Source organism: Chiloscyllium plagiosum, unplaced genomic scaffold (assembly GCF_037043375.1).
Source record: "Chiloscyllium plagiosum isolate Xiang-an unplaced genomic scaffold, Cpla_swu_hap1 HiC_scaffold_31, whole genome shotgun sequence".
Lineage (NCBI taxonomy): Eukaryota > Metazoa > Chordata > Chondrichthyes > Orectolobiformes > Hemiscylliidae > Chiloscyllium > Chiloscyllium plagiosum.
The window spans coordinates 76,206,746-76,278,409 of record NW_028270169.1 but is presented as its reverse complement, the minus strand read 5'-3'; the positions used below and the strand labels follow the sequence as shown (position 1 = coordinate 76,278,409).

Genomic DNA, 71,664 nt, shown 5'->3' with positions numbered 1-71,664 from the left:
TGACAATCCACCAAGGCGGAGTTCGGAGCAGGCAGCAGCTAAAAGTGCCCGAGCAGAAGCTGATAGCTAAGTTCGGTAACCAAGAGGATGACCTCAACCTGGACCTTGGGTTCATGTCACAGTACAGGTGATCCCATTGCACGATCCACACACAGAGTCCCTCCTACACACACACACACACACACACGCACACACACACACGCATATATACGTTTGTGGGGTGAATTTGTACTTGCACAGTTACATTGTACTTTGCTCAAAAACTACATGAATCCATGTCAGCCTCTGTTAAATCATTTATTAAAATTAGAATCAGTCTAAACATTATGGAAAAGACAGCAGCACAAGGGGGGCTGACACCAATTGTTCAAGTTCACCTGAGAATGTAACTTTAAAATAAAAAGTTTTGCGCTTTACAAATGAAAGAAGTGAAGTGAAGCTAACATGGTTATTCTAACAGATGGGAGACTTAGCAAACTATCATGGTAATTTTCAATGTATAATTTCAGTTACATCACACTGCAAATTTGTGCTGTAAATTCTGTGCTTTATAACAGTGTACTCCATAACCACGTGACGAATGAGCACCAGTCGGAAAGCTCGTACATCCAATTAAACCTGTTGGACTGTAATCTGGTGTTGTGTGATTTACAAATTTGCTCACCCCAGTCCAAAACCGGTATCTCCAAGTCATTCGATACCAGGCGCTCTGGTCACAGAGCTGGAAATGTGTTGCTGGAAAAGCGCAGCAGGTCAGGCAGCATCCAGGGAACAGGAGAATCGACGTTTCGGGCATATGCCCTTCTTCAGGAATGAGGAAAGTTTGTCCAGCAGCTAAGATAAAAGGTAGGGAGGAGGGACTTGGGGGAGGGGCGTCGGAAATGTGATAGGTGGAATGAGGTCAAGGTGAGGGTGAAAGGTCAGACTGGGGTGGGGGCGGAGAGGTCGGGAAGAAGATTGCAGGTTAGGAACGCGGTGCTGAATTCGATGGATTTGACTGAGACAGGGAGGGGGAGGGGAAATGAGGAAACTGGTGAAATCCGAGTTCATCCCTTGTGGTTGGAGGGTTCCTAGGCAGAAGATGAGGCGTTCTTCCTCCAACCGTCGTTTTGTTGTGGTCTGACGATGGAGGAGTCCAAAGACCGTCATGTCCCAGACCGTCCATAACCTCATCACCTCGGGGGATCTCCCATCCACCGCCTCCAACCTCATATTCCCACAACCCCGCACCTCCCGCTTCTACCTCCTGCCCAAAATCCACAAACCTGACTGCCCCGGCCGACCCATTGTCTCCACCTGCTCCTGCCCCACCGAACTCATCTCCGCATACCTTGACACCGTCCTGTCCCCCTTAGTCCAAGAACTCCCCACCTACGTTCGGGACACCACCCATGCCCTCCACCTGCTCCATGATTTTCGTTTCCCCGGTCCCCAACGCCTTATTTTCACCATGGACATCCAGTCCCTGTACACCTCCATCCCCCATCACGAAGGACTCAAAGCCCTCCGCTTCTTTCTTTCCCGCCGTACCGACCAGTATCCTTCCACTGACACCCTCCTTCGACTGACTGAACTGGTCCTCACCCTGAACAACTTCTCTTTCCAATCCTCCCACTTCCTCCAAACGAAAGGAGTAGCCATGGGCACCCGCATGGGCCCCAGCTATGCCTGCCTCTTCGTAGGATATGTGGAACAATCCATCTTCCGCAACTACACTGGCCCCACCCCCCACCTTTTCCTCCGCTACATCGATGACTGTATCGGCGCCGCCTCGTGCTCCCACGAGGAGGTTGAACAGTTCATCCACTTCACCAACACCTTCCACCCCGACCTCAAATTCACCTGGACAGTCTCAGATTCCTCCCTCCCCTTCCTCGACCTTTCTATTTCTATCTCAGGCGTCCGAATCAACACGGACATCTACTACAAACCAACCGACTCCCACAGCTACCTGGACTACACCTCCTCCCATCCTGCCCCCTGTAAAAACGCCATCCCATTCTCCCAATTCCTTCGACTCCGCCGCATCTGCTCCCAGGAGGACCAGTTCCAAAAACGCACAACCCAGATGGCCTCCTTCTTCAAGGACCGCAATTTCCCCCCCCGACGTGGTCGACGATGCCCTCCACCGCATCTCTTCCACTTCCCGCTCCTCCGCCCTTGAGCCCCGCCCCTCCAACCGCCACCAGGACAGAACCCCACTGGTCCTCACCTTCCACCCCACCAATCTCCATGTACAGCGCATCATCCGCCGTCATTTCCGCTACGTCCAAACGGACCCCACCACCAAGGATATATTTCCCTCCCCTCCCCTATCAGCATTCCGTAAAGACCACTCCCTCCGTGACTCCCTCGTCAGATCCACACCCCCCACCAACCCAACCTCCACTCCCGGCACCTTCCCCTGCAACCGCAGGAGATGCAAGACTTGCGCCCACACCTCCCCCCTCACCTCCCTCCAAGGCCCCAAAGGAAACTTCCATATCCGCCACAGATTCACCTGCACCTCCACACACATCATCTATTGCATCCTCTGCACCCGATGTGGCCTCCTCTATATTGGGGAGACAGGCCGGCTACTTGCGGAGCGTTTCAGAGAACACCTCTGGGACACCCGGACCAACCAACCCAACCACCCTGTAGCTCAACATTTCAATTCCCCCTCCCACTCCACCAAGGATATGCAGGTCTTTGGACTCCTCCATCGTCAGACCACAACAAAACGACGGTTGGTGGAAGAACGCCTCATATTCCGCCTAGGAACCCTCCAACCACAAGGGATGAACTCGGATTTCACCAGTTTCCTCATTTCCCCTCCCCCTCCCTGTCTCAGTCAAATCCACCGAATTCAGCACCGCCTTCCTAACCTGCAATCTTCTTCCCGACCTCTCCGCCCGCACCCCAGTCTGACCTTTCACCCTCACCTTGACCTCTTTCCACCTATCACATTTCCGACGCCCCTCCCCCAAGTTCCTCCTCCCTACCTTTTATCTTAGCCTGCTGGACAAACTTTCCTCATTCCTGAAGAAGGGCTTATGCCTGAAACGTCGATTCTCCTGTTCCCTGGATGCTGCCTGACCTGCTGCGCTTTTTCAGCAACACATTTCCAGCTCTGATCTCCAGCATCTGCAGACCTCACTTTCTCCGCTCTGGTCACAGAACCAACCTTTCTGCATCCAACTTTTTAAATCCTTGAAAAGAACTGTATGTTTCAATAAGGATCATTTTTGTAGTACTGAGTCTGAGCAGGCAAAAGCAACTGATTTCAGCGTTTCTTCCCATTTGATTTCATCTCCGATATGAAATTCTCACTGACTCTGACAGAACTGCTATCTTTGCTGTTTTGTAATGTCAGGAATTCATGTTCAATTTAAGATTTTCATAAGGAGCAACAAATCTTTTTTTTTTCCCTGACTGGAAATCAACATTGGGAAATAGCATTGAGAGAGCTGAATTTCAGCACTTGCGCATCAAGGAAGACATATGCAATGCTTACAACTTTTCTTGGTGACTTTGTTTTTGCCTTTTTGGTTCAGTTGAAAAATGACAGTCATTGAGTTTTTAAAAGCGTGGCGAGAGGCCCTTCAGCCAATTGCATCAGTATCAGTCATCAAACATCTAATTTATAAACACAGGTTCCAGCACGTGACTCACCGCCTGGTGTAGTCTAACATTCCAAGACTTCAGTTAAATTGTTATTCAATTTCTTAAGTGCTTAAGTGGAACAAAACATCTCTGTGAACTAACAGTTCTGACAAACAAACTCTTTCTCAGAGCCGTTTGTCAGTTTTCCTCAAAATGCTGCGGAAAATGTTTCTGTACTCACATCTGAATTACTTTACCCTGTTCCTTCTTCAGGTTACTTCTTCGTTCGATTAAATGGTTTAGATTCGAGTACAGACACGTGGTGCATGTTGCAGAAGTCATGTGTTTGTACTTTCACTGTCTCAGCGGGAGCTGCAGTCCTTCCCCACGCTGATTCAGATAGCACTGTCCTTCCTGTGACATCTCCCATGGAGAATGGAAGGACAGGCATTAATATGCTTCACTTGGGAACGGAGCGACAGTTTTAAAACATTTACACTGCCCTAGAGAGGAATTGAGCTTCTATCTCGCGCATAACATGTTTCGACACTAACCACTGTACTACCGAGGACAACAGTTGCAAAGGAGACCCCTCAGCCCGTTGTGGCTCCATTTGTCAAAAACATCTGCTTTACGGCCCGAATCGTTTAACCCACAGACGTATAAGTATTGGCAGAACATATTCATATCTGAATATTTCTGCCTCTCTGACCCTAACAGACAGTGTGTTCCAAATTCCAACACCCGGCAGCCTATACCGCTTTTCCACGCATCGACTTAAATCTTTCTGTCTTTCTCATTAAATTTCTGGCCCCCTGTGATCGATCTCTCCGTGGATGGGAAACGCTTCTTTCAGTCTACCTTAACCATGCCCCTCATTATTTTGTACATCTGTACAATGCCTTCTCACAAACTCCCCTGCACGATGACAAACAATCCCAGCCTGTCCTGTCTCTCTTTATGACTGAAACTCTTCAGCCCAGACGCTATCCGAGTGAATGTCTCCTCCACCTTTCCCACTGCGATCACATTCCTGGAATTGCAGACAATAGTCTAGGTCGAGCCGAATGAACCTTTTTTTTTCATTCTGTAACAGCATGCGGGGTGGCTCTGCAGCATTTATTGCATTGCGGTCTGGAGTCAGACCAGTTAAGGACGTAGTGAAACAGATCGGTTTTTCAGACAATGCATTTAGCATATTCTTAATTGTCACAACCAGTAACAGTGAGGGCAACGGCACAGACTTGACGTTATCAATGTGAAAGTATATGTTAGATTGTGCAATGCCTCAGCAAAATGGGATGTGGGACGGAAAAGAGAGTCCGGGAGAGTGGGAGGGGGAGACATCTTCCAGAAATTGGGATGGAATGACAGGAGAGAGGCGCGTGTATTTCCGAGGTTGGGATTTCTCCTGGTAAAAAGCGGGACGGAACGGAATACTTGCCAACATTTATAATATTATAGCCATAAGTAGTACATGTTGCTGAGACAGCCGATTGGCGCAACTAAAGCGTGTTGAGACTTTAACTTTGAGGTGGCAAGGTTCGAAAATTCATTTTCCTGTTTGGATCAGTGTTTTTGACATTGGCAGTAGCAGCTGCTTTTGCTCGCATCAGCTCAGAATCAGCTTCTTGTTCCCAGTAAATATTGCAACCTGGAGAAGGTGGTGTAGTGGTTATATAAAAAAATTAGTCATCCTTGGGGACTCAGACACGGAATTGGTAATGCTAAAGTTCGACGAATAAAACCTGGAATTAAAGCCTGACCTCAGGAACAGAGAACATGACTTTAATTTCCTGCAATCGCATTCATGCATGTTCCTTATGCAGGGGATGCTACTATCTTTCCCCAATCCTGCCTACTTGTGGCTTCAGGTCCAGAACAACATAGCTGACCCTTAATCCGAGAATGCTGATCGTGTGGCGAAGCAGGCCATTCGGCCATTCCAGTCGACACCATCCCTCCGAAGCACATCCTATCAGACCCACACTGCATACCTATTCCTTTCCCCCTTCATTTCTCATGGCTGATCCCAGTAACCTGCACACCTTCACACTGTGGGAGGAAACTCACACAAGCAAGGAGAGAATTTGCACACAGTCACACGAGACTGGGATAAAATCTATGTCTCTCATGCAGCAAGACAGCAGCGAATCAGGAAAAACAACAAATGCTGCCCTGATCGGTGACATCCACACCCTGTGGGTATATCAGGAAGAATAAAAACACGTTCACAACATGGACAACGAGACTTGCGTCTGTGTGGACATGATTTGAACCAATCGTTCCCCCTTGGGTAGATACAAGGACACCGATATCACAGAGAAACCAGGGAAATGCGAGTTTCAATTGACTGCTGAAGTGGAAACTCATTTATTCAGTCAAACTGGGGACAGACTGTTCATCAGTCCCGTGTGTGGAAAGGGCTCAGTGAGCAAATGAACTTCCGGAGTAACCAGCAAGATTACATATCCGAGAAGGAGATCAACTAAACTGTCAATGCTGCTGTTTATCAAAACCAGCTGCCATTTCCATAGACTTATAGTCATAGACTCACGCAGCATGGAAACAGGCCTTTATTCCTACCAGCTCATGCTGAACATCATGCCAAACTAAAAGAGTCACATCTGACGGCTCCTGTAACTGCTGAGGCTTAATAATGCCCTCGTGATATTATTACTGCATTGTTAATACGAATGTCCAGATATAATTCTGCGGACACGGGTTCAAATCCTGGCATGGCAGATGCTGGAATTTTATTTCAATAAATACCTAGAGCTGAAGAGTATAATGATGATGTTGAATCAGCTGTTGTAGTTCTGATTCACTAAAGCCTGTTCGTGAAGAAAACTGCCATACTTATCTAGTCTGGCTGGGATGCGATTCCAGATCCAAAAAATCGTGGTTGATTCTGAACTGCTCTATGGGCAATAAATAATGGACTGGGCATGAATGAATGGCTTTTTTAATCCCATTGGAACTTTCCAATTCATTTATCGATCTAAATATTTTGTAAATGTTGTAAATTTCCTTTCATTCATTCATGCCTCAGGAAGTGAATTGCACACATGAACCATCCTCTGTTTAAAAAGCCTCTCATGCCTTATTTTAAATATCTCTCTTTTCACCTTAAACATTTGCCCTCTCGTCTAAAAGTCCACTTCCTTGGAGAAAAGACAGTTACAGTTAACTCTATCCGAACTCTTAATCGTCGATATGTTTCTATCAGGTTACCTTTCAAACTCCCATGTTCGGGAGAAAATATTCTCAGCCTATCTAGCCTTTCATTATAACTCAAACCTTCCCCACTAGTAATATGCTGGTATACCTCTTCTAAACCTACTCCAGCTGAACAATTTCCTTGCGATTACTGGGCGACAAGAATTGGACGCAGTATTCCAGAAGATGCCTCACCCAATGTCCTATTCAACTTCAACATAATGTACCAACTCCTACGCTCAAAGGACTGAGCAACGAAGGCAAGATGACATTTTTTAACCATTCTGTCTATATGTGAAACAAACGAACAAGAATTATGTACCTGCATCCCCGGCCACCGTGTTCCACAACACTATGCAACGCCCTATCACAAAAAGTGAAATTGGAGTAGGCTTTCACGAATTTTTGAAGGTGATTGCACAAGGGATCAAGTGGTTTCGAGGGCTTAGAGATACATTCTGTTCTTGACCGTAGGTGGGAATATAAGAGCAGGGAAGTGATGCTGGAACTTTAGCAACTGCCTGTTTAGAGAAGAGTCAGAGGACTGGCCACACGTCTGGTCATTGCATTAATCTTTTTTTTAGGAGGAATGATAAAATAAAGGATGGAGGGCAGAAATACACCATGTGGCCGATCAAGTCTGGATGAGAACTCAATCAGATTTTCGCTGACAATGCCCCAAGTCAGCCTGGCACGTTCCTTGCAGGGGAACCTGCAGATGGAGTCATTCGATGCATAAGTCCATTAGACAATAGAGCAGAAATTAAAACATTCAGCGCAGTGAGTCTGCTCTGCCACAAAATCAAGGCAGATATCTTTCTAAACCCAATTCTCCTGCTTTCGTCCCATAAACCTTGATCTCCTTGACAACTACGCTGCTACATATCTCAGTCTTACATATAATCAAAGACCTGGCTTCCACGGCCTTATCTGACAAAGAATTCCATACATTCACCACTTCCTGTCTGAATAGGTGTCTCTTATTACTGCTCCTAAATGTCTTCCCCTTTCTCCAAGGCCGTGCCTTTCGGTTCTAGTCTCCACTAAAAATGGAAACACCTTCCCAGCATCCACTCTGTCCAGGCCATTCACGATTCTGTAAGTACCAATTAGACTTCCTCTTATCCTTCTAAACTTCGTGGGTATAGACCCAGAGTCCTCAAACGTTCCTCATGTGTCAAGCTTTTCATTCCTGGAACCATAATCGTGAATCACATCTGAACACACCCCAGGACCAGTGCATCCTTCCTGAAATTTGAGGACCAAACGTGCGCACAGTAATCCAGATGTGGTCTGACTAGACCCTTATAGAGCCTCGGAAGTACATCCCTGCTTTTATATTCAAGTATTCCAAAAATAAATGTCATCATTGCAATTATCTTCCTAACTACAGATTCAACCTGCCCTACATGTCCATATCCTTCTGCAGTATCTCCGCCTTCTCATGCTACCTGTCCTTCTGTCTTTGCATTGTCTGCAAATTGACACACATTACCCTCAGGAATTTTATCTAGATCGCTAATGAAGAAAATGAAAAGTTGTGGTCCCAACACAACCTTGAGGAACGCCACTTGTCACCAGCGGCCATCTTGAGAAGGATTTTTTTGTTCCTAATCACTGCATTATGTCCTGGGAGCGCGCCTTGCCACTGACATCATGGGCCCTTATCTTATTCAGTCGCCTCCTGTGCGGCAAATATCAAAGGCCTTCATAAAGTCCAGACACATAACACCCATTGGTTCTCCTTGGTCTACCTTCCTTGTTACTTCTTCAAAGAGGAAATCTTCCAGATTTGTCAAGCATGTCTTCCCCTTGATGAAACCATGCTGACTTTGCGTTATTTTGACAGGCACTTACAAGTATTCAGAAATTTCTTTCAATGCAATGGATTCCAGGACCTTATCCACAACCAAGATTCGGCTGATTGGTGTGTAATTCTCCAGCTTTTGTGTGGTTTCTTTTTAAAATGGGGTGTCACGTTTGTGATTTTTTGGTCCTGTAGCACCGTTCCTGATTACAGCGACTCCTGAAAGTTCTCCACTAATGTATCCACTATTTCTTCAGTTGGCTACCTTATAACTCTGGAGGGGACTCCATCTGATCCAGATGATTTATCCACCTTCAGGCCATTCAGTGTTTCTTGCACTTTCTCAATGATGGCCACTAGACTCACATCTGTTCCCGCATTCTCTTGTATGTTTGGGTATAACTCATGTCTTCCACTGTGAAGACTGGCACAATGTAATTATTCAGTTCCTCAAATATTTCCTTGTTCCCCACTACTGTCTGTCAAGTGTCATTTTCCAGTAGCCTATTGTCCACTTCTACCTCTCTTTTGCGTTTATATGAATAAAGAAACAACTTCAGTCTTCCTTTATATTCGCAGTTAGCTTACATTTAATCTTCTCCCTACTCATTTGTTTTGTTATTGCCCTTTGTGGGTCTTTGTGAGCTTCCCAATGCTCTGATTACCCACTGCCTTTCGCCACATTATATATTTTCTCTTTTGCATTTATGCTATCGATGACTTCCTGAGTCAGTCATCGTTGCCTCAACCACCCTGCACCATACCTCAATTTCCACAGGATGGGTCTCTGATGTGTCTGCTAAATTACGCTCAGACAGTCCTGCCATTGCACTTCCACTTTCCTGCTTTCTTGCTAGGGTCCTTTCTCACCAATTTCATCCATCTTCTACCTCATGCCCCTGCAATTGCCTTTATTCAACTTTAGCACCGTTAACAGTTAGCACTGTTGCCTCACAGCGCCAGAGACCCGGGTTCAATTCCCGCCTCAGGCGACTGACTGTGTGGAGTTTGCACATTCTCCCCGTGTCTGCGTGGGTTTCCTCCGAGTACTCCGGTTTCCTCCCACAATCCAAAAAATGTGCAGGTTAGGCGAATTGGCCCTGTTAAGTTGCCCGTAGTGTTAGGTGAAGGGATAAATGTAGGGGAATGGGTCTGGGTGGGTTGCGCTTCGGCGGGTCGGTGTGGACTTGTTGGGCTGAAGGGCCTGTTTCCACACTGTAAATAATCTAATCTACTTCTGATTGTATATTCTCCCTCTCAAATTACAGGGTAAATTCAATCATGTTATCATCACCGCTTCCTAAGGGTTCCTTCATCTTCAGCTCCCTTGTCACGTCTGCTTCATTGCACATCTCTAAATCCAGTATTGCCTGTTCCCTGCTTGGCTCCACCACAAGCTGCTCCAAAAATCCATCGCGTCGACATTCCACAATTGAATTGAATTGAATTTATTGTCACGTGTAGTGAGGCACAGTGAAAAGCTTTATCTTGCGATCAATACAAACAGATCTCAGTGTTAATAGCATAGATGTATAAATAATATGTAAACATATACTAGGTTGGCCTTCACTCCCAACACCTGAACCAACTGGCCCCTGGAGTCTTCCCTCTGCATCGCTGATTTTGTGACACATAAATGCATAGAGCCTAAAAGCCCGAGCAAGATTAGGCTGTCCGGACCTTCAAGCCGACTCCGCCGTTCAATGACATCATTGCTGATATTTCTAAAGACTCAAATACGCTTACGCGCCCTCTCACTGTATCCCTTATTTCATTTATTGTTCAAAAGAAGGATCGCTCTTAAAAAAATTTGTTGCACTAGCGTCGACTTCTTCGCTGGGCAAGGTATTCCATATATGAACATATGTCTGGGTGAAGAAGGTCCTTCTGAACTCAGTCCTAAATCTGCTCCCTCAAATCCTGTGGCTATGCCCTCCTGTCCGAACTTCACCCACAAGTGGAAGCATCATTTATAGTTCTCTGTAATCTGTTCTCTTCAATGTTTTATGTTTCAGTAAGATTACCCCCTCATTTTTCTAAATTCCAAAGAAGATAATCCTAATGTATGCAGTCTCTCTTTATAGGCTAACCACCTCAACCCCGGATCAACCCAGTGAACCTCCTGTGCACCCCTTCCACCACCAGTGCAAGTACGTTCGTTCTCAAGTAAGGGGACCAAAAGTGCACACAGTACACCAAGGATAGCCTCACCAGCACCTTGTACAGCTGCAACATAACATCTCTGTTTGAACCTTCAGGAACCTACGTTACATCTGTCCAATTTCTATCGCGATGCCCTGCTATTTCTTCCTTGATAATACACTCCAGCATCTTCCCCACTGCAGAACGTAAGCTAACTGATCAATAATTCCCAATGTTTTATCCATCTCCATTTTTAAACAGTGGTGTCACACTAGCTGTTTTCCAATCTGCTGGGACTGCCACGCAGCCTAGTGAATTTGAAAATTACCACTAGTGCACTTGCTGTTTCTTCCACCATCTCCTTTAATACCCTGAGATGCATTCCCTCACGGCCAGCAGACTTGTCAATCCTCAGCTCCATTAGCTTGCCGGCCACACCTCTTCCGAAATAATGTTTGTTTCCAGGTCCTCACCTACATTTGTCTCTTTGTCACTGGCATGTTATTAGTATCCTCCACTATGAAAACTGGCACAATATACCTGTTCAAGGCCTCGGCCACTTCATCACATCACATAACTAAGTGCCCCTTCTCATCCTCAAAATTACCAACCTTTAGTTGAGCCACTCTTTTTTCTTTTTATATTTATATAGGAACTTTTGCTATCCGTCTTTGTATTCATTACTAGTTATTTTTCCTCATCTTTAATATTTTTCCAATCTTCCAATTTCATGCTGTTCTTGGCCGTTTGATATGCCTTCTCTTTCACTTTGATCGCCTCCCTTATTTCCTCAGACACACAGGGCAGATTATCCCTTTACTTACAGTCCTTCCTTTTCACTGGAATATACTTTTGCTGAGAAATTCCACAAAAAAATCTTTGATGGAAGTCCTCCACTTCTCGATATCTGTCCCACCATATAACCTTTGTTTCCAGTCTACTTTAGCCAGGTGCTCTCTCGTTCTATTGTTGTGCCCCTGTACATGCATAGGACCCTGGTATTAAATTTTATCTTCACACTCCCCATCTGAATTCCAAGTTCTGCCATACTGTGATCACTCGCTCCAAGAGGATCCCTAACTATGAGGTCATTAATTATTTCTGTTCCAATACGCAGGACCAGATCGAGGGTTGCTTAATCTCTCGTCGGTTCCATTGCATACTGTTCAAGGAAACTATCACGGGTACACTCAACGAACTCCTCCTCAAAGGTACTGTGACTGAGCTGCTTCGACTCAGCTACATGTCGACTAAAATCCCTAATGATAAGAGCCGGCCCATGTTTACAGGCATTGCTGATTTCTTTGTTTATTGCCTTCACCAATGTGATGTTATTATTTACTGGCTTAGAGGCTGCACCTATCAGTGACTTTTTCTTCAGAGAATTTCTACTTTCCACGCAAATTAATTCAAAATCATTCTTCTTCGAACTTATAGCGTCACAGCACACTGCCCTGATGTCGGCCTTGAATAACAGAGAGACACCATCTTCTTTACACTGCTGTCTGACCTTCCAAGTAATCTCGGACTCCTGGATATTGAATTTGCAGTCGTGGCCATCCTTTTGACCTGTCTCTCTAATATCTATTAAATCATTTTCATTCGTGTTGATTTGTGCCATTAGCTCTTCAACCATGTTACAAATGCGATGAGTGTTCAGGTGAAGTACTTTTTGTTAGGTTTCTTGTCCTTATGATTTCTGTAATAATATCTCGTTTTGCTTGTTGTCTCTCCTCACCTATCCATTGACGTCTTCTCCCCTCTGTTTCCAAAGGCCCAACACGCCCAACACATGAACTGCACTTCACGCAATCCACTCTACTGGTCGCAATGTGGTTTCCACTATTTTGGGAAACGAAGTTTGGACTGGGTGACCACACTGCAGAACATCCAAGTTCTGTCTTCAAGAAGAGTTACAGCGAACCTCGGCACATGCTGGAAGCACACCACCTCAGTTTCTATTTGGGGTGTCTGCAGCCTTCCAGGCCCCATATCAATTTATTTTTTAGAGCCTCAACTCTCCCATGTCCTATCCCCCTATCCCACACGCCAGGCCTTGTTGTCACATGGCCTTCCATAACACTCTACATATGATACGCCACTAACAGTCTCCATTATCAGCTATTCACCCTGCTAGCCAGATCATCATCCATTCCTATGTCCAACTGTTCTTCCCTCTATTTGAACTCTAAGCCGACCTATCGTTTACTCCTTTCCCTCTCCCAACCGCCACTATATCTTCTGCAGATAGACCAACATTTTCCAAGCTATCGTCAATCCAGAGGAATGGTCACTGGAATCGAAATGTTAACTCGGATTTCTTTTTTTAGATGCTGAGTTTTTCCAGCACCATCTGGTTTTGGTCTGGTTAGAGTCGGATACTGTGAATGTTCGAGGAAGAATGACTGTGCATGGCCTGGCAGAAGAGTGATACTGTGCTCGTGCAATGATCCCCTGCACAGAATACAGAACTCTGTTCCTGTTGAAAAGTTCTCTTGTGGGTAGTTCTGAATACAAGGTGAGCAATCGGCATGAACTTCTTAGGTCGATGAAGACAGCAATCATTTCTGCTACAGTTCTCTCCTGGATGTGATGAACAGCAGAGTGAAAAGCAACCCTCGTGTCAAATGTGAACGGATTGGAGTTCACGCAGGAGCTGTGAACAAGTGACAGTTTTTTTTCAGATAGAAAACGCTTTCTCACTGCAACAATGTGCCATTGGTTATCAAAGCTTAATGGTTTGTAGGCGCAAAGGCTGAAAACAGCGTTTTCCATTTAAAACGCGTGAATGTGTTCCCTCTAGCGTGACAGTACACTTGTGTATAGTTGTAAATAGGATAACTGGATGAATCACTTTACACATTCAGCTGGCGAACAGTCCTGTTGTGGGAAGACATCTGTATAGAATGCAGGAAGACGCACTGAGAGGTTCTTTATCAGTTTCATCGAGGGACTGAGACAATACTGGAGGTTTTGAGAGTCTTAAACGTGGACAAATCCCCAGCTCGGAGTGAAGTTATATCTCACGTTGCTCTGTGAGACAAAGGAGCAATTTTAGGAGTATTGACCAATGTTTCACATTCCTCTTTGGCCACAGGGAAGTTGGTCGAGGACTGAAGGACTACGAATGGGGTTCCACTTTTTAACAAGGCAGTTAGAAACAAACCAGGGAAATACAGTCAAGTGAGCATCACAGGAGTGGTCGGGAAACGTTCGTAGAAACCTCTGAATGAGATAATTAATTCGGACTTGTCCAGCCAAGGTTTGATGAAGGAGTCAGCATGGTTTTGTCCGAGGAGGTGATGCTTAACAGATCTGTTTAAAAGTTTTGGGGAAGTGATCAGATTTTTAAATGAGGGGAGTGAACATGATGTACTGTATGTGGGTTTCAGCGAGATCCCACACGGGAGACTGACAACAGGGTAAAAACATAAGCAATTCACGGTCACGTGGTGTCAGGGAAATTCATTCCAATGGATCAGAGGCCAGATACTATGCTGGCAAGCAGTTTGATTAAACAAATTGACATTGTGGGAAAGAAATTGACCAGGCTGACACAGAACTGATTCTCCGCACTGATGGCCAGAATGTTCTAACACAAGCAGTGGGTGCAGACAGTTTTCATAGGGGTACAACACAAAGGCGATAATTGTAAAGCAGTAACAGTACAGTGGTGAAAATTGTAAAGCGATTAAAACAAGAATAAACTGAATGGAATTTAATCAAACGTCTGGCAGTACTAATTCATTTGTAATTGACACTGGATATTCCAGCCATCTCCTGGAATAGGTGAGAATGTCTTCTCGATTATTTCCTGTCTCCACGAGTATGTGTAAATGTTCCTTTTCCTGGCTTTCAGTTCTGTCGATTGTGCTCCTCCTGGAAGCAAAGTCTTCTGGGGTCTCTCAGTCTGCCTCTTTGTTTATGCGCCATCGGTTTATATGGGAAACGAGCCTGCACTTCGGGTATTCGGACTGAAGTGATGATCGAGGCTAGGAGCTTACTGTGAAGGCTGTTTGAGAAATGTATTATCTGGTCTGGGAGTAGATTAGAATGTCTGGATTCTATATTCGCCTCTTTGACCAAGACTGAGGCATTGTGGGTGTGTTCTGTGTGTGTTGGCACGCATGATTTCTCTGTTTCGCTGACATACTTCTGTGTTTTTTATGTGGTTATGCTGTGGGTGGGCAGTGTAGCAGATTTTCTCCCAAAGTTTACCCTTCTTTTGTTAAGACCATGTTGAAAAAGTGCAAAATAGCTCAGATCGGAGAGGCTATCAGGTGGTGGGTTTTGATGTCAGAGAGGTAGTAGTCAGTGTCTGAATCTGACCAAGCGTAGTTTGTGTCAGGGGGGAAGATATCACGCCAGCGAACTTGTACAAGCTGGGTTGTGAGGAGGGCAGGTGTAACAGTGCTTTACAAAACCGGCACCAGCACATACAGAGACCCATAACCAGGATAATGATACCCACAACCGCAATATCGAATATTAGTTTCACCAGCAGTTGAGTTCCCCGCGAGACAAGGCAGAAGGTTGCCCAGGTCCACAAGTCCCAATGGGTCTCCGGTTCATTTGGGGCAACAGCAGCCTGTGGAAAGTGATGTGTCAGGTCGGTTATATTTTCGCTGGAGTCAGGGATGTAGGTACAACAGTCTGTGCCAATGAAGGTGCAAGTGCCCCTTTTGTGGCCAGCTAGTATTCCAGGGCCATTCTGTTTTGTAGGGCGACAGTACGAATGGCGACAGCTTCTTCATTCAGCTTGGCAAGCATTTAAGCCGTAGCATGTTATCTCCTCTAGCATGGTGGCCAGCTGAAGTCCTCTATGTTGAGGCGCAGGGTTTCGTAAGTGGACACAAAAACGGGGGAGGGCGGTATCTCGTCTAGGGCAGTGAGGGTGCGTTTTCTGTGGGAATAAGGTTCTGGAAGGGAGACGACTGGGAGTGGTAATGGAGTGGTGCCGTATACCCACGTGCCAGCCCATGACAACGCCAGCCAGGGTATGCCTTGTGACAGCAGACAAAATAAGTGTCATTGTATGTTCTTAGGTTTGGGTTCCTGTCCAAATATTGTTGAAAATGGAATTGTGGGCAGACATGTTGTGGCCAAGTAAGTCTAGGATGCTGCACTCTGCTACAGACCAGAGTGCTGCAGGGGTAAAGACCAGTGAGTTAGTGCATCAGCTCCATCCAGGCACCCATGCGGATGGCTGGCATCTCGTTAGGCACATGGTTTCTCTGCGTAACACCCGTGCGGTCGTGTCAGTGATGGTCAAGGTTGGGTATCCGTGTGTGAGGTTCTGGGCTGCGTAGAATCATCCTGTGAATCTGTCTCGGTGGTATCCTGCGGATTTCCAGTAGTCTGAGCTATGAGCCACACAAATGGCCGGTCTGGTTAGCAGACTGAGCGTTGTGATCCCTGGGACCTGTCCAGTTTCAGACACAAATCTGCCGTCTCTGCAGTGTTAAAATGGACTGCGCCCTGGGGAATGCCGCTGTGGAAGTGTTCAAGAATACGGGCACAGACCCAGCAGCTTGTCTGGTTTACCTTTGGGCACAAATGTGGGTCATGTCAAGGAAAATGCTCACCCACGGCTCACGGTGGATTAAGTGCCCAGTGTGTGCCCTGTTACTGATCAGCGGTGAAGTGCAGGTCAGACCTAAAGTGATGATCCCGATGGCTACAGCGAGCAGCTGGATCCCTCTGTGGTGTCTGGAGCTGTATCCTGTTCTGCTTGGTTGTCCTTCTGTGGAGGGGGACACTCTTTCACCGGGTCGCTTTCTGGTGTCCCTGAGAGCGTGACAGCTGTCGTGGTCGTGAGACAGACCAAGAGTGGTCCTTTCTATCTCAGGGAGAGAGAATCTTTCTGCACGGACTGTCTACTTACAAAGTGCCCAGTTTAAACGGGTGAAGTGGTTCCTGCCGTGGGGTTGACATGGCAGCTTTTTTTTTGGTTTGCTATTTTTTGTTGTACCCCCACACTATCGTCTAACTGCGGTAGTGCTTATTTTTTCCCCAGCACCCATGTTGTGTGTGTGCAGGTTTGATACACAGTGAAAGATTGAAGGTGCACGAATCTTTATTCAGTTTCCACCAGCAGGAAGATAAGAAGCACCCAAGTACATCGCAGGTTTTAGCAAATTTTTTTTTTAAAGTGATCCTTCTACTAATGGCTTGAAGGTAATCAAAGAGAATTTCCTGTGTTAAGAGCAGCGCTGTGTCATTGGCTAGTTTTGGGGGTCGGTTGGCTGTGGGCATGGGTCGTTCCATTAGCACTTCATATGGTGTAATTTCCATCATTCGGTTTCCCTGTCCACTTACTGTGTGAAACACCAGTGGCCGGCCGTCTGGCCAAGCCAGTCCTGTGTCCCGAGTGATTTGGGGGAAGGTGGTTTTGAGGGTGCTGTTCATTCTCTCCAAAATTCCTGATGACTGGGGGGTGGTACAGAATGTGGTATCTCCTGGGTATCCCGAGGGCGTCACAGTCAGCAGTAATAAGCTTCGTGGAGAAATTGGCATCATCCCCTATATTTTTCTATGCCCCCTGGGACATAAAACTCTTGAAATAACGTCCTGCAGGATACACTTTATCACTGCTCTGGCGTCATTTTTTTGATGGGGAATGACTCTACCCATTTTGAAAACATGTCGACAATAACTAAGTCAATTTTTATTCCTCCTTCTGATGCGTGTGGGCAAGGTCATTTAGAAGGTGGGTGAATGGACTATCAGGAACTTGAATGTTGTCACGTTTGGCCATTAGCTTTCCTGCATTTTCCGGTAGACAGATGTGGCACTGTGACAGCAGAGCTTAGGCAGCTGCAACGACTCCCGCTGCATACCAGGAATGGCTGACAGCCTCTTGCCCGTGTGTTCGATTCCGTGTACCACCAGGGCCAATAGGTGCAGGTGGGCTTTCAGTTAAATGATGCAGGGGTGGGTAAGAACCTGTAAGAACGGTGATTGTACGGTACCAATGCGGACCCATGCGGCCCTTTCTACTGGCGTGGCGGTTTGCTGTACTGCTGGGACTGCACCTAGAGAGTCAGGGGTCTCTGGAAATTTCACCACCATGGGGGTCTGCAGGACATAAGTGGCAAGGAGTAGTGCAGATTCCCGGGTGGCTGCATCAGCTGAGGCATTTGCTTGGTTGATGGGATTGGTGGCAGAGTTATTGGCGTCCAATTTTATAATGTGATAACGGCGGGTAGCAGGTCTGCTTGTTGGATGTTGGCAATGAGTGGTCTCCCTGCAAAGCTGATAAACATCCTTTGTTTCCATATTGTACCAAAGTCCTGAACGACTCCAAAGGCACATCTGGAGTCTGTGTAGGTATTGGCTGTCCTGCCCTGTGCCAGGAGGCAGGCTCTGGTGAGAGAGAAGAGCTCTGCTGCCTGTGTGGACATCCCATCTGGTAATGCAGTTGAATCGAGAGTGGTGATGGGGGTGCAAATGGTTTGGCCTGCTGTTGTGTATTTGTCTGATGGCCGGAAGGAATAGCCACTGGTGAAAATAATCTGGTCCGGGTTTTCTCAGACTGGTCAGGACACCTGCAGAACCAGGCGAAAGTGAGGACTGCAGATGCTAGAGATTAGAGTCAAGATGAGAAAGGTGCTGAAAAACACAGCAGTTAAGACAGCTTCCGAGAAGTAGGAAAATGAAAGTTTCTGGCAGGACCCCTTTGTCAGGAATGCTGAACCAGGTCCAAGAAGTTGTGGTTGTCTGCAGAATCATGTTAGGTGAGCGAAATTAGAATGGTGGGGTTCAAAGTTAGGGCGCGGTGTAGGGAAAGGTATGCCTAGATCACAAAGCAACTTCATGACCAGTTCTCTGAGTTGTAGTAAAATGTTGGATTGCTGCTGAATTAAGCAGCAGGGAGAGAGACAGTGGGACCAAAACAGTACACGGGTGATCTAGCACAATGGAGGTGGCCTTATCCGCTGTTACTGTGGCTGGTTCCACTGTGCACAAACATGCGACATTCTCGTAATTAAGCATTATACAACGCAACAGGGCGACGGAGATCCCCATGAAGCTGTGTTAAAATGCCAGACGCGAACCCTTCTGACTTGGTTACATAAAGATAGAAGGGCTGTGAGTAATCTGGGACTCCCAGAGCAGGAGTGAAGATTAGTTGTTGCTTCAGTTCAGTGAATGCCCGTTGCATTTCGGTTGTCCACTTCAATTTGGCTGGCTGTTTAGGGGAAACTGCCTCCCACAGAGGTGCATCAATAGCACAATGGACAGGAGTCCAGGGCCTGCAGCAGTTTACCAGCCCCAGAAACACTTGCAGCTGCCTGTTTGTGACAGTGAGGAGAATCTGGGCGATGACAGCCAATTGCTCCGTGGACAGTGCTCTGAGGACATAGGAAAGGTCGCACCCCAGATATTAGACATTTTGCTGACACAACTGCATTTTCTTGATAGACACCCTATGCCCATCCTGTGCCAGACCGTAGAGCAAGGCCACAGTAAACTGCTTGCATGCAGTAGCGGAGGTGGAAGCCAATAGCAGGCCATCCGCAAATTGGAGGAAGGTGCTTTGGCATGGTAGGTGAAGGGTGGACAGGGTGAGGAAAACTACAGCAGCATAAACTGTGGGGCTCTCCGAATACCCTTAGGGAAAACCGGTCTATGTATTTTGGCATCCGCCATATGTAAAAACATAAAGTTTCAGGGGGCACCTTAACGGAGAATGAGGCTGAGCAAAGGTCGATTACAAGAATATCAACTGGAGGAGGCGGGGATACTGGTAAGGATAGCATTTGTGTCCGGGACTACTAGCAAGCAGGGAGTAACAGTGGCATTGACAGCCCTAATATCTTGCACAAAGTGCCATTTTCATGGTCTTTCATGCTTCGGGATAGGTAAGAAGGGAGTGTTACATGGGCTGGTTGTGGGCATGAGGATTCCTTGTTGAAAAGGTGATTCAATAACTGGTTTGATTCCCAATACTGCTGCGGGTGATACGGGTGTTGTGTTGATGGCAGGATTGCTCCCTGTCTGAGAGTAACTGTATGTGTTTGGGAGGACAATAGCTGGCCTGCATGGTTCTATTGCTGTGCCCACAGTGATTATGGGAGATCAGCTAATAACAGTGGGCTCTCGGAGGAGGAGGCAGCGTCTGTGCCTTGTTTTGTAAAAGTAGCTTGTAGTAATGCGGGGGCACAGTGCACACAAAACTCGCGGTGTCCAATAAGTGTAAGCTCTACTAAGGGGTCTGTGTCTTGCCCAAAGGGTGTGAAATGTTTTGTTGGTTGTGCGACACGTCCTATCATGGTTGTGAGATCTTTACGATGCCACGTATTCTTAATTATAAAGGGTCTTTGCAGGTCAGTGCGGCCTCCGCTGCGCTGAGTTGCACGTCTGTTGCAACACCCTGTGGTCTGACTACGTATCTGCCAGTCATGGTTCGTGGGGAGTTGAGCTCTAGATGTGAGTCCATGAGTGGAGGATATGTTGATGCTGTTTCCGGGTGGAAGATGGACAGTGAAATTGACAGACAAAACGGCCTGGCAACAGCACCCACCAGAGAATGGGTGGAGGATGAAGGGGTAGTTGATATCGAGGAGCAGAGAGGGTCAGGAAAGGCGAGGGTAGGTTCTGGCTGGCACAACCAGGCGCGTGAGCCATATACTAATCTGACAACTGACAGCAGGGGAATTCCAGTCTGCTCTTGCAAACATCCTGGAGCCTTAGTGCACCGCCACTTCCCAGGAAGTGCTGAAAAGAGAGAAAGAAAGAACACAAAAAGAATGGGCCATAAAAAGTGAATTTCACCAACCACATTCTCGATTAGATTACATTTCCCTTCCGCCGCCTCCAGGAGAGAAATGAAGGAAATGGGAGTAATTTAAGAACATATGACATCGAAATTCATTTGGAATTATTTTCTCATTCACCAAAACAGAAAAAATAATGGCGAGTGGAGTCACCGTTTGTTTCACTACAGCGATGAAATAACAGTCTGTCTTCGGTTCCAGTGAAAACTCAACTTGCCTGGAACGAAACAGCAGCAGGAGAGCTGCTTGAGCCCGCGATTTACCGTGTGGAAGGCGAACACGTCATGACAGCACGGACACTGACCCCTTGGAGAAAATCTGCACTCTCCCACATTGCAGTTTAATCTCCAAAAGACAGACCCGCAGTTGTGCTTTGACCACGGGATTTTAACACGCTGCAGCGGATGCGACGGAAAGTGTAGCAGTGGAATTCAAACCTCCACCAACTGCCAAATTGGAGCCTGAATCCTGCGGCTTCGGCTGCTTGGCCACACTACAGAGCCCTGACCTTCTCTGAGTAATGAAGGGTGCTGTGTCTGATCTGCAGGACACCCTGCCGGATTATCAGGCAGCGCCATCCTCCATGTAACATGTACGTGCTGCTAAGATTCTGTTGTGTAGATGTGTCCCGGTTTTGCCGATATCACCGTTGTTTAACTCCCTACATTCTGTTGGTCTAACTGTGATTCCACTCAGAATCGCAAATATGCCACAAAACACCTTAGCTGTGCTGGTTTTCCACAGAGATAAATGTGTTTCACTTTTGGTATCATTCTCTTGCCTTCTCCCTGTAATTCTCCACATTTTTACTTTCAACATTTTTAACTAACTCGATTGAAACTGCGTCTTTGTCAATGTCAGGCAGTGGCTTACAGACCCTAACCACTGCCTATGTGAAAATGTTTCTCCTCATGCACATTTTTCTTCTTTTACTGATGACTTTAAATATCTGCCGAATCGTTCTTGATCCTTTCAGGCGTCGGGAGCATTCTCCCTTCCTTATTTCCTCTGTCTATCCCACTCATGTCTTGGAAAGGTTTAACAAGGCCAGCTTTCGGCCTTCTGCTCTCCAAGGAAAACTGTCCCAACTTTCCAAATGACCTTTATTGTTGACATTCCTCATATGCCAGACCATTCCCATCAACCTGTTCAGCGCCGTTTCCAATCCTTTCCCGTCCCCACTTCATAAACGTTCAAACCCAGAACTGTGCAAACATCCAGATGGTGGAATTATTCAGAGTGGGATTGTGTGGGTGAACATCCTGAAACACTTGTTTCAGTTTCACCGCATGTGGTACTGTGCCATGCCCACTACAATTACATTTATTACCCCTGAACTCAACGTTATTACAAGGGGTTCATGATTTACACCTTGGTTTTATCAAATAGTTGATAGGGCGACTGAGCAAAGTGAAATCAAACAACCAAGCTCGATGGCGACCTGAAGTAAGAAATTCTTACATGCCAGTATTAACTCAAGCTACTAAGCGACGATCATGCCCCTAGACAAGTGACATTCTTACGTATCCAGCACCAAACCAGCTCAAAGTCGCTCAGATCTAACTACATTCCACTTTGCTCTCGGATTTATAAGCTCTAAAGAGTTTCAAGAATATCGCCTTCTCATTCCGTCTCCTTGTTCACGGGGCAGTTCTGTTTATCCCTTCCGCTTGGACTCCATCGGCAGAGTATTCAGCTATTTCCCTACAATGGCAGGCAGTGTGAGGGGAGGCAAGCGCGTGGATGTGATCTCAAGCTCGCTCTGATCGGCACAGCCAGTTCCATCAAGTGCTGGAAATCAGCAAGTTTGTTTGGGAACTTCCTGAAAAATATCATTTATCTGAAAGTTGTCTGTTGGGAAAGACAGAATGTACTCCGTATTCTCTACCATCAGGTAAATTCATGTGAGGGCATTTTTGTGCAGGCTGTTTGCTGATCAGAATCCATCTTCACACAGCAATCCTGCAGAAAGCTTTTGTAACAGTGACATCAGTTTCTATGCTGCAATCGGGCAGCAGTTAACACCTGCCCCAGATGTAGTGAATGCGAATGAAACCCTCAGTCACTGAGAATCATCCCCACGGCCCGGAGCTGCGGGGCTGCAGACAATCTAACGCGGAAGGGAGGGTTAAAATGAAACATTGTTTCACCATTAGCCACTCTGTCCCAGAGACAGGAGGAGGGACAGCATCAACGTGTGGCGTCACTCACGCGCCGACAGAAGCTGTTCAGCCCATCGAGTCCTGGGCGAATCTCTTTGGCTTGTATATCTCTCTGGTTATTCATAATTGACCATCTATGTTATAATAATGCGGAACTGTGTCATTGTCATAATCCTGTCTCCAACAAGTTGATCCAATTGTCACTCACCCCTTTTCATTTCACGGGAAGGGCATTGCTGTGCGAACCAGCATAGGGAATAACTGCAGGGCGTCATGCGCATAGAGCACTCTACAAGTGATATACCTCACCTTCATCAGTTTCTTCCCAGCTCTGGCAAATGATTTTGCGAATCAAATCAGAGCAGACCGACAGAGAACAGGAAAAGAGCTTCCAGACCTTCACAAGTGTGTTTCCTCACCTGTGTAAATTTGGCGGGTGTATCAGTACGAAATATTCATTTCAGATACATTGAGTGAAAGGAAGCGGAAAGTGAAGCAACATGCAATACGTAGAATGGAGCTATGTTATATAGGAACACTGGCGGGGACAGTACACACACTGAAACCTGGAATTGTCAACGATCAGAGGATGTTTTCAATCCATTAATTTCGGGGTTATGCTCTGTTAGCGCTGACAACAGCAGTTTCCCGCAGTCTTCAGCTTTACGTCTGGCGTGGCATGGTAATCAGTGTCGTGGGAGAGAAACGTGAACGCGCTCTTCAGCTCCATATCAAACACGGGTTTGGGGATCGGGGAGGCGGCCAGAGGGAGTGGGATTTATGCAAATTCTGGAAAGCTGTACAAAAGGGAGATACAGGAACCCATCTTCTTTTGGGAATCTTGTGCAAATAACCCCATCTGAAACAGATGAAACATTCTGAAGCAGAACTGCAGGGAACGATAGAGTCTCTCCCAGTCATCGGGAACTGTGTCTGTGTCCTCCTCGAAGTTACAGCGAAGGCTCTGCTGTCTGAATCAGCATGGGATGTTACTGCAGCATATCCTGTTGCTCAGGCACACTGCACCTGATATGTTTCAGCTTGATCACGTTTCCCCAAGCTCAGAGAATAAATTTCACAGCTCACATCATCCCAGAATGACAGGGAACTGAAGAAATCGTTTCAGACCATCATCTTAACACCCCTGGGAAGAAAACGGATGTCGGAGTGCAGACAACCTCGACTAGTGCTGTTGTTGTTGTCTGTGTGACAACAAGAGCAGGTACCAGGAAATGTTTATCTTGCTTTTAAAACCAGGCGTGAAAATGTGCAGAGCATAGACACATCTACCTGCTGTTAGTGAAATGATGAACAGCAGAGTACAGTTCACAGATTATGGTCAGCCCTCTGGGTGATGGGCACAGCACTCTCCAACTGTGACCCTCTGCTCACAGGATTTGAACACAAACAAATGACTCAGTGACAAATTCTGTTGAAACAGATTCTGTGTGGAATTGAAAGCGATGGAATGAAAAGCCGCTTGAGAGCGGGGTGTAACATCATCTGTGAAGGGATTGTTTTCCAGACTCGAGGAGAGTGCGCAGTGCTGTTTCCATGGGTCGATATCAGGATAGATAGATTGAAACAGCGTCGGATGTCATTGTAGGGAGCCCTGTCGCTTAGACACACTGCACCTTTTGTACAATGGTGCAAAAGCACGGACCTTTTGTGTAGAGGGGACAACTTCAAAATCGTTAATGCGGCAAAATTCACAAATATGTGAAACAACAAAGCAACCCCAGAAATTGGTGTTACGTGACGGGGTAACCCCTCTGCAAATGTAATCCGACAAAACAGAAAAGATTCACCCAGTACTGTATTCTGTTACAATTCAAGAGGTAAAGAACTATTCCAAAAATCACTATTTAAAGTTAAAAATAACAACTTTATTGTTTTTTTAACACTTGACAGAGAATAATCAACTTATAACTACTTATAACTCATTTCTCTAAACCTTTTGCTCTACAATACCTTCCCAAACCCCGACCCCATTAACATTGACAAAAAAAAATCAATTTACAAACCAGCTTGTTGTCGAATCTTCTCTTCGTATCTCTCTCTGTAGATTTTTTCTCCAGGTCGGTGTTGATGCTTCTTTTTTATGCAATCTATTTCTCCAGATAGTGACCTCTTGAAGATGTTACTAACATCCTCCATCTGTTGGTCTTTTAGCTGCTCTCTTTGCTGTTCTTTGTCGCTCTGGGTAACTGTTCAAAATCGCTGATGTTTGTCTCACAAAACGTCGGATCGTTTCATTGGTTTTAACATTGTAAAAATACCACATTCAAACTTGACTGGGGCATAATTGAAACTGATTGGCCGAATTAGAATTTGTTTTTGTATCCATGTAACACAGCTGTTAGTTGTTTCGACCTGATGTTATGTTGTTACCTTGTTCTGGACTCCTTGTGCTCGCCAGACATTTCAGCACCATTAAAAGTATATTACACCACAACTTCATAACAATGGCATTTGCCAAGACAGTCTATTTCGCTCAACATCGCTCTCTGTCAATCTCATGTGCCTGAGATTTGAAGAATCTCTGGTCTATGTTAATTAAAACTGCCCTATTCTCATAACCTTAGATTAAACACACCCGGTTATGTATGTCTTACAATATTAATTGATTCCTCACTGTGTTACTTCAACACCCGTTGAGAAGAAATAAAAATGAGTACAACAGTCACCTGTGTAACTGCGATTTTACCCAATGTTGCTGCAGCCAACCGATTCAGCTGCAAGCAAAATAGCCCACACCTTTCCTGTGCCAGTAATGAGACTGCATAGCATAGTGTAAGTTTTAATGTGTTGAATTAGACCCAGCATCATGTCTCAGGACGAAATTTACTGGGATATAAAGAGATGATGAAATAGACGGGGGTTGGGGTGCGGAATATAGTTAAAAATGATATGGCCAGAGTTCCCTTGATACAAAATCGTTAGAGATGACGGAAATGAGGTTTACTGGGAGATAAAGCCACGAGAAAAGAAAAGAATGGATATAATTGGATGGTGGAATAGACGAAGAATTACGCGACACAAATCAGGAATGACTGATTTGTGCCCTAATGGAGCTTTTCCAGCTGATGTGAAGTTGGAAAGGATAAATAGGAGGGAGATTCGTTCGTTCAGGTGAATGTATAACTAAAGATTAGAGCTTAAATATCAGTGAGGAACTACAAAGAAGTTTACAGCAGGTACTTTTTATTCTGAGATTTATTGAAATCGGAGATGATTTTTCAGCAGAAGAAAACATGTTAGAAGATGATTCCAACATATTTGAAATGTCACGTGCAGTCACAGAAGGAGCGAATTTAACAGGAACAGGGATTCTGAGCTACCTGAATGGGGAGGCAAAATGGACGCACTCAGAAATTGTTCAGCGTTCATCGGAAAGAAATTGCTAAATACCTGCAACTGTACCTGTTTCGTGTAAGAAGATCTGGTGGTGTTGAAAGGTGTAGCAGCTGGTTCTCCGTGCACTACTACAGATTGTTAATATGCTGAGCTGTTTGTTTTAGCTTTGCATTAAATGGAAGCCGGTTAGCTCAGTCCGCTGGATAACTGGTTTATGGTATAGAGTGAGACTAACAACGTGGGATTAAATGTCGCACTGTCTCAGTTTGCTATAAGGATCATCATCTCCTCCGCTCACGTGATCTGTAATACAATGGTGACTCCAGTGAGTAGGAACGGACCTGTCGATGTCAAGCATCATTATCATTGCCATCTGTTGCCTTGAACATTTGGTCACAACGACCAGGAACGGGACTGATTCCTTTTAATACTCACTCATCTCCGTCCGAACGATCCAGCGACAAGACTCATCCTTATTCCTGTTTGAACCCTTTGTTACACACAGCATCAAAACTATTTGTCATGACTTTACCAGATTCGGTGACAACATTCAATCTACCCAAAGAAATAAATATAATTCCTTTCGAACGGTTTAATGAGCTGTGTGAGTTTGCAGCAAACAGGATTATATAAGAGCCTTTACAAGAATGCAATCCAGTGCAGTGTTAGAGATTTGAAAAAGGTCATCAAGCTAAAATATCATCTCTGTTTCTCGATCCACAGATGGATAATTACTTGGGGAATATGTGCAGTTTTACAGTTAACAATTGATACCTTTCCCAAATCAGAATACTGGAGTTTTAGAATAGATGCTGCTTTATTCGACATTATTCTTCAACTACGCTTCAGTCTGATGCTCCAATAATTCCTGATTAACGTCAGTAAAAGCAGCTTTAGATAACGATTGGAATTACAACTGCGGCCTTTTATACACGCTGTTAAGTACCAAGCGCTGATCAGTTGCTCCACTGGAGCCGCCGGCAGCAAGCCTAATCGTATTAACGTGCCCTACTCGTACCTCTGGGACCTTCGACCTGCCTGTTCTACTTTTCCTGTGGTTCTGAAATTAAAGCTAAGGCAGAGGAGGAGAAACTGATATGGACCTGTGACTATTCGAGCATCAGGTTCAGGAAATGGGACCTAGAAAAACGTTGTGCAAAATAGACTTTATTGAAAACTGTTTTTCTGTGGGTCGCTGCGTTGTTTACAGACAATGTTATATTATCGCTGTCACAGGACTTCTCATTCGGTCGGTTTCAATTTGGCACAGAATTCGATTCAACGACACTTCACTATCTTCCTTCTGCATGTTCCTAAAGACAAAAAGAAATATACTGCATTCATCATCAATATTCAACACGGTAACATCCAAGGACATGTTGCACAGTTTTCATGAATACTGAATATATGAGAATGTTATGCAAGAGTAAATTGAATTTCAGTTTAAATTGTAAAGTGATAAAAATCCAGAGTAAGATCCAGAATGCCCGAAATTCATGATTATTACTGTGGCCCGAACTCTAGCCAGGCAAAGGGGAAATCTGTCCCTGAATCCCCAATATCCACACGGCCGTTCGCTCCATGTGTCCAGTTGGAAACCTGTGTGAAGGAGAATGCAGCTTGACAGAGTGCCTGGGAGTATCCTCCACTGTCTGATCGAAAGCTACAACAGGAGCTGTGTATTCCAGCTGTGAGAGCAGTGGGATAAAGGGGAGGTCCTTGGTATTCCGTGGTGTAGGTTCACAGTGTCCTCATCATGTTATTGTTTAAAACCCTCTGTCAGAAACAGCACAGAGAGAGAGGAATAGGAGGGGGGCATTTCACCCGCAAGCGCTACCCCGCCATTTGATATCATTATGGCTGAGCGAACACGTCAATGTCTTTTCCCAGCCCATCCACATCAACCTGTCGCCCAAAGGCGAAAAGACACTGAATAAACCGAAAATCTCTGTGCAACCGTGGGAGGGAAATGTGTTTAGAGACAGTGGGCTTCAGCAGTTGGTTTTGTGAATGAGCAGCGTATTCTGGACTGATCATATTTCAAATGATGCGATTCCCTCAAAACTCACCACCAAGAAGGTGAGGAATCTTCTCTGGTCAGTAGCGGGGACGAGAACTCCAGACGATGGAAACTGATGATGAGTCAGCAGAACAATCATTGATTCATCTGAAATCTGAACTAAACTCCGATTCTGCTGGGATTCAAACCCACAAACTTTGAATCACAATCTTAACAATGCAGTAGAAGTTCAACACGGCTTTCATTGTGCCACAGAGGTGAGCGAGCCTACATTTTACTGCACCCAACGTTACGGTGTTCAAGTCTTTCATCAAACATCTATTTATCCTCGCCCCATTTTCCAGTACCTGGTCCTTATCCGTACATGCTCTAGCTCCTCAAGTGTTTGGCTAAATACTCCTGAAGTGTTCTGAGGACTCTTAGATTTACCATACATTCACACAGTGAGTTCCAGACAAACAACACTCTCAGGATGCAAACGTTCTCCCTAAATCTTCTCTGAACATCCTCTCTCTAGCGTTTCATCTATATCCATGGTTATTTACCCTTCCCATTAGAATTTTATTCCTATCACATGTATGTATTCCCTTTCTGTGCAATTAATCAATTCCTCTCTCAGATTTCTCCGGTCTCAGATTAAGAGCCCCAATCGAGCTTATCTATTTTTGCAGTGACGAGAGTGTAGTGCTTTAAAAAAAAACACAGCCAGTTAGGCAGCATCCGAGGAGCAGGAGAATCGATGTTTCGGGCATAAGCCATTCATCAGGAATGAGACTTTTGTGTGGGGTTTGTGCGAGGGGAATGGGGTTGATGGTCAGGTAGCTGGGAAAGCGATAAGTGGATGAAGGTGAGGGAGAAGGTGGTAGTTCAGAGGGGGATTGATGGCCGGGTCCAGAGAGCAGTGCCGAGTTGGAGGCTTTGGACTGGGATAATGTGGGGGGAGGTGAAACGAGGAAGCTGTTGAAATACACATTTATCACGTGTTGTTGTAGGGTCCTAAGGTGGAATATGAGACGTTCTTCCTCCAGGCATAGGCTGTTAATGGAATGGTGGTGGCTTGTGCCCGAAGCATAAATTCTCCTGCTCCTCAGATGTTGTCTGACGTGCTGTGCTCTTTCAGTACTACACTGTCGACTCTGAGCTCCAGCACCTGCAGCCCTCACATTCGCTTAACTTTTGAGGGGAAATGGTCGAGCTCAGGTACCACCTTGGGAAATCTCCTCTGACCACCCTCCCGTGCAAACACACGTTTCCTGAAGGCTGGCGATCAGAACAGAACAAAATTATCCAACGAAAAGCAGAAATATCTGAACAAAATCAGAAGGTCTTGTGGATCTGAGAAGAGATTTTCGAGCCAAACGATCGGCCTTTGGAACGAATGGTATGCGTAGGTAGGCAGGGCCTAAAATGATTGAACTCAATGTTGGGTACTGAAGATTGTATGGTCTCTCAGTAGGAAATGACGTGCTGCTCTTCGAACTCGCGCTGTGCCATGCGGGAACTCTGCAGGAGACCAAACTGACATGGAGGCATGGGAACACAGTGGGATGTTGCAGTGACAGGATTCTGGAAGCTCAGGGTCTTAGTTTGCTTGCCGATAGAATGTAGGTGTACTTATGTTTGTCACCCGCTTTGTTTTTCTCTCCACAGTCTCGATGAGACCACATGCTGAGCAGGAAATGCAGTTTGCTAAATTGAGTGATGGGCAGATAAATCAATGGAACCTTACACAGTAAGGGGAGACATCGTAAACGAGCAGCATCACACCTTCTGGGATTTCATGTAATGGTGCCAAATGGGAAGTGCTGGGGGTCAAGCAGGATTGGACGATGGTGTACAGAGAGCAATTGTCCTGCATAGTGCCGGTATTCAGTGGTCTGGGACAGTGGGGAAAGGGCAGTAGAATGTATTTCTTCCTGAGTTTCCTGCTATAAGTAAACACCTCATTACGGGGCAAAAGTATCAAACGATTTTCATTTCAACAACAGCACCAGGTGCAGCTTGAGAAGTTACGTGTTTGCACTGTCACTGTCACCCTGTCTCCCCGGGAGCAGTAGTACTCTCCCACGCTGATTCAGACAGCACAGTTCTTCCTGTGACCTGTCCCTTCGAGAATGGAAGGACAGGTATCAATAATCCGTATTTGGAATGGAGTATCTGTATTGCTCAATAACAATTGCTTAACTATCCTAACTCCTTTTCAAATCACTTGACCCACATCCTTGTATGTCTTGGCATCATAAATTCACATTTGAATACTTCGGAAAGTTATGTGGATGTCTGCCTCTCCGACCCTTGCATACACTGTGTTCCCCAATTCAACCGCTCACTGTTTGACAACGTTTTTCCACGCATTCACTCTAATCTTTCCGCCTCCGACCTTAAATCGATGGCCTCCCGTGATTGAAATCTCCATCAAAGTGAAACATGTATTTCAGTCTACGCTATTCATACCCCTCAGTACTTTGTACATCTTAATCATGCCCCTCTCAATCTCCTCTTCTCTAAGAAAAACAACTCCAGTTTGTCCAATCTCTCTTCTTCAGCCAGACAATATCCTGGCAAATCTCCCCTGCATAACTACACACAATAGTCTCGCTAGAGCAGAATGAACAAGTGAAATAAATGATGTGAAAGTCGACAGAAACTGGTGTTTTTTTGAATAAAGTTTATTTTCCTCAATGCTTCCCTGTGCCCTTTTCCTGAGCCTGATGTTTCAATAATCGCTGGTCCATGTCAGTAAAAGCTGCGCCATGTGGATTGAGCTCACAACTGCGAAATCGAAATGGATCAAATAGTTTGAATGTCCCGATGGTAAGACTTGGCCATGGTCACCCTGTAACAGTGAGCACAGCAACACAGACTGAAGGAGATGAATGTGAAAGTGATTGTAAGGGAAATGGGATGGGAAACTTAAAGGAGGTATGTGATTGCGGGGGAAGGGAATTCTCCGAGAATGGTGAGTCTAGATCCTGATATATGACTCGCAGAGATGTGTGTGAGAGAGAGAGGTTTGATGGAAAAAAGACATAATCTCAGAGAATGCCTTCATGTAAAATCAACTGATTCCTTTCTATGTTCCTTCAGCATTAATCACAAGGAATAAAATGCAGTGACTCGGATTCGAACGATCTTACTGCGGCCAGAATGCAGAATATTTTAACATTTAAACCACCACTGTGTCATGCAAAGACCCGCGTTTAAAAAAAAGCAATAATTACAGTGACAGAGGATGCGTTAGGAAGAGAAGCAGATACACAGCAGGAATATTACGTGAGCGACTGCGGACATGTGGGAATTCAGAATTAGCTGAATCTTTAAATTCGATATCACCAGACGCTGTGGTGGTTCCATCGAATACTGCATGTTGAAGACTGAGTTCGATAGATTTCTAGAAAAAAAAGGTTCAGGGGATGGTGCGGGATATTGGTGTAATATATGTTTCAATAACAATGTGTTATTAACTATGTGTTAATAACAGTTTCTTCACCAACTTCCCCACACAAGGAAGTACACATTGCTGCAGTCAGTCACAGAACTCCAGTTCCTAGAACCAGAATCAGACAAACTTTGTAGCAGAGCCGCGATACCAAACTGGAAGTGGCGGTGGAAAAAGTGAGGACTGCAGATGCTGGAGATCAGAGCTTAAAAATGTGATGCTGGAAAAGTGCAGCAGGTCAGGCAGCATCACAGGAACAGGATAAACGACATTTCGGGCATAAGGACTTCTTCAGGAATGAGGAGGGCGTGCCAAGCAGGCTAAGATAAAAGGTAGGGAGGAGTGACTTGGGGGAGAGGCGTTTGGGAATGCGATAGGTGGAAGGAGGTTAAGGTGAGGGTGATAGGCTGGAGTGAGTGTGGGGGCGGAGAGGTCAGGAAGAAGATTGCAGGTCAAGAAGGCGGTGCTGAGTCTGAGGGTTGTGACTGAGAAAAGGTGGGGGGAGGGGAATTGAGGAAGCTGGAGGAATCTGCATTCATCCCTTGTGGTTGGAGGGTTCCTAGGAGGAAGGTGAGGCGCTCTCCCTCCAGGCGTCGTGTTGCCATGGTCTGGCGATGGAGGAGGCCAAGGACCTGCATGTACTTGGCGGAGTGCGAGGGGGAGTTAAAGTGTTCAGCCACGGGGTGGTTGGGTTGGTTGGTGCGGGTGTCCCAGAGGAGTTCTCTGAAACGTTCCACAAGGAGGCGGCCGGTCTCTCCAATGTAGAGGAGGACACATCGGGTGCAGCGGATGCAGTAAATGATGTGTGTGGAGGTGCAGGTGAATTTGTGACGGATATTGATGGATCCCTTGGGACCTTGGAGGGAGGTGAGGGGGGAGGTGTGGGCGCAAGTTTTGCATTTCTTGCGGTTGCAGGGGAAGGTGCCGGCAGTGGAGGTTAGGTTGGTGGGGAGTGCGGAGCTGACGAGGGAGTCGTGGAGAGAGTGGTCTTTTCGGAACGCTGATGTGGTGGTGGGGAATATATCCTTGATGGTGGGGTCTGTTTGGAGGTGGCGGAAATGACGAAGAATGATACGATGTATCTGGAGGTTGATGGGGTGGTAGGTGAGGACCACTGGGGTTCTGTCCTGGTGGCGATTGGAGGGGCGGGGTTCAAGGGCGGAGGAGCGGGAAGTGGAGGAGATGTGGTGGAGAGCATCGTCAACCACGTCTGAGGGGAAATTGCGATCTTTGAAGAAGGAGGCCATCTGGGTTGTTTGGTGTTGGAACTGGTCCCCCTGGGAGCAGATGCGGCAAAGGCGAAGGAATTGGGAATATCGGATGGCGTTTTTACATGGGGCAGGGTGGGAGGAGGTGTAATCTATGTAGCTGTGGGAGTCAGATGGTTTATAGTAAACGTCCGTGTTGAGTCAGTCGTCCGAGATAGAAATGGAGAGGTCGAGGAAGGGGAGGGAGGAGTCTGAGACGGTCCTGGTAAATTTGAGGTTGGGGTGGAAGGTGTTAGTAAATTGGATGACCTGTTCAACCTCCTTGTGGGAGTACGAGGCAGCGCCGATACAGTCATCAATGTCGCGGAGGAAAACGTGGGTGGTGGTGCCAGTGTAGCTGCAGAAGATGGACTGTTCCACATATCCAACGAAGAGGCAGGCATAGCTGGGGCCCATGCGGGTGCCCATGGCTACTCCTTTGGTTTGGAAGAAGTGGGAGGATTGGAAAGAGAAGTTGTTCAGAGAGAGGACCAGTTCAGTCAGTCGAAGGAGGGTATCAGTGGAAGGGTTTTGGTTGGTTCGACGGGAAAGGAAGAAGCGGAGGGCTTTGAGGCCTTCGTGATGGGGGATGGATATGTATAGGGACTGGAAGTGGCGGTGGACATGAGCACGTGATGCTATTCTGTGGCACTCGTGACATGATTGGTAAAGGCCCGGTCATAGAGTCATAGAGTTATAGAGATGTACAGCATGGAAACAGACTCTTCAGTCCAACCCGTCCATGCCGACCAGATTTCCCAACCCAATCTCGTCCCACCTGCCAGCACCCGGTCCATATCCCTCAAAACCCTTCCTATTCATATACCCATCCAAATGCCTTTGAAACGTTACAATTGTACTTGCCTCCACCACTTCCTCTGGCAGCTCATTCCATACATGCACCAGCTTCTGTATGAAAACATAACCCCTTAGGTCTCTTTTATATCTTTCCATTTTCAACCTAAACCTATGTCCTCTAGTTCTGGACTCTCCGATCCCAGGGAAAAGATTTTGTCTGTATATCCAAGCGCATGAAATGCTGAGACTGTGAATGCTTCTGTTCAAAGGCGGGGTGGAAGGAATGTTAGTCTCAATTTATAACATTATTAAGAGTGAGCAGCAGCATTAACCCACACTGAGAATTGTCTCAGAGGAAGCGCGCTGGAGCCTTAAGTGAGAGGTCGACGTATTGAAGGCATTCTAAGAGATTTTCCTTAACAAAGCGATATTTTGTTGCTTTGACAGTAAGAACTGCTTTTGCTCACATCGTCTCCACATCAGTCTCTCGCTCCAGTAAACACTCCAATCCAGCGTACATTGTTTCCATTCCAACACAGAAACGCGTCCTGTTCTCTCTCCTTCTGGGATAATCTGAATTGGCAATGCCATTCTTTGAATGGAGAAATGCAGTAGGGAGTTGTTAGTGCAGCGGCGATCTATTGGGCTAGTCATCTTTGGAGACTGGAACATGACAGCTGCTGTTAGTTAAATTCGCTGAATACAATCTGAAAAACAAACTCAATCTCAGGAACAGAGACAATAACTTTATGTTACTGAAAACTCATTCATTCATGTCCCTTCGAAAGGGGAATCTGCCGACCGTAACGAGTCCTGTCAACATGTGACTCCAGACCCACGACCATGTGGTTCCCCCATGAATGCCCTCTGACTCAGTTCAAGGTGAATTAAGAATGAACAACAAATGGTCTTCAGACCAATGATAGCCACATTCCATGGGAGAATAAGGAATAATAAAAATACATGAACAACGGGGAAAATGGGAATCGTGTCTGTGTGGACTCGAATTCAACTGTTTATCAAACTAAATAGAAACAAGGATACCCGCAGCGCCAAGAAGTCAGGGCCATAGGGTGACTGCAGGAAGGGATTCAATTCTCCGCTGAGGTGTAAACTCACTTGCTCAGTCACAATGCGCACAGGTCATTCACCACTCCCATATGTGAGAAGTGATCACTCAGGAGACCAACTGACAGAGTCACCAGCAAGTTAACAGATGACAGCAGGAGTTCGATTCTGCCGTTATTGAATCTGTTAATCTTAATCAGCAATGAACCATGTTTGGATGACTGTTTCCAGTGGAATTCCATTGTTTTCTGATGTAGACCGATGATTTAGACTTAGTTGTAGAAGCCATGATTTACAAGTTTGTTGATGATTCAACAATTGGTCGTGTAGTTAACTATGGTGAAGAATGCCAGGGACTGCAGGGATGCATCAATCAGGTGGAAAGGTAAAATGCTGAATGGAATTGAATCCAGACCAAAGAGTATTAATGGACTTTGGGAGAAGAAACAATAACAGTGAGTATTCTGTGTGGTGTAGACGTACGAAGAGATCTTGGAGTGGACATTCGCGATCGCTGAAGATCAATGGACAGTGGGGTCAGTTGGACGGAAGTGCGTAGCGTAGATCCTGGAGATCAGAATCAAGATTAGAGTGGTTCTGAAGAAGCACAGCAGGTCAGGCAGCATCCGAGTTGCAAAAAGAAATCATGTTTCGGGCAAAAGCCCTTCATCAGGACTATGATTGGGAGCCTCGAGGGTGGAGAGATAAACGGGACAGCTGGGTCTGGGAAGAATCTAGCTGACAGTGCAGCAGGTGGATGGAGGTGGGGTTAAAGATGATAGATCGGAGGTGAGGGTGGAGCGGAGAGGTGGGAAGGAAGGTAGACAGGTGGAACATGTCAGTAGGATGGTGCCAAGCTAGAAGGCTAGAACTCGGCGTAGGTGGGCGTGGGGAGATGCGTAATCTGGTGTATACCACATTGATGCCCTGGGTTTGAAGGTCACGATGTGGAAGGTGAGGCGTCGAATGATGAGGGAATGGCGGTGGAGGAGGCCCAGGACCTGCATGTTTTCGGGAGAGTGGGTGGGGGTGTAGTTGATGTGAGTCGTCATGGGGCGTTGGGGTTGAATGTTGCGAGTGTCCTGGAAATGTTCTCTGAAGCGCTCTGCGAGAAGGTGTCTGATGGCCCCAATGTAGAGGAGACTGCATTGGGAGGAAAGGATGAAATAAATGACGTGTGTGGAATTGCAGATGCACATTTGATGAATGTGGATGGCTCCATTGGAGCCTTGGAGGGGGAAGATGTAGATGCAGGTTTAGCAATTCCTGCGGTGGCGGGGAAGGTGCCAGGAGGGGAGGGTGGGTCATTGGAGGGCGAGGGCTTGACAAGGTAGTCGTGGAGGAAACAGTCTTTGTGAAAAGTGGATAGTGGTGGGGAGGGAAATATATCCCTCGAGGTCAGTGTTGGTGACATTTTTTTACAACCCCACTGACTCCCACAGCTATCTGGATCCCACCCTACTTCTTGCGCAAGTGTTATCCTGTATTCCCAATTCCTCCACCTCAATCGCATCTGCTCCCAAAGGACCAGTTCCACGACAGAACACAGCAGATGTCCTTCTTATTTAAAGACCGGAACTTCCCCTCCTTTTTGGTTGAAGATGCCCTCCAACGCATCTCATCCATGTCCCGTCCCACTGCCCACAAAGCCCACACCTCTAACCGCAACAAAGTTCTCATCTTCTATCCCACCAACCTCCACATAAATCACATCATCCGCTGACAGTTTCGCCACCTCAAAACGGACCGCACCACGATCCACTTTGTGCCAAGACCATTCGCTCCGTGACTGCCTAGTCAAGTCCACACCCTCCAATGACGAACCCTTTCCTCCTGGCACCGTCCCCTGTCATTGCAGGAACTGCAAAACCTGCGCCCACATGTACCCCCTCACCTCCATCCAAGGCTCCAAAGGAGGCTTCCATATCCATAAAATGTTCACCTGCACTTCCACACATGTCATTTATTGTATCCGTTGCTCCCAATGTGGCCTCCTCTAAACAGGGGAGACTGGATGTCTTCTCGCAGAGCACTTCAGAAAATATCTCCAGGACACCCGCAAGAATCAACCCCAGTGCGCCTTGACCAAACATTTCAACTCCCCCTCCCACACTCCCGAGGAAATGCAGGTCCTGGGCCTCCGCTATCGCCTCTGCCTCACCACCCGAGGCCTGGAGGAAGAAAGCCTCATTTTCCACCTTGCGACCCTTCAACGCCAAGGCATCAATTTAGACTTCAACAGTTTCCTCATTTCCCCTCCCTCTAACTTTCCCCAGTTGCAACTTCTAGCTCAACGCCGTCCTCCTGACCTGTCCCACCTATGCATTCTCATTCCCACCTATCCACTCCACCTTATTCTCTGACATATCACGTTCACCCCCCACCTCCATCCACTTACTGCGCTCTCAGCTACATTCTCCCAAGCCCCAACCCCTCCCATTTATCCCTCCATCCCATATGCTCATAGTCTCATTTCAGATAAAGGGCTTTTGCCCGAAACGTTCATTTTTCTGCTCCTCAGATGCTGCTGGACGTGCTGTGCTTCTTCAACATCACTTTAATCTTGAGGGGAATCAGTTGATTGAGAGGGTATTCGGATACTTTCTATTATTGAACAGAGGCTGTGGATGATAGTAAAACTTTAGCAACCAATAGTTTGGGGAACAGCTAAAGGACTCAGCACAAGTCTGGTCACCGCATAAAGCAACAGTTTTTTTTTATAAATTGTAAGATAAAAGATGAATGGCTGAAATATGCAATGTTGCCCATCAAGACCGTTTCACCATTCAATGAGTTTATCACTGATTCCTTTCCAGGTTAGGGTGCTATGTGCCTTCGAGGGTAACTTGCAAATGGTGACGTTTCGTTGCATCTTCCAACATTGTCCTTATAGTCAGTGCAGCTGTAGACGGGCGGCTGTGGCTTGCTTCTGTAGTGTAGTGGTCGTCACGTTCGCCTAAAAGCCAAAAGTCTCCCAGTTCGGAACTGGGCAGAAACTGCTATGTTCTTCAACTGCAGCCTTTCACATGGATAAAAACGGAGCTTTCTTGCTTGCTTTCCCATCTGCAAACCAGCCTTCGAATTTGCTAGAACAAATCTGCTCTCATAATAAAATGTAATGTAACTCCATTTAATTACTGTGCAAAGCATTGTAAAGATTTTCTCCAACCTGGTTCTGATCACATGCCATTCTGTTTGAGAGTGTAGTTACCGCCTTCTGATCCTTCCATAAAAAGCAGTACCGCATATGCATTCCTTTCGCATGCGGCTCGATTCAAAGACAGGGAAGAAGCAGATGCGCTGGTGTCACAGCGCACCACGGATTCCAGAACTCGTCTGTCTGTCAAATCTACCCCAAATTCGTCTCTGAAATGTGTCATTTGGAAGCTGTCTGTCGTTATTCAACGTGCGAGAGTTGTTACCAGAGGTCCTGAATCATGTTTTGGAGCAGTTCGCACGTTAGTGCTCATTCAATCAGCAACAGCAATGAAAGAAATTACACTCTCAGAGGAACCTCTGGACCTGCGCCTTCATAGCGTCGCTAGTATAAAGGGCGCCCCGAGATCTAAGCCACGTTGGAACTGAAACGAAGGAATCGACAGAGAGGCTCCAGAATGACATCGAAACTGGGCAGAAACTGCTTTGTTCCTCAACTGCAGCATTTTACATGGACAAGAACGGAGTTTTCTTGCTAGCTTTCCCATCTGCAAACTGCCTTCGAATTTGCTTGAACAAATCTGCTCTCGTAGTGAAATGTAATGCAACTCCATTTAATTACTGTGCAAAGCATTGTAAAGTTTTTCTCCAACCTGGTTCTGATCATATGCCATTCGGTTTGAGAGTGTAGTTATCGCCTTCTGATCCTTCCACGAAAAGCAGTACCGCACTTGCATTCCTTGCGCAGGCGGCCCGTTTCCAAGACAGGGAAGAAGTTGATGCGCTGGTGTCACAGCGCACCGCGGATATCTGAACTAGTCTGTCTGTCAAATGAACCCCCAAAGTCGTCTATGAAGGACATCATTTGGAAGCTGTCTGTCGTTATTCAACGTGCGTGAGTTGTTACCAGAGGTCCTGAATCATGTTTTGGAGCAGTTCGCACGTTAGTGGCTCATTCAATTAGCAACAGCAATGAAAGAAATTACACTTTCAGAGGAACCTCTGGATAGCGCCCCGAGATCTAACCACGTTGGAACTGAAACGGAGGAATCGACAGAGAGGCTACAGAATGACATCGCATCCATTTGGTTTTCTTTAAATCACTGACGAGCAGGAAAATGTAAACTGGGAGGGCGAGTGGAGAAGTGAGGCAGTTGTAGCTCTGGTGAAATTCCTTCTTTGTGATTCACTCAGCAACCAGAGACGTGTGAAGGTGACTCAGGCGTGAGAGCTCTTCACATCGAGAACAAAAAAGCACTCAAGGGCACTTAGCACCTCTTCCGGAGTGGGGGTGGGGTGAGCTAATTACCTTTTGACTTCTGTTACTATGTTCAGAAACTGCCTTTTAGATTGATGTGAACAGAAACTGCATTTCTAATAAGCACCGTGGAGTTTAGCAAAATTTATTGAGTCGCTTCTCGTCGACTCAGTTGGTATCCCTGTGGCTCATATCCAGGTGTGAACATCTCTGCAGCGAATTGCACGGGTAAGGCAAAAAGGCAAGGAAAGTGGCATCTCGAACCGGCTCCGAGGTCAGAGCATCCTCACAATGTGATCTGTCGTTCTCGGATTGTAATGCTACCTCCGGTTTTAGGGTGGAGAACATTCTTTGGGACTCTTATTCTGCAAAACAGACACAGTGACTGTAACTCTGCTGTGCGGTATGATGTGGAACACGGCCTGCTCAGCTTTGTGCATTTTCCCTGTAGTCCGGTGTGTTTCATGTTCCGTGTAAACGTGAAAGTTGTCCTGTTTCGATCAAAGGGTGAAATCATTTAGCAAAGCAAGAATCGAAATTGCAGTAATGTCAAGCAGCTCATGGTAATTTGACCAAATCATAACCGATCGCATGTTCTCACGCACTCACAGATACATTTGTAGTTGAAAAGATTCTGAGAAGATAGACTCAGCTTACCATTGATAGTTGTCTGGATTGATGGGCTATCATTATCTGCTGCGAAATTGATATTGTAGACGGGCACATCCCAGCAGTTGTGCGAGTCGGAGAGGGATCATGGAACCCTTTTCACGTGGCTTTGCATCGGTTGTTATGCAGGAGCACAATTGGAAGTGCAAGAAAATGGGGCAGCGCGGCTGGCTGGTAGTGTGGCCGAGCGGTCTAAGCCGCTGGATTAAGGCTCCAGTCTCGACAGAGGCGTGGGTTCGAATCCCACCGCTGCCATTTCTGCTGATCGTTTCCAACGACGCAGTTTGTTAAAATGCTGTTTCGACTCCTGCTGCATTTCTGTTGAAAACCGAAGAAAATTGGGTTTGCTTCCTGGGCAATTAACTGTGGTGTGGGAAAGTGCCGACTTTTCCGATGTCTGTGCTGTCATGATCGTGTTCGCCTCCCGCGTGGAAAATCGCAAACAGCTCTGCTGTCCCAGGCAAGTTGAGCGTTTACTGGAACCGAATGGCGACTGTGATTTCATTGCTGTTGTGAAACAAAGTCCTGCGGTGGCACGACTCTTCGTTATTTTGTTTTATGGCCAATGGGAAAATCGTTCCAATGAATTGCGATGTCACATGTTATTGAATTTCTCCCATTTCCTTCATTTCCGTCCTGCGGACATCGGAAGGGAAAGGTAATCTAATCGAGTCTGTGATTGGTGAAATTCACTTTTTCATGGCCCATTCTTATTGTGTTCTTTCTTTCTCTCTTTTCAGCATTGTCTGGGAAGTGGTGGTGCACTCAGGCTCCAGTATGTTTGAAAGAGCAGTTTGGAATTGCCCTGTTGTTAGTTGTGAGATTACTTTATGACTCATGCCCCCGGCCTGTCTCACATTTTGCATTCATGCTCGCTGCGTCTGAAAATGCATTTGGTTTGCCAGTTTTGTTTGTGTTCCGTGTTAAATGCTTTCTGTTTTGCGATTCGCTCAATACCTTACGAATTAACAGGGTTTCTGAGGTAACTTGCAGCTGCAAAAATCCTCAACTGAGAATCTGGGAAAATTTCCCGGAGTATGGTCAGTCGGAGCAAAAGTAAGGAAGTCGTTCGTTTCTGCAGTGTCTTACAACGCTACCTTTCCCGTGAGCAGTCGAACAGACGAAATGATTGTGCCACAGACTGCGACGGCAAGCTCCGCTAAAAAGTAATCCTTTACAGCCGGTGTAAGCAACACAATGTTATTGGCGCACACCGCGTGGAAACAGATACTTCGGTGTATCTCGTCCATGCTCACCACATAGCCAAAATTAAAGAAGTCCCATTAAACAACGAGCGATTGGAAACAGAAAGGTGAAAGGTAAAATGGCTTCAACTTTCAGTGCTGGGTGCCACTGAGCCTTAGCAGTAGCGACTGCGCCTTGTTTCTGTAGTGTAGTGGTCATCGCGTTCGCCTTACGCGCGAAAGGTCCCCAGTTCGAAACTGGGCAGAAACTGCTTTGTTCTTCAACTGCAGCATTTTACATGGATAGGAGCGGAGTTTTCTTGCTTGCTTTCCCATCTGCAAACCTGCCTTCGAATTTACTTGAACAAATCTGCTCTCGTAGTGAAATGTAATGCAACTCCATTTAATTACTGTGCAAAGCATTGTAAAGTTTTTCTCCAACCTGATTGTGATCATATGCCATTCTGTTTGAGAGTGTAGTTACCGCCTTCTGATCCTTCCACGAAAAGCAGTACCGCACTTGCATTCCTTGCGCAGGCGGCCCGTTTCCAAGACAGGGAAGAAGCTGATGCGCTGGTGTCACAGCGCACCGCGGATTCCTGAACAAGTCTGTCTGTCAAATGTACCCCCAAAGTCGTCTATGAAGGACATCATTTGGAAGCTGTCTGTCGTTATTTAACGTGCGAGAGTTGTTACCAGAGGTCCTGAATCATGTTTTGGAGCAGTTCGCACGTTAGTGGCTCATTCAACCAGCAACAGCAATGAAAGAAATTACACTCTCAGAGGAACCTCTGGACCTGTGCTTTGATAGCGTCGCTAGTATTAAGGTGCGCCCCGAGATCTAACCACATTGGAACTGAAACGGAGGAATCGACAGAGAGGCTACAGAATGACATCGCATCCATTTGGTTTTCTTTAAATCACTGACGAGCAGGAAAATGTAAACTGGGAGGGCGAGTGGAGAAGTGAGGCAGTTGTAGCTCTGGTGAAATTCCTTCTTTGTGATTCACTCAGCAACCAGAGACGTGTGAAGGTGACTCAGGCGTGAGAGCTCTTCACATCGAGAACAAAAAAGCACTCAAGGGCACTTAGCACCTCTTCCGGAGTGGGGGTGGGGTGAGCTAATTACCTTTTGACTTCTGTTACTATGTTCAGAAACTGCCTTTTAGATTGATGTGAACAGAAACTGCATTTCTAATAAGCACCGTGGAGTTTAGCAAAATTTATTGAGTCGCTTCTCGTCGACTCAGTTGGTATCCCTGTGGCTCATATCCAGGTGTGAACATCTCTGCAGCGAATTGCACGGGTAAGGCAAAAAGGCAAGGAAAGTGGCATCTCGAACCGGCTCCGAGGTCAGAGCATCCTCACAATGTGATCTGTCGTTCTCGGATTGTAATGCTACCTCCGGTTTTAGGGTGGAGAACATTCTTTGGGACTCTTATTCTGCAAAACAGACACAGTGACTGTAACTCTGCTGTGCGGTATGATGTGGAACACGGCCTGCTCAGCTTTGTGCATTTTCCCTGTAGTCCGGTGTGTTTCATGTTCCGTGTAAACGTGAAAGTTGTCCTGTTTCGATCAAAGGGTGAAATCATTTAGCAAAGCAAGAATCGAAATTGCAGTAATGTCAAGCAGCTCATGGTAATTTGACCAAATCATAACCGATCGCATGTTCTCACGCACTCACAGATACATTTGTAGTTGAAAAGATTCTGAGAAGATAGACTCAGCTTACCATTGATAGTTGTCTGGATTGATGGGCTATCATTATCTGCTGCGAAATTGATATTGTAGACGGGCACATCCCAGCAGTTGTGCGAGTCGGAGAGGGATCATGGAACCCTTTTCACGTGGCTTTGCATCGGTTGTTATGCAGGAGCACAATTGGAAGTGCAAGAAAATGGGGCAGCGCGGCTGGCTGGTAGTGTGGCCGAGCGGTCTAAACCGCTGGATTAAGGCTCCAGTCTCGACAGAGGCGTGGGTTCGAATCCCACCGCTGCCATTTCTGCTGATCGTTTCCAACGACGCAGTTTGTTAAAATGCTGTTTCGACTCCTGCTGCATTTCTGTTGAAAACCGAAGAAAATTGGGTTTGCTTCCTGGACAATTAACTGTGGTGTGGGAAAGTGCCGACTTTTCCGATGTCTGTGCTGTCATGATCGTGTTCGCCTCCCGCGTGGAAAATCGCAAACAGCTCTGCTGTCCCAGGCAAGTTGAGCGTTTACTGGAACCGAATGGCGACTGTGATTTCATTGCTGTTGTGAAACAAAGTCCTGCGGTGGCACGACTCGTCGTTATTTTGTTTTATGGCCAATGGGAAAATCGTTCCAATGAATTGCGATGTCACATGTTATTGAATTTCTCCCATTTCCTTCATTTCCGTCCTGCGGACATCGGAAGGGAAAGGTAATCTAATCGAGTCTGTGATTGGTGAAATTCACTTTTTCATGGCCCATTCTTATTGTGTTCTTTCTTTCTCTCTTTTCAGCATTGTCTGGGAAGTGGTGGTGCACTCAGGCTCCAGTATGTTTGAAAGAGCAGTTTGGAATTGCCCTGTTGTTAGTTGTGAGATTACTTTATGACTCATGCCCCCGGCCTGTCTCACATTTTGCATTCATGCTCGCTGCGTCTGAAAATGCATTTGGTTTGCCAGTTTTGTTTGTGTTCCGTGTTAAATGCTTTCTGTTTTGCGATTCGCTCAATACCTTACGAATTAACAGGGTTTCTGAGGTAACTTGCAGCTGCAAAAATCCTCAACTGAGAATCTGGGAAAATTTCCCGGAGTATGGTCAGTCGGAGCAAAAGTAAGGAAGTCGTTCGTTTCTGCAGTGTCTTACAACGCTACCTTTCCCGTGAGCAGTCGAACAGACGAAATGATTGTGCCACAGACTGCGACGGCAAGCTCCGCTAAAAAGTAATCCTTTACAGCCGGTGTAAGCAACACAATGTTATTGGCGCACACCGCGTGGAAACAGATACTTCGGTGTATCTCGTCCATGCTCACCACATAGCCAAAATTAAAGAAGTCCCATGAAACAACGAGCGATTGGAAACAGAAAGGTGAAAGGTAAAATGGCTTCAACTTTCAGTGCTGGGTGCCACTGAGCCTTAGCAGTAGCGACTGCGCCTTGTTTCTGTAGTGTAGTGGTCATCACGTTCGCCTTACGCGCGAAAGGTCCCCAGTTCGAAACTGGGCAGAAACTGCTTTGTTCTTCAACTGCGGCATTTTACATGGATAGGAGCGGAGTTTTCTTGCTTGCTTTCCCATCTGCAAACCTGCCTTCGAATTTACTTGAACAAATCTGCTCTCGTAGTGAAATGTAATGCAACTCCATTTAATTACTGTGCAAAGCATTGTAAAGTTTTTCTCCAACCTGATTGTGATCATATGCCATTCTGTTTGAGAGTGTAGTTACCGCCTTCTGATCCTTCCACGAAAAGCAGTACCGCACTTGCATTCCTTGCGCAGGCGGCCCGTTTCCAAGACAGGGAAGAAGCTGATGCGCTGGTGTCACAGCGCACCGCGGATTCCTGAACAAGTCTGTCTGTCAAATGTACCCCCAAAGTCGTCTATGAAGGACATCATTTGGAAGCTGTCTGTCGTTATTTAACGTGCGAGAGTTGTTACCAGAGGTCCTGAATCATGTTTTGGAGCAGTTCGCACGTTAGTGGCTCATTCAACCAGCAACAGCAATGAAAGAAATTACACTCTCAGAGGAACCTCTGGACCTGTGCTTTGATAGCGTCGCTAGTATTAAGGTGCGCCCCGAGATCTAACCACATTGGAACTGAAACGGAGGAATCGACAGAGAGGCTACAGAATGACATCGCATCCATTTGGTTTTCTTTAAATCACTGACGAGCAGGAAAATGTAAACTGGGAGGGCGAGTGGAGAAGTGAGGCAGTTGTAGCTCTGGTGAAATTCCTTCTTTGTGATTCACTCAGCAACCAGAGACGTGTGAAGGTGACTCAGGCGTGAGAGCTCTTCACATCGAGAACAAAAAAGCACTCAAGGGCACTTAGCACCTCTTCCGGGGTGGGGGTGGGGTGAGCTAATTACCTTTTGACTTCTGTTACTATGTTCAGAAACTGCCTTTTAGATTGATGTGAACAGAAACTGCATTTCTAATAAGCACCGTGGAGTTTAGCAAAATTTATTGAGTCGCTTCTCGTCGACTCAGTTGGTATCCCTGTGGCTCATATCCAGGTGTGAACATCTCTGCAGCGAATTGCACGGGTAAGGCAAAAAGGCAAGGAAAGTGGCATCTCGAACCGGCTCCGAGGTCAGAGCATCCTCACAATGTGATCTGTCGTTCTCGGATTGTAATGCTACCTCCGGTTTTAGGGTGGAGAACATTCTTTGGGACTCTTATTCTGCAAAACAGACACAGTGACTGTAACTCTGCTGTGCGGTACGATGTGGAACACGGCCTGCTCAGCTTTGTGCATTTTCCCTGTAGTCCGGTGTGTTTCATGTTCCGTGTAAACGTGAAAGTTGTCCTGTTTCGATCAAAGGGTGAAATCATTTAGCAAAGCAAGAATCGAAATTGCAGTAATGTCAAGCAGCTCATGGTAATTTGACCAAATCATAACCGATCGCATGTTCTCACGCACTCACAGATACATTTGTAGTTGAAAAGATTCTGAGAAGATAGACTCAGCTTACCATTGATAGTTGTCTGGATTGATGGGCTATCATTATCTGCTGCGAAATTGATATTGTAGACGGGCACATCCCAGCAGTTGTGCGAGTCGGAGAGGGATCATGGAACCCTTTTCACGTGGCTTTGCATCGGTTGTTATGCAGGAGCACAATTGGAAGTGCAAGAAAATGGGGCAGCGCGGCTGGCTGGTAGTGTGGCCGAGCGGTCTAAACCGCTGGATTAAGGCTCCAGTCTCGACAGAGGCGTGGGTTCGAATCCCACCGCTGCCATTTCTGCTGATCGTTTCCAACGACGCAGTTTGTTAAAATGCTGTTTCGACTCCTGCTGCATTTCTGTTGAAAACCGAAGAAAATTGGGTTTGCTTCCTGGACAATTAACTGTGGTGTGGGAAAGTGCCGACTTTTCCGATGTCTGTGCTGTCATGATCGTGTTCGCCTCCCGCGTGGAAAATCGCAAACAGCTCTGCTGTCCCAGGCAAGTTGAGCGTTTACTGGAACCGAATGGCGACTGTGATTTCATTGCTGTTGTGAAACAAAGTCCTGCGGTGGCACGACTCGTCGTTATTTTGTTTTATGGCCAATGGGAAAATCGTTCCAATGAATTGCGATGTCACATGTTATTGAATTTCTCCCATTTCCTTCATTTCCGTCCTGCGGACATCGGAAGGGAAAGGTAATCTAATCGAGTCTGTGATTGGTGAAATTCACTTTTTCATGGCCCATTCTTATTGTGTTCTTTCTTTCTCTCTTTTCAGCATTGTCTGGGAAGTGGTGGTGCACTCAGGCTCCAGTATGTTTGAAAGAGCAGTTTGGAATTGCCCTGTTGTTAGTTGTGAGATTACTTTATGACTCATGCCCCCGGCCTGTCTCACATTTTGCATTCATGCTCGCTGCGTCTGAAAATGCATTTGGTTTGCCAGTTCCGTGTTAAATGCTTTCTGTTTTGCGATTCGCTCAATACCTTACGAATTAACAGGGTTTCTGAGGTAACTTGCAGCTGCAAAAATCCTCAACTGAGAATCTGGGAAAATTTCCCGGAGTATGGTCAGTCGGAGCAAAAGTAAGGAAGTCGTTCGTTTCTGCAGTGTCTTACAACGCTACCTTTCCCGTGAGCAGTCGAACAGACGAAATGATTGTGCCACAGACTGCGACGGCAAGCTCCGCTAAAAAGTAATCCTTTACAGCCGGTGTAAGCAACACAATGTTATTGGCGCACACCGCGTGGAAACAGATACTTCGGTGTATCTCGTCCATGCTCACCACATAGCCAAAATTAAAGAAGTCCCATTAAACAACGAGCGATTGGAAACAGAAAGGTGAAAGGTAAAATGGCTTCAACTTTCAGTGCTGGGTGCCACTGAGCCTTAGCAGTAGCGACTGCGCCTTGTTTCTGTAGTGTAGTGGTCATCACGTTCGCCTTACGCGCGAAAGGTCCCCAGTTCGAAACTGGGCAGAAACTGCTTTGTTCTTCAACTGCGGCATTTTACATGGATAGGAGCGGAGTTTTCTTGCTTGCTTTCCCATCTGCAAACCTGCCTTCGAATTTACTTGAACAAATCTGCTCTCGTAGTGAAATGTAATGCAACTCCATTTAATTACTGTGCAAAGCATTGTAAAGTTTTTCTCCAACCTGATTGTGATCATATGCCATTCTGTTTGAGAGTGTAGTTACCGCCTTCTGATCCTTCCACGAAAAGCAGTACCGCACTTGCATTCCTTGCGCAGGCGGCCCGTTTCCAAGACAGGGAAGAAGCTGATGCGCTGGTGTCACAGCGCACCGCGGATTCCTGAACAAGTCTGTCTGTCAAATGTACCCCCAAAGTCGTCTATGAAGGACATCATTTGGAAGCTGTCTGTCGTTATTTAACGTGCGAGAGTTGTTACCAGAGGTCCTGAATCATGTTTTGGAGCAGTTCGCACGTTAGTGGCTCATTCAACCAGCAACAGCAATGAAAGAAATTACACTCTCAGAGGAACCTCTGGACCTGTGCTTTGATAGCGTCGCTAGTATTAAGGTGCGCCCCGAGATCTAACCACATTGGAACTGAAACGGAGGAATCGACAGAGAGGCTACAGAATGACATCGCATCCATTTGGTTTTCTTTAAATCACTGACGAGCAGGAAAATGTAAACTGGGAGGGCGAGTGGAGAAGTGAGGCAGTTGTAGCTCTGGTGAAATTCCTTCTTTGTGATTCACTCAGCAACCAGAGACGTGTGAAGGTGACTCAGGCGTGAGAGCTCTTCACATCGAGAACAAAAAAGCACTCAAGGGCACTTAGCACCTCTTCCGGAGTGGGGGTGGGGTGAGCTAATTACCTTTTGACTTCTGTTACTATGTTCAGAAACTGCCTTTTAGATTGATGTGAACAGAAACTGCATTTCTAATAAGCACCGTGGAGTTTAGCAAAATTTATTGAGTCGCTTCTCGTCGACTCAGTTGGTATCCCTGTGGCTCATATCCAGGTGTGAACATCTCTGCAGCGAATTGCACGGGTAAGGCAAAAAGGCAAGGAAAGTGGCATCTCGAACCGGCTCCGAGGTCAGAGCATCCTCACAATGTGATCTGTCGTTCTCGGATTGTAATGCTACCTCCGGTTTTAGGGTGGAGAACATTCTTTGAGACTCTTATTCTGCAAAACAGACACAGTGACTGTAACTCTGCTGTGCGGTATGATGTGGAACACGGCCTGCTCAGCTTTGTGCATTTTCCCTGTAGTCCGGTGTGTTTCATGTTCCGTGTAAACGTGAAAGTTGTCCTGTTTCGATCAAAGGGTGAAATCATTTAGCAAAGCAAGAATCGAAATTGCAGTAATGTCAAGCAGCTCATGGTAATTTGACCAAATCATAACCGATCGCATGTTCTCACGCACTCACAGATACATTTGTAGTTGAAAAGATTCTGAGAAGATAGACTCAGCTTACCATTGATAGTTGTCTGGATTGATGGGCTATCATTATCTGCTGCGAAATTGATATTGTAGACGGGCACATCCCAGCAGTTGTGCGAGTCGGAGAGGGATCATGGAACCCTTTTCACGTGGCTTTGCATCGGTTGTTATGCAGGAGCACAATTGGAAGTGCAAGAAAATGGGGCAGCGCGGCTGGCTGGTAGTGTGGCCGAGCGGTCTAAACCGCTGGATTAAGGCTCCAGTCTCGACAGAGGCGTGGGTTCGAATCCCACCGCTGCCATTTCTGCTGATCGTTTCCAACGACGCAGTTTGTTAAAATGCTGTTTCGACTCCTGCTGCATTTCTGTTGAAAACCGAAGAAAATTGGGTTTGCTTCCTGGACAATTAACTGTGGTGTGGGAAAGTGCCGACTTTTCCGATGTCTGTGCTGTCATGATCGTGTTCGCCTCCCGCGTGGAAAATCGCAAACAGCTCTGCTGTCCCAGGCAAGTTGAGCGTTTACTGGAACCGAATGGCGACTGTGATTTCATTGCTGTTGTGAAACAAAGTCCTGCGGTGGCACGACTCGTCGTTATTTTGTTTTATGGCCAATGGGAAAATCGTTCCAATGAATTGCGATGTCACATGTTATTGAATTTCTCCCATTTCCTTCATTTCCGTCCTGCGGACATCGGAAGGGAAAGGTAATCTAATCGAGTCTGTGATTGGTGAAATTCACTTTTTCATGGCCCATTCTTATTGTGTTCTTTCTTTCCCTCTTTTCAGCATTGTCTGGGAAGTGGTGGTGCACTCAGGCTCCAGTATGTTTGAAAGAGCAGTTTGGAATTGCCCTGTTGTTAGTTGTGAGATTACTTTATGACTCATGCCCCCGGCCTGTCTCACATTTTGCATTCATGCTCGCTGCGTCTGAAAATGCATTTGGTTTGCCAGTTCCGTGTTAAATGCTTTCTGTTTTGCGATTCGCTCAATACCTTACGAATTAACAGGGTTTCTGAGGTAACTTGCAGCTGCAAAAATCCTCAACTGAGAATCTGGGAAAATTTCCCGGAGTATGGTCAGTCGGAGCAAAAGTAAGGAAGTCGTTCGTTTCTGCAGTGTCTTACAACGCTACCTTTCCCGTGAGCAGTCGAACAGACGAAATGATTGTGCCACAGACTGCGACGGCAAGCTCCGCTAAAAAGTAATCCTTTACAGCCGGTGTAAGCAACACAATGTTATTGGCGCACACCGCGTGGAAACAGATACTTCGGTGTATCTCGTCCATGCTCACCACATAGCCAAAATTAAAGAAGTCCCATTAAACAACGAGCGATTGGAAACAGAAAGGTGAAAGGTAAAATGGCTTCAACTTTCAGTGCTGGGTGCCACTGAGCCTTAGCAGTAGCGACTGCGCCTTGTTTCTGTAGTGTAGTGGTCATCACGTTCGCCTTACGCGCGAAAGGTCCCCAGTTCGAAACTGGGCAGAAACTGCTTTGTTCTTCAACTGCGGCATTTTACATGGATAGGAGCGGAGTTTTCTTGCTTGCTTTCCCATCTGCAAACCTGCCTTCGAATTTACTTGAACAAATCTGCTCTCGTAGTGAAATGTAATGCAACTCCATTTAATTACTGTGCAAAGCATTGTAAAGTTTTTCTCCAACCTGATTGTGATCATATGCCATTCTGTTTGAGAGTGTAGTTACCGCCTTCTGATCCTTCCACGAAAAGCAGTACCGCACTTGCATTCCTTGCGCAGGCGGCCCGTTTCCAAGACAGGGAAGAAGCTGATGCGCTGGTGTCACAGCGCACCGCGGATTCCTGAACAAGTCTGTCTGTCAAATGTACCCCCAAAGTCGTCTATGAAGGACATCATTTGGAAGCTGTCTGTCGTTATTTAACGTGCGAGAGTTGTTACCAGAGGTCCTGAATCATGTTTTGGAGCAGTTCGCACGTTAGTGGCTCATTCAACCAGCAACAGCAATGAAAGAAATTACACTCTCAGAGGAACCTCTGGACCTGTGCTTTGATAGCGTCGCTAGTATTAAGGTGCGCCCCGAGATCTAACCACATTGGAACTGAAACGGAGGAATCGACAGAGAGGCTACAGAATGACATCGCATCCATTTGGTTTTCTTTAAATCACTGACGAGCAGGAAAATGTAAACTGGGAGGGCGAGTGGAGAAGTGAGGCAGTTGTAGCTCTGGTGAAATTCCTTCTTTGTGATTCACTCAGCAACCAGAGACGTGTGAAGGTGACTCAGGCGTGAGAGCTCTTCACATCGAGAACAAAAAAGCACTCAAGGGCACTTAGCACCTCTTCCGGAGTGGGGGTGGGGTGAGCTAATTACCTTTTGACTTCTGTTACTATGTTCAGAAACTGCCTTTTAGATTGATGTGAACAGAAACTGCATTTCTAATAAGCACCGTGGAGTTTAGCAAAATTTATTGAGTCGCTTCTCGTCGACTCAGTTGGTATCCCTGTGGCTCATATCCAGGTGTGAACATCTCTGCAGCGAATTGCACGGGTAAGGCAAAAAGGCAAGGAAAGTGGCATCTCGAACCGGCTCCGAGGTCAGAGCATCCTCACAATGTGATCTGTCGTTCTCGGATTGTAATGCTACCTCCGGTTTTAGGGTGGAGAACATTCTTTGAGACTCTTATTCTGCAAAACAGACACAGTGACTGTAACTCTGCTGTGCGGTATGATGTGGAACACGGCCTGCTCAGCTTTGTGCATTTTCCCTGTAGTCCGGTGTGTTTCATGTTCCGTGTAAACGTGAAAGTTGTCCTGTTTCGATCAAAGGGTGAAATCATTTAGCAAAGCAAGAATCGAAATTGCAGTAATGTCAAGCAGCTCATGGTAATTTGACCAAATCATAACCGATCGCATGTTCTCACGCACTCACAGATACATTTGTAGTTGAAAAGATTCTGAGAAGATAGACTCAGCTTACCATTGATAGTTGTCTGGATTGATGGGCTATCATTATCTGCTGCGAAATTGATATTGTAGACGGGCACATCCCAGCAGTTGTGCGAGTCGGAGAGGGATCATGGAACCCTTTTCACGTGGCTTTGCATCGGTTGTTATGCAGGAGCACAATTGGAAGTGCAAGAAAATGGGGCAGCGCGGCTGGCTGGTAGTGTGGCCGAGCGGTCTAAACCGCTGGATTAAGGCTCCAGTCTCGACAGAGGCGTGGGTTCGAATCCCACCGCTGCCATTTCTGCTGATCGTTTCCAACGACGCAGTTTGTTAAAATGCTGTTTCGACTCCTGCTGCATTTCTGTTGAAAACCGAAGAAAATTGGGTTTGCTTCCTGGACAATTAACTGTGGTGTGGGAAAGTGCCGACTTTTCCGATGTCTGTGCTGTCATGATCGTGTTCGCCTCCCGCGTGGAAAATCGCAAACAGCTCTGCTGTCCCAGGCAAGTTGAGCGTTTACTGGAACCGAATGGCGACTGTGATTTCATTGCTGTTGTGAAACAAAGTCCTGCGGTGGCACGACTCGTCGTTATTTTGTTTTATGGCCAATGGGAAAATCGTTCCAATGAATTGCGATGTCACATGTTATTGAATTTCTCCCATTTCCTTCATTTCCGTCCTGCGGACATCGGAAGGGAAAGGTAATCTAATCGAGTCTGTGATTGGTGAAATTCACTTTTTCATGGCCCATTCTTATTGTGTTCTTTCTTTCCCTCTTTTCAGCATTGTCTGGGAAGTGGTGGTGCACTCAGGCTCCAGTATGTTTGAAAGAGCAGTTTGGAATTGCCCTGTTGTTAGTTGTGAGATTACTTTATGACTCATGCCCCCGGCCTGTCTCACATTTTGCATTCATGCTCGCTGCGTCTGAAAATGCATTTGGTTTGCCAGTTCCGTGTTAAATGCTTTCTGTTTTGCGATTCGCTCAATACCTTACGAATTAACAGGGTTTCTGAGGTAACTTGCAGCTGCAAAAATCCTCAACTGAGAATCTGGGAAAATTTCCCGGAGTATGGTCAGTCGGAGCAAAAGTAAGGAAGTCGTTCGTTTCTGCAGTGTCTTACAACGCTACCTTTCCCGTGAGCAGTCGAACAGACGAAATGATTGTGCCACAGACTGCGACGGCAAGCTCCGCTAAAAAGTAATCCTTTACAGCCGGTGTAAGCAACACAATGTTATTGGCGCACACCGCGTGGAAACAGATACTTCGGTGTATCTCGTCCATGCTCACCACATAGCCAAAATTAAAGAAGTCCCATTAAACAACGAGCGATTGGAAACAGAAAGGTGAAAGGTAAAATGGCTTCAACTTTCAGTGCTGGGTGCCACTGAGCCTTAGCAGTAGCGACTGCGCCTTGTTTCTGTAGTGTAGTGGTCATCACGTTCGCCTTACGCGCGAAAGGTCCCCAGTTCGAAACTGGGCAGAAACTGCTTTGTTCTTCAACTGCGGCATTTTACATGGATAGGAGCGGAGTTTTCTTGCTTGCTTTCCCATCTGCAAACCTGCCTTCGAATTTACTTGAACAAATCTGCTCTCGTAGTGAAATGTAATGCAACTCCATTTAATTACTGTGCAAAGCATTGTAAAGTTTTTCTCCAACCTGATTGTGATCATATGCCATTCTGTTTGAGAGTGTAGTTACCGCCTTCTGATCCTTCCACGAAAAGCAGTACCGCACTTGCATTCCTTGCGCAGGCGGCCCGTTTCCAAGACAGGGAAGAAGCTGATGCGCTGGTGTCACAGCGCACCGCGGATTCCTGAACAAGTCTGTCTGTCAAATGTACCCCCAAAGTCGTCTATGAAGGACATCATTTGGAAGCTGTCTGTCGTTATTTAACGTGCGAGAGTTGTTACCAGAGGTCCTGAATCATGTTTTGGAGCAGTTCGCACGTTAGTGGCTCATTCAACCAGCAACAGCAATGAAAGAAATTACACTCTCAGAGGAACCTCTGGACCTGTGCTTTGATAGCGTCGCTAGTATTAAGGTGCGCCCCGAGATCTAACCACATTGGAACTGAAACGGAGGAATCGACAGAGAGGCTACAGAATGACATCGCATCCATTTGGTTTTCTTTAAATCACTGACGAGCAGGAAAATGTAAACTGGGAGGGCGAGTGGAGAAGTGAGGCAGTTGTAGCTCTGGTGAAATTCCTTCTTTGTGATTCACTCAGCAACCAGAGACGTGTGAAGGTGACTCAGGCGTGAGAGCTCTTCACATCGAGAACAAAAAAGCACTCAAGGGCACTTAGCACCTCTTCCGGGGTGGGGGTGGGGTGAGCTAATTACCTTTTGACTTCTGTTACTATGTTCAGAAACTGCCTTTTAGATTGATGTGAACAGAAACTGCATTTCTAATAAGCACCGTGGAGTTTAGCAAAATTTATTGAGTCGCTTCTCGTCGAATCAGTTGGTATCCCTGTGGCTCATATCCAGGTGTGAACATCTCTGCAGCGAATTGCACGGGTAAGGCAAAAAGGCAAGGAAAGTGGCATCTCGAACCGGCTCCGAGGTCAGAGCATCCTCACAATGTGATCTGTCGTTCTCGGATTGTAATGCTACCTCCGGTTTTAGGGTGGAGAACATTCTTTGGGACTCTTATTCTGCAAAACAGACACAGTGACTGAAACTCTGCTGTGCGGTACGATGTGGAACACGGCCTGCTCAGCTTTGTGCATTTTCCCTGTAGTCCGGTGTGTTTCATGTTCCGTGTAAACGTGAAAGTTGTCCTGTTTCGATCAAAGGGTGAAATCATTTAGCAAAGCAAGAATCGAAATTGCAGTAATGTCAAGCAGCTCATGGTAATTTGACCAAATCATAACCGATCGCATGTTCTCACGCACTCACAGATACATTTGTAGTTGAAAAGATTCTGAGAAGATAGACTCAGCTTACCATTGATAGTTGTCTGGATTGATGGGCTATCATTATCTGCTGCGAAATTGATATTGTAGACGGGCACATCCCAGCAGTTGTGCGAGTCGGAGAGGGATCATGGAACCCTTTTCACGTGGCTTTGCATCGGTTGTTATGCAGGAGCACAATTGGAAGTGCAAGAAAATGGGGCAGCGCGGCTGGCTGGTAGTGTGGCCGAGCGGTCTAAACCGCTGGATTAAGGCTCCAGTCTCGACAGAGGCGTGGGTTCGAATCCCACCGCTGCCATTTCTGCTGATCGTTTCCAACGACGCAGTTTGTTAAAATGCTGTTTCGACTCCTGCTGCATTTCTGTTGAAAACCGAAGAAAATTGGGTTTGCTTCCTGGACAATTAACTGTGGTGTGGGAAAGTGCCGACTTTTCCGATGTCTGTGCTGTCATGATCGTGTTCGCCTCCCGCGTGGAAAATCGCAAACAGCTCTGCTGTCCCAGGCAAGTTGAGCGTTTACTGGAACCGAATGGCGACTGTGATTTCATTGCTGTTGTGAAACAAAGTCCTGCGGTGGCACGACTCGTCGTTATTTTGTTTTATGGCCAATGGGAAAATCGTTCCAATGAATTGCGATGTCACATGTTATTGAATTTCTCCCATTTCCTTCATTTCCGTCCTGCGGACATCGGAAGGGAAAGGTAATCTAATCGAGTCTGTGATTGGTGAAATTCACTTTTTCATGGCCCATTCTTATTGTGTTCTTTCTTTCTCTCTTTTCAGCATTGTCTGGGAAGTGGTGGTGCACTCAGGCTCCAGTATGTTTGAAAGAGCAGTTTGGAATTGCCCTGTTGTTAGTTGTGAGATTACTTTATGACTCATGCCCCCGGCCTGTCTCACATTTTGCATTCATGCTCGCTGCGTCTGAAAATGCATTTGGTTTGCCAGTTTTGTTTGTGTTCCGTGTTAAATGCTTTCTGTTTTGCGATTCGCTCAATACCTTACGAATTAACAGGGTTTCTGAGGTAACTTGCAGCTGCAAAAATCCTCAACTGAGAATCTGGGAAAATTTCCCGGAGTATGGTCAGTCGGAGCAAAAGTAAGGAAGTCGTTCGTTTCTGCAGTGTCTTACAACGCTACCTTTCCCGTGAGCAGTCGAACAGACGAAATGATTGTGCCACAGACTGCGACGGCAAGCTCCGCTAAAAAGTAATCCTTTACAGCCGGTGTAAGCAACACAATGTTATTGGCGCACACCGCGTGGAAACAGATATTTCGGTGTATCTCGTCCATGCTCACCACATAGCCAAAATTAAAGAAGTCCCATTAAACAACGAGCGATTGGAAACAGAAAGGTGAAAGGTAAAATGGCTTCAACTTTCAGTGCTGGGTGCCACTGAGCCTTAGCAGTAGCGACTGCGCCTTGTTTCTGTAGTGTAGTGGTCATCACGTTCGCCTTACGCGCGAAAGGTCCCCAGTTCGAAACTGGGCAGAAACTGCTTTGTTCTTCAACTGCAGCATTTTACATGGATAGGAGCGGAGTTTTCTTGCTTGCTTTCCCATCTGCAAACCTGCCTTCGAATTTACTTGAACAAATCTGCTCTCGTAGTGAAATGTAATGCAACTCCATTTAATTACTGTGCAAAGCATTGTAAAGTTTTTCTCCAACCTGATTGTGATCATATGCCATTCTGTTTGAGAGTGTAGTTACCGCCTTCTGATCCTTCCACGAAAAGCAGTACCGCACTTGCATTCCTTGCGCAGGCGGCCCGTTTCCAAGACAGGGAAGAAGCTGATGCGCTGGTGTCACAGCGCACCGCGGATTCCTGAACAAGTCTGTCTGTCAAATGTACCCCCAAAGTCGTCTATGAAGGACATCATTTGGAAGCTGTCTGTCGTTATTTAACGTGCGAGAGTTGTTACCAGAGGTCCTGAATCATGTTTTGGAGCAGTTCGCACGTTAGTGGCTCATTCAACCAGCAACAGCAATGAAAGAAATTACACTCTCAGAGGAACCTCTGGACCTGTGCTTTGATAGCGTCGCTAGTATTAAGGTGCGCCCCGAGATCTAACCACATTGGAACTGAAACGGAGGAATCGACAGAGAGGCTACAGAATGACATCGCATCCATTTGGTTTTCTTTAAATCACTGACGAGCAGGAAAATGTAAACTGGGAGGGCGAGTGGAGAAGTGAGGCAGTTGTAGCTCTGGTGAAATTCCTTCTTTGTGATTCACTCAGCAACCAGAGACGTGTGAAGGTGACTCAGGCGTGAGAGCTCTTCACATCGAGAACAAAAAAGCACTCAAGGGCACTTAGCACCTCTTCCGGAGTGGGGGTGGGGTGAGCTAATTACCTTTTGACTTCTGTTACTATGTTCAGAAACTGCCTTTTAGATTGATGTGAACAGAAACTGCATTTCTAATAAGCACCGTGGAGTTTAGCAAAATTTATTGAGTCGCTTCTCGTCGACTCAGTTGGTATCCCTGTGGCTCATATCCAGGTGTGAACATCTCTGCAGCGAATTGCACGGGTAAGGCAAAAAGGCAAGGAAAGTGGCATCTCGAACCGGCTCCGAGGTCAGAGCATCCTCACAATGTGATCTGTCGTTCTCGGATTGTAATGCTACCTCCGGTTTTAGGGTGGAGAACATTCTTTGGGACTCTTATTCTGCAAAACAGACACAGTGACTGTAACTCTGCTGTGCGGTACGATGTGGAACACGGCCTGCTCAGCTTTGTGCATTTTCCCTGTAGTCCGGTGTGTTTCATGTTCCGTGTAAACGTGAAAGTTGTCCTGTTTCGATCAAAGGGTGAAATCATTTAGCAAAGCAAGAATCGAAATTGCAGTAATGTCAAGCAGCTCATGGTAATTTGACCAAATCATAACCGATCGCATGTTCTCACGCACTCACAGATACATTTGTAGTTGAAAAGATTCTGAGAAGATAGACTCAGCTTACCATTGATAGTTGTCTGGATTGATGGGCTATCATTATCTGCTGCGAAATTGATATTGTAGACGGGCACATCCCAGCAGTTGTGCGAGTCGGAGAGGGATCATGGAACCCTTTTCACGTGGCTTTGCATCGGTTGTTATGCAGGAGCACAATTGGAAGTGCAAGAAAATGGGGCAGCGCGGCTGGCTGGTAGTGTGGCCGAGCGGTCTAAACCGCTGGATTAAGGCTCCAGTCTCGACAGAGGCGTGGGTTCGAATCCCACCGCTGCCATTTCTGCTGATCGTTTCCAACGACGCAGTTTGTTAAAATGCTGTTTCGACTCCTGCTGCATTTCTGTTGAAAACCGAAGAAAATTGGGTTTGCTTCCTGGACAATTAACTGTGGTGTGGGAAAGTGCCGACTTTTCCGATGTCTGTGCTGTCATGATCGTGTTCGCCTCCCGCGTGGAAAATCGCAAACAGCTCTGCTGTCCAGGCAAGTTGAGCGTTTACTGGAACCGAATGGCGACTGTGATTTCATTGCTGTTGTGAAACAAAGTCCTGCGGTGGCACGACTCGTCGTTATTTTGTTTTCTGGCCAATGGGAAAATCGTTCCAATGAATTGCGATGTCACATGTTATTGAATTTCTCCCATTTCCTTCATTTCCGTCCTGCGGACATCGGAAGGGAAAGGTAATCTAATCGAGTCTGTGATTGGTGAAATTCACTTTTTCATGGCCCATTCTTATTGTGTTCTTTCTTTCTCTCTTTTCAGCATTGTCTGGGAAGTGGTGGTGCACTCAGGCTCCAGTATGTTTGAAAGAGCAGTTTGGAATTGCCCTGTTGTTAGTTGTGAGATTACTTTATGACTCATGCCCCCGGCCTGTCTCACATTTTGCATTCATGCTCGCTGCGTCTGAAAATGCATTTGGTTTGCCAGTTTTGTTTGTGTTCCGTGTTAAATGCTTTCTGTTTTGCGATTCGCTCAATACCTTACGAATTAACAGGGTTTCTGAGGTAACTTGCAGCTGCAAAAATCCTCAACTGAGAATCTGGGAAAATTTCCCGGAGTATGGTCAGTCGGAGCAAAAGTAAGGAAGTCGTTCGTTTCTGCAGTGTCTTACAACGCTACCTTTCCCGTGAGCAGTCGAACAGACGAAATGATTGTGCCACAGACTGCGACGGCAAGCTCCGCTAAAAAGTAATCCTTTACAGCCGGTGTAAGCAACACAATGTTATTGGCGCACACCGCGTGGAAACAGATACTTCGGTGTATCTCGTCCATGCTCACCACATAGCCAAAATTAAAGAAGTCCCATTAAACAACGAGCGATTGGAAACAGAAAGGTGAAAGGTAAAATGGCTTCAACTTTCAGTGCTGGGTGCCACTGAGCCTTAGCAGTAGCGACTGCGCCTTGTTTCTGTAGTGTAGTGGTCATCACGTTCGCCTTACGCGCGAAAGGTCCCCAGTTCGAAACTGGGCAGAAACTGCTTTGTTCTTCAACTGCAGCATTTTACATGGATAGGAGCGGAGTTTTCTTGCTTGCTTTCCCATCTGCAAACCTGCCTTCGAATTTACTTGAACAAATCTGCTCTCGTAGTGAAATGTAATGCAACTCCATTTAATTACTGTGCAAAGCATTGTAAAGTTTTTCTCCAACCTGATTGTGATCATATGCCATTCTGTTTGAGAGTGTAGTTACCGCCTTCTGATCCTTCCACGAAAAGCAGTACCGCACTTGCATTCCTTGCGCAGGCGGCCCGTTTCCAAGACAGGGAAGAAGCTGATGCGCTGGTGTCACAGCGCACCGCGGATTCCTGAACAAGTCTGTCTGTCAAATGTACCCCCAAAGTCGTCTATGAAGGACATCATTTGGAAGCTGTCTGTCGTTATTTAACGTGCGAGAGTTGTTACCAGAGGTCCTGAATCATGTTTTGGAGCAGTTCGCACGTTAGTGGCTCATTCAACCAGCAACAGCAATGAAAGAAATTACACTCTCAGAGGAACCTCTGGACCTGTGCTTTGATAGCGTCGCTAGTATTAAGGTGCGCCCCGAGATCTAACCACATTGGAACTGAAACGGAGGAATCGACAGAGAGGCTACAGAATGACATCGCATCCATTTGGTTTTCTTTAAATCACTGACGAGCAGGAAAATGTAAACTGGGAGGGCGAGTGGAGAAGTGAGGCAGTTGTAGCTCTGGTGAAATTCCTTCTTTGTGATTCACTCAGCAACCAGAGACGTGTGAAGGTGACTCAGGCGTGAGAGCTCTTCACATCGAGAACAAAAAAGCACTCAAGGGCACTTAGCACCTCTTCCGGAGTGGGGGTGGGGTGAGCTAATTACCTTTTGACTTCTGTTACTATGTTCAGAAACTGCCTTTTAGATTGATGTGAACAGAAACTGCATTTCTAATAAGCACCGTGGAGTTTAGCAAAATTTATTGAGTCGCTTCTCGTCGACTCAGTTGGTATCCCTGTGGCTCATATCCAGGTGTGAACATCTCTGCAGCGAATTGCACGGGTAAGGCAAAAAGGCAAGGAAAGTGGCATCTCGAACCGGCTCCGAGGTCAGAGCATCCTCACAATGTGATCTGTCGTTCTCGGATTGTAATGCTACCTCCGGTTTTAGGGTGGAGAACATTCTTTGGGACTCTTATTCTGCAAAACAGACACAGTGACTGTAACTCTGCTGTGCGGTATGATGTGGAACACGGCCTGCTCAGCTTTGTGCATTTTCCCTGTAGTCCGGTGTGTTTCATGTTCCGTGTAAACGTGAAAGTTGTCCTGTTTCGATCAAAGGGTGAAATCATTTAGCAAAGCAAGAATCGAAATTGCAGTAATGTCAAGCAGCTCATGGTAATTTGACCAAATCATAACCGATCGCATGTTCTCACGCACTCACAGATACATTTGTAGTTGAAAAGATTCTGAGAAGATAGACTCAGCTTACCATTGATAGTTGTCTGGATTGATGGGCTATCATTATCTGCTGCGAAATTGATATTGTAGACGGGCACATCCCAGCAATTGTGCGAGTCGGAGAGGGATCATGGAACCCTTTTCACGTGGCTTTGCATCGGTTGTTATGCAGGAGCACAATTGGAAGTGCAAGAAAATGGGGCAGCGCGGCGGGCTGGTAGTGTGGCCGAGCGGTCTAAGCCGCTGGATTAAGGCTCCAGTCTCGACAGAGGCGTGGGTTCGAATCCCACCGCTGCCATTTCTGCTGATCGCTTCCAACGACGCAGTTTGTTAAAATGCTGTTTCGACTCCTGCTGCATTTCTGTTGAAAACCGAAGAAAATTGGGTTTGCTTCCTGGGCAATTAACTGTGGTGTGGGAAAGTGCCGACTTTTCCGATGTCTGTGCTGTCATGATCGTGTTCGCCTCCCGCGTGGAAAATCGCAAACAGCTCTGCTGTCCCAGGCAAGTTGAGCGTTTACTGGAACCGAATGGCGACTGTGATTTCATTGCTGTTGTGAAACAAAGTCCTGCGGTGGCACGACTCGTCGTTATTTTGTTTTATGGCCAATGGGAAAATCGTTCCAATGAATTGCGATGTCACATGTTATTGAATTTCTCCCATTTCCTTCATTTCCGTCCTGCGGACATCGGAAGGGAAAGGTAATCTAATCGAGTCTGTGATTGGTGAAATTCACTTTTTCATGGCCCATTCTTATTGTGTTCTTTCTTTCTCTCTTTTCAGCATTGTCTGGGAAGTGGTGGTGCACTCAGGCTCCAGTATGTTTGAAAGAGCAGTTTGGAATTGCCCTGTTGTTAGTTGTGAGATTACTTTATGACTCATGCCCCCGGCCTGTCTCACATTTTGCATTCATGCTCGCTGTGTCTGAAAATGCATTTGGTTTGCCAGTTTTGTTTGTGTTCCGTGTTAAATGCTTTCTGTTTTGCGATTCGCTCAATACCTTACGAATTAACAGGGTTTCTGAGGTAACTTGCAGCTGCAAAAATCCTCAACTGAGAATCTGGGAAAATTTCCCGGAGTATGGTCAGTCGGAGCAAAAGTAAGGAAGTCGTTCGTTTCTGCAGTGTCTTACAACGCTACCTTTCCCGTGAGCAGTCGAACAGACGAAATGATTGTGCCACAGACTGCGACGGCAAGCTCCGCTAAAAAGTAATCCTTTACAGCCGGTGTAAGCAACACAATGTTATTGGCGCACACCGCGTGGAAACAGATACTTCGGTGTATCTCGTCCATGCTCACCACATAGCCAAAATTAAAGAAGTCCCATTAAACAACGAGCGATTGGAAACAGAAAGGTGAAAGGTAAAATGGCTTCAACTTTCAGTGCTGGGTGCCACTGAGCCTTAGCAGTAGCGACTGCGCCTTGTTTCTGTAGTGTAGTGGTCATCACGTTCGCCTTACGCGCGAAAGGTCCCCTGTTCGAAACTGGGCAGAAACTGCTTTGTTCTTCAACTGCAGCATTTTACATGGACAGGAGCGGAGTTTTCTTGCTTGCTTTCCCATCTGCAAACCTGCCTTCGAATTTACTTGAACAAATCTGCTCTCGTAGTGAAATGTAATGCAACTCCATTTAATTACTGTGCAAAGCATTGTAAAGTTTTTCTCCAACCTGATTGTGATCATATGCCATTCTGTTTGAGAGTGTAGTTACCGCCTTCTGATCCTTCCACGAAAAGCAGTACCGCACTTGCATTCCTTGCGCAGGCGGCCCGTTTCCAAGACAGGGAAGAAGCTGATGCGCTGGTGTCACAGCGCACCGCGGATTCCTGAACAAGTCTGTCTGTCAAATGTACCCCCAAAGTCGTCTATGAAGGACATCATTTGGAAGCTGTCTGTCGTTATTTAACGTGCGAGAGTTGTTACCAGAGGTCCTGAATCATGTTTTGGAGCAGTTCGCACGTTAGTGGCTCATTCAACCAGCAACAGCAATGAAAGAAATTACACTCTCAGAGGAACCTCTGGACCTGTGCTTTGATAGCGTCGCTAGTATTAAGGTGCGCCCCGAGATCTAACCACATTGGAACTGAAACGGAGGAATCGACAGAGAGGCTACAGAATGACATCGCATCCATTTGGTTTTCTTTAAATCACTGACGAGCAGGAAAATGTAAACTGGGAGGGCGAGTGGAGAAGTGAGGCAGTTGTAGCTCTGGTGAAATTCCTTCTTTGTGATTCACTCAGCAACCAGAGACGTGTGAAGGTGACTCAGGCGTGAGAGCTCTTCACATCGAGAACAAAAAAGCACTCAAGGGCACTTAGCACCTCTTCCGGAGTGGGGGTGGGGTGAGCTAATTACCTTTTGACTTCTGTTACTATGTTCAGAAACTGCCTTTTAGATTGATGTGAACAGAAACTGCATTTCTAATAAGCACCGTGGAGTTTAGCAAAATTTATTGAGTCGCTTCTCGTCGACTCAGTTGGTATCCCTGTGGCTCATATCCAGGTGTGAACATCTCTGCAGCGAATTGCACGGGTAAGGCAAAAAGGCAAGGAAAGTGGCATCTCGAACCGGCTCCGAGGTCAGAGCATCCTCACAATGTGATCTGTCGTTCTCGGATTGTAATGCTACCTCCGGTTTTAGGGTGGAGAACATTCTTTGGGACTCTTATTCTGCAAAACAGACACAGTGACTGTAACTCTGCTGTGCGGTATGATGTGGAACACGGCCTGCTCAGCTTTGTGCATTTTCCCTGTAGTCCGGTGTGTTTCATGTTCCGTGTAACGTGAAAGTTGTCCTGTTTCGATCAAAGGGTGAAATCATTTAGCAAAGCAAGAATCGAAATTGCAGTAATGTCAAGCAGCTCATGGTAATTTGACCAAATCATAACCGATCGCATGTTCTCACGCACTCACAGATACATTTGTAGTTGAAAAGATTCTGAGAAGATAGACTCAGCTTACCATTGATAGTTGTCTGGATTGATGGGCTATCATTATCTGCTGCGAAATTGATATTGTAGACGGGCACATCCCAGCAATTGTGCGAGTCGGAGAGGGATCATGGAACCCTTTTCACGTGGCTTTGCATCGGTTGTTATGCAGGAGCACAATTGGAAGTGCAAGAAAATGGGGCAGCGCGGCTGGCTGGTAGTGTGGCCGAGCGGTCTAAGCCGCTGGATTAAGGCTCCAGTCTCGACAGAGGCGTGGGTTCGAATCCCACCGCTGCCATTTCTGCTGATCGCTTCCAACGACGCAGTTTGTTAAAATGCTGTTTCGACTCCTGCTGCATTTCTGTTGAAAACCGAAGAAAATTGGGTTTGCTTCCTGGGCAATTAACTGTGGTGTGGGAAAGTGCCGACTTTTCCGATGTCTGTGCTGTCATGATCGTGTTCGCCTCCCGCGTGGAAAATCGCAAACAGCTCTGCTGTCCCAGGCAAGTTGAGCGTTTACTGGAACCGAATGGCGACTGTGATTTCATTGCTGTTGTGAAACAAAGTCCTGCGGTGGCACGACTCGTCGTTATTTTGTTTTCTGGCCAATGGGAAAATCGTTCCAATGAATTGCGATGTCACATGTTATTGAATTTCTCCCATTTCCTTCATTTCCGTCCTGCGGACATCGGAAGGGAAAGGTAATCTAATCGAGTCTGTGATTGGTGAAATTCACTTTTTCATGGCCCATTCTTATTGTGTTCTTTCTTTCTCTCTTTTCAGCATTGTCTGGGAAGTGGTGGTGCACTCAGGCTCCAGTATGTTTGAAAGAGCAGTTTGGAATTGCCCTGTTGTTAGTTGTGAGATTACTTTATGACTCATGCCCCCGGCCTGTCTCACATTTTGCATTCATGCTCGCTGTGTCTGAAAATGCATTTGGTTTGCCAGTTTTGTTTGTGTTCCGTGTTAAATGCTTTCTGTTTTGCGATTCGCTCAATACCTTACGAATTAACAGGGTTTCTGAGGTAACTTGCAGCTGCAAAAATCCTCAACTGAGAATCTGGGAAAATTTCCCGGAGTATGGTCAGTCGGAGCAAAAGTAAGGAAGTCGTTCGTTTCTGCAGTGTCTTACAACGCTACCTTTCCCGTGAGCAGTCGAACAGACGAAATGATTGTGCCACAGACTGCGACGGCAAGCTCCGCTAAAAAGTAATCCTTTACAGCCGGTGTAAGCAACACAATGTTATTGGCGCACACCGCGTGGAAACAGATACTTCGGTGTATCTCGTCCATGCTCACCACATAGCCAAAATTAAAGAAGTCCCATTAAACAACGAGCGATTGGAAACAGAAAGGTGAAAGGTAAAATGGCTTCAACTTTCAGTGCTGGGTGCCACTGAGCCTTAGCAGTAGCGACTGCGCCTTGTTTCTGTAGTGTAGTGGTCATCACGTTCGCCTTACGCGCGAAAGGTCCCCAGTTCGAAACTGGGCAGAAACTGCTTTGTTCTTCAACTGCAGCATTTTACATGGACAGGAGCGGAGTTTTCTTGCTTGCTTTCCCATCTGCAAACCTGCCTTCGAATTTACTTGAACAAATCTGCTCTCGTAGTGAAATGTAATGCAACTCCATTTAATTACTGTGCAAAGCATTGTAAAGTTTTTCTCCAACCTGATTGTGATCATATGCCATTCTGTTTGAGAGTGTAGTTACCGCCTTCTGATCCTTCCACGAAAAGCAGTACCGCACTTGCATTCCTTGCGCAGGCGGCCCGTTTCCAAGACAGGGAAGAAGCTGATGCGCTGGTGTCACAGCGCACCGCGGATTCCTGAACAAGTCTGTCTGTCAAATGTACCCCCAAAGTCGTCTATGAAGGACATCATTTGGAAGCTGTCTGTCGTTATTTAACGTGCGTGAGTTGTTACCAGAGGTCCTGAATCATGTTTTGGAGCAGTTCGCACGTTAGTGGCTCATTCAACCAGCAACAGCAATGAAAGAAATTACACTCTCAGAGGAACCTCTGGACCTGTGCTTTGATAGCGTCGCTAGTATTAAGGTGCGCCCCGAGATCTAACCACATTGGAACTGAAGCGGAGGAATCGACAGAGAGGCTACAGAATGACATCGCATCCATTTGGTTTTCTTTAAATCACTGACGAGCAGGAAAATGTAAACTGGGAGGGCGAGTGGAGAAGTGAGGCAGTTGTAGCTCTGGTGAAATTCCTTCTTTGTGATTCACTCAGCAACCAGAGACGTGTGAAGGTGACTCAGGCGTGAGAGCTCTTCACATCGAGAACAAAAAAGCACTCAAGGGCACTTAGCACCTCTTCCGGAGTGGGGGTGGGGTGAGCTAATTACCTTTTGACTTCTGTTACTATGTTCAGAAACTGCCTTTTAGATTGATGTGAACAGAAACTGCATTTCTAATAAGCACCGTGGAGTTTAGCAAAATTTATTGAGTCGCTTCTCGTCGACTCAGTTGGTATCCCTGTGGCTCATATCCAGGTGTGAACATCTCTGCAGCGAATTGCACGGGTAAGGCAAAAAGGCAAGGAAAGTGGCATCTCGAACCGGCTCCGAGGTCAGAGCATCCTCACAATGTGATCTGTCGTTCTCGGATTGTAATGCTACCTCCGGTTTTAGGGTGGAGAACATTCTTTGGGACTCTTATTCTGCAAAACAGACACAGTGACTGTAACTCTGCTGTGCGGTATGATGTGGAACACGGCCTGCTCAGCTTTGTGCATTTTCCCTGTAGTCCGGTGTGTTTCATGTTCCGTGTAAACGTGAAAGTTGTCCTGTTTCGATCAAAGGGTGAAATCATTTAGCAAAGCAAGAATCGAAATTGCAGTAATGTCAAGCAGCTCATGGTAATTTGACCAAATCATAACCGATCGCATGTTCTCACGCACTCACAGATACATTTGTAGTTGAAAAGATTCTGAGAAGATAGACTCAGCTTACCATTGATAGTTGTCTGGATTGATGGGCTATCATTATCTGCTGCGAAATTGATATTGTAGACGGGCACATCCCAGCAGTTGTGCGAGTCGGAGAGGGATCATGGAACCCTTTTCACGTGGCTTTGCATCGGTTGTTATGCAGGAGCACAATTGGAAGTGCAAGAAAATGGGGCAGCGCGGCTGGCTGGTAGTGTGGCCTAGCGGTCTAAACCGCTGGATTAAGGCTCCAGTCTCGACAGAGGCGTGGGTTCGAATCCCACCGCTGCCATTTCTGCTGATCGTTTCCAACGACGCAGTTTGTTAAAATGCTGTTTCGACTCCTGCTGCATTTCTGTTGAAAACCGAAGAAAATTGGGTTTGCTTCCTGGGCAATTAACTGTGGTGTGGGAAAGTGCCGACTTTTCCGATGTCTGTGCTGTCATGATCGTGTTCGCCTCCCGCGTGGAAAATCGCAAACAGCTCTGCTGTCCCAGGCAAGTTGAGCGTTTACTGGAACCGAATGGCGACTGTGATTTCATTGCTGTTGTGAAACAAAGTCCTGCGGTGGCACGACTCGTCGTTATTTTGTTTTATGGCCAATGGGAAAATCGTTCCAATGAATTGCGATGTCACATGTTATTGAATTTCTCCCATTTCCTTCATTTCCGTCCTGCGGACATCGGAAGGGAAAGGTAATCTAATCGAGTCTGTGATTGGTGAAATTCACTTTTTCATGGCCCATTCTTATTGTGTTCTTTCTTTCTCTCTTTTCAGCATTGTCTGGGAAGTGGTGGTGCACTCAGGCTCCAGTATGTTTGAAAGAGCAGTTTGGAATTGCCCTGTTGTTAGTTGTGAGATTACTTTATGACTCATGCCCCCGGCCTGTCTCACATTTTGCATTCATGCTCGCTGTGTCTGAAAATGCATTTGGTTTGCCAGTTTTGTTTGTGTTCCGTGTTAAATGCTTTCTGTTTTGCGATTCGCTCAATACCTTACGAATTAACAGGGTTTCTGAGGTAACTTGCAGCTGCAAAAATCCTCAACTGAGAATCTGGGAAAATTTCCCGGAGTATGGTCAGTCGGAGCAAAAGTAAGGAAGTCGTTCGTTTCTGCAGTGTCTTACAACGCTACCTTTCCCGTGAGCAGTCGAACAGACGAAATGATTGTGCCACAGACTGCGACGGCAAGCTCCGCTAAAAAGTAATCCTTTACAGCCGGTGTAAGCAACACAATGTTATTGGCGCACACCGCGTGGAAACAGATACTTCGGTGTATCTCGTCCATGCTCACCACATAGCCAAAATTAAAGAAGTCCCATTAAACAACGAGCGATTGGAAACAGAAAGGTGAAAGGTAAAATGGCTTCAACTTTCAGTGCTGGGTGCCACTGAGCCTTAGCAGTAGCGACTGCGCCTTGTTTCTGTAGTGTAGTGGTCATCACGTTCGCCTTACGCGCGAAAAGTCCCCAGTTCGAAACTGGGCAGAAACTGCTTTGTTCTTCAACTGCAGCATTTTACATGGACAAGAGCGGAGTTTTCTTGCTTGCTTTCCCATCTGCAAACCTGCCTTCGAATTTACTTGAACAAATCTGCTCTCGTAGTGAAATGTAATGCAACTCCATTTAATTACTGTGCAAAGCATTGTAAAGTTTTTCTCCAACCTGATTGTGATCATATGCCATTCTGTTTGAGAGTGTAGTTACCGCCTTCTGATCCTTCCACGAAAAGCAGTACCGCACTTGCATTCCTTGCGCAGGCGGCCCGTTTCCAAGACAGGGAAGAAGCTGATGCGCTGGTGTCACAGCGCACCGCGGATTCCTGAACAAGTCTGTCTGTCAAATGTACCCCCAAAGTCGTCTATGAAGGACATCATTTGGAAGCTGTCTGTCGTTATTTAACGTGCGAGAGTTGTTACCAGAGGTCCTGAATCATGTTTTGGAGCAGTTCGCACGTTAGTGGCTCATTCAACCAGCAACAGCAATGAAAGAAATTACACTCTCAGAGGAACTTCTGGACCTGTGCTTTGATAGCGTCGCTAGTATTAAGGTGCGCCCCGAGATCTAACCACATTGGAACTGAAACGGAGGAATCGACAGAGAGGCTACAGAATGACATCGCATCCATTTGGTTTTCTTTAAATCACTGACGAGCAGGAAAATGTAAACTGGGAGGGCGAGTGGAGAAGTGAGGCAGTTGTAGCTCTGGTGAAATTCCTTCTTTGTGATTCACTCAGCAACCAGAGACGTGTGAAGGTGACTCAGGCGTGAGAGCTCTTCACATCGAGAACAAAAAAGCACTCAAGGGCACTTAGCACCTCTTCCGGAGTGGGGGTGGGGTGAGCTAATTACCTTTTGACTTCTGTTACTATGTTCAGAAACTGCCTTTTAGATTGATGTGAACAGAAACTGCATTTCTAATAAGCACCGTGGAGTTTAGCAAAATTTATTGAGTCGCTTCTCGTCGACTCAGTTGGTATCCCTGTGGCTCATATCCAGGTGTGAACATCTCTGCAGCGAATTGCACGGGTAAGGCAAAAAGGCAAGGAAAGTGGCATCTCGAACCGGCTCCGAGGTCAGAGCATCCTCACAATGTGATCTGTCGTTCTCGGATTGTAATGCTACCTCCGGTTTTAGGGTGGAGAACATTCTTTGGGACTCTTATTCTGCAAAACAGACACAGTGACTGTAACTCTGCTGTGCGGTATGATGTGGAACACGGCCTGCTCAGCTTTGTGCATTTTCCCTGTAGTCCGGTGTGTTTCATGTTCCGTGTAAACGTGAAAGTTGTCCTGTTTCGATCAAAGGGTGAAATCATTTAGCAAAGCAAGAATCGAAATTGCAGTAATGTCAAGCAGCTCATGGTAATTTGACCAAATCATAACCGATCGCATGTTCTCACGCACTCACAGATACATTTGTAGTTGAAAAGATTCTGAGAAGATAGACTCAGCTTACCATTGATAGTTGTCTGGATTGATGGGCTATCATTATCTGCTGCGAAATTGATATTGTAGACGGGCACATCCCAGCAGTTGTGCGAGTCGGAGAGGGATCATGGAACCCTTTTCACGTGGCTTTGCATCGGTTGTTATGCAGGAGCACAATTGGAAGTGCAAGAAAATGGGGCAGCGCGGCTGGCTGGTAGTGTGGCCGAGCGGTCTAAGCCGCTGGATTAAGGCTCCAGTCTCGACAGAGGCGTGGGTTCGAATCCCACCGCTGCCATTTCTGCTGATCGTTTCCAACGACGCAGTTTGTTAAAATGCTGTTTCGACTCCTGCTGCATTTCTGTTGAAAACCGATGAAAATTGGGTTTGCTTCCTGGGCAATTAACTGTGGTGTGGGAAAGTGCCGACTTTTCCGATGTCTGTGATGTCATGATCGTGTTCGCCTCCCGCGTGGAAAATCGCAAACAGCTCTGCTGTCCCAGGCAAGTTGAGCGTTTACTGGAACCGAATGGCGACTGTGATTTCATTGCTGTTGTGAAACAAAGTCCTGCGGTGGCACGACTCGTCGTTATTTTGTTTTCTGGCCAATGGGAAAATCGTTCCAATGAATTGCGATGTCACATGTTATTGAATTTCTCCCATTTCCTTCATTTCCGTCCTGCGGACATCGGAAGGGAAAGGTAATCTAATCGAGTCTGTGATTGGTGAAATTCACTTTTTCATGGCCCATTCTTATTGTGTTCTTTCTTTCTCTCTTTTCAGCATTGTCTGGGAAGTGGTGGTGCACTCAGGCTCCAGTATGTTTGAAAGAGCAGTTTGGAATTGCCCTGTTGTTAGTTGTGAGATTACTTTATGACTCATGCCCCCGGCCTGTCTCACATTTTGCATTCATGCTCGCTGTGTCTGAAAATGCTTTTGGTTTGCCAGTTTTGTTTGTGTTCCGTGTTAAATGCTTTCTGTTTTGCGATTCGCTCAATACCTTACGAATTAACAGGGTTTCTGAGGTAACTTGCAGCTGCAAAAATCCTCAACTGAGAATCTGGGAAAATTTCCCGGAGTATGGTCAGTCGGAGCAAAAGTAAGGAAGTCGTTCGTTTCTGCAGTGTCTTACAACGCTACCTTTCCCGTGAGCAGTCGAACAGACGAAATGATTGTGCCACAGACTGCGACGGCAAGCTCCGCTAAAAAGTAATCCTTTACAGCCGGTGTAAGCAACACAATGTTATTGGCGCACACCGCGTGGAAACAGATACTTCGGTGTATCTCGTCCATGCTCACCACATAGCCAAAATTAAAGAAGTCCCATTAAACAACGAGCGATTGGAAACAGAAAGGTGAAAGGTAAAATGGCTTCAACTTTCAGTGCTGGGTGCCACTGAGCCTTAGCAGTAGCGACTGCGCCTTGTTTCTGTAGTGTAGTGGTCATCACGTTCGCCTTACGCGCGAAAAGTCCCCAGTTCGAAACTGGGCAGAAACTGCTTTGTTCTTCAACTGCAGCATTTTACATGGACAAGAGCGGAGTTTTCTTGCTTGCTTTCCCATCTGCAAACCTGCCTTCGAATTTACTTGAACAAATCTGCTCTCGTAGTGAAATGTAATGCAACTCCATTTAATTACTGTGCAAAGCATTGTAAAGTTTTTCTCCAACCTGATTGTGATCATATGCCATTCTGTTTGAGAGTGTAGTTACCGCCTTCTGATCCTTCCACGAAAAGCAGTACCGCACTTGCATTCCTTGCGCAGGCGGCCCGTTTCCAAGACAGGGAAGAAGCTGATGCGCTGGTGTCACAGCGCACCGCGGATTCCTGAACAAGTCTGTCTGTCAAATGTACCCCCAAAGTCGTCTATGAAGGACATCATTTGGAAGCTGTCTGTCGTTATTTAACGTGCGAGAGTTGTTACCAGAGGTCCTGAATCATGTTTTGGAGCAGTTCGCACGTTAGTGGCTCATTCAACCAGCAACAGCAATGAAAGAAATTACACTCTCAGAGGAACCTCTGGACCTGTGCTTTGATAGCGTCGCTAGTATTAAGGTGCGCCCCGAGATCTAACCACATTGGAACTGAAGCGGAGGAATCGACAGAGAGGCTACAGAATGACATCGCATCCATTTGGTTTTCTTTAAATCACTGACGAGCAGGAAAATGTAAACTGGGAGGGCGAGTGGAGAAGTGAGGCAGTTGTAGCTCTGGTGAAATTCCTTCTTTGTGATTCACTCAGCAACCAGAGACGTGTGAAGGTGACTCAGGCGTGAGAGCTCTTCACATCGAGAACAAAAAAGCACTCAAGGGCACTTAGCACCTCTTCCGGAGTGGGGGTGGGGTGAGCTAATTACCTTTTGACTTCTGTTACTATGTTCAGAAACTGCCTTTTAGATTGATGTGAACAGAAACTGCATTTCTAATAAGCACCGTGGAGTTTAGCAAAATTTATTGAGTCGCTTCTCGTCGACTCAGTTGGTATCCCTGTGGCTCATATCCAGGTGTGAACATCTCTGCAGCGAATTGCACGGGTAAGGCAAAAAGGCAAGGAAAGTGGCATCTCGAACCGGCTCCGAGGTCAGAGCATCCTCACAATGTGATCTGTCGTTCTCGGATTGTAATGCTACCTCCGGTTTTAGGGTGGAGAACATTCTTTGGGACTCTTATTCTGCAAAACAGACACAGTGACTGTAACTCTGCTGTGCGGTATGATGTGGAACACGG

General features: G+C 46.3%; 7 non-coding genes across 7 annotated transcripts; all 7 read left to right on the top strand.

The window, feature by feature from the left end:
- Positions 1–44,019: 44,019 nt before the first annotated feature.
- trnav-uac (transfer RNA valine (anticodon UAC)) lies at positions 44,020–44,092 on the top strand. Its single transcript has one exon. It is a non-coding gene; the product is annotated as a tRNA-Val (tRNA).
- A 2,847-nt stretch (positions 44,093–46,939) lies between these two features.
- trnav-uac (transfer RNA valine (anticodon UAC)) lies at positions 46,940–47,012 on the top strand. The gene has a single exon. It is a non-coding gene; the product is annotated as a tRNA-Val (tRNA).
- Positions 47,013–49,859: 2,847 nt separating this feature from the next.
- trnav-uac (transfer RNA valine (anticodon UAC)) lies at positions 49,860–49,932 on the top strand. The gene has a single exon. It is a non-coding gene; the product is annotated as a tRNA-Val (tRNA).
- A 2,847-nt stretch (positions 49,933–52,779) lies between these two features.
- Positions 52,780–52,852, top strand: trnav-uac (transfer RNA valine (anticodon UAC)). Its single transcript has one exon. It is a non-coding gene; the product is annotated as a tRNA-Val (tRNA).
- Positions 52,853–55,710: 2,858 nt separating this feature from the next.
- trnav-uac (transfer RNA valine (anticodon UAC)) lies at positions 55,711–55,783 on the top strand. Its single transcript has one exon. It is a non-coding gene; the product is annotated as a tRNA-Val (tRNA).
- A 2,857-nt stretch (positions 55,784–58,640) lies between these two features.
- trnav-uac (transfer RNA valine (anticodon UAC)) lies at positions 58,641–58,713 on the top strand. The gene has a single exon. It is a non-coding gene; the product is annotated as a tRNA-Val (tRNA).
- A 5,788-nt stretch (positions 58,714–64,501) lies between these two features.
- On the top strand, positions 64,502–64,574 carry trnav-uac (transfer RNA valine (anticodon UAC)). Its single transcript has one exon. It is a non-coding gene; the product is annotated as a tRNA-Val (tRNA).
- The last annotated feature ends 7,090 nt before the right edge of the window (positions 64,575–71,664 follow it).